The sequence below is a fragment of the Melopsittacus undulatus genome, chromosome 4 (genome assembly GCF_012275295.1).
Source record: "Melopsittacus undulatus isolate bMelUnd1 chromosome 4, bMelUnd1.mat.Z, whole genome shotgun sequence".
Taxonomy (NCBI): Eukaryota; Metazoa; Chordata; class Aves; order Psittaciformes; family Psittaculidae; genus Melopsittacus; species Melopsittacus undulatus.
The window spans coordinates 85,529,362-85,590,309 of record NC_047530.1 but is presented as its reverse complement, the minus strand read 5'-3'; the positions used below and the strand labels follow the sequence as shown (position 1 = coordinate 85,590,309).

The 60,948-nt window shown below is 40.1% G+C and overlaps 1 protein-coding gene across 2 annotated transcripts; it reads left to right on the top strand.

Moving 5' to 3' along the window:
* The first annotated feature begins 6,339 nt into the window (after positions 1 to 6,339).
* Positions 6,340 to 58,566, top strand: RALB (RAS like proto-oncogene B). Of its 2 annotated transcripts, none has more exons than XM_031053202.2 (5): positions 6,340 to 6,450; positions 48,552 to 48,708; positions 51,781 to 51,989; positions 54,438 to 54,615; positions 56,677 to 58,566. In XM_031053202.2, exons 2-5 carry the CDS (start codon positions 48,595 to 48,597, stop codon positions 56,794 to 56,796), a joined length of 621 nt encoding a protein of 206 aa, XP_030909062.1. In that variant the 5' UTR covers positions 6,340 to 6,450; positions 48,552 to 48,594; the 3' UTR covers positions 56,797 to 58,566. The 2 variants fall into 2 exon arrangements, with proteins under 2 accessions (XP_030909062.1, XP_005153869.1); XM_005153812.3 differs by lacking the exon at positions 6,340 to 6,450 and adding an exon at positions 28,100 to 28,250.
* Positions 58,567 to 60,948: the final 2,382 nt, after the last annotated feature.

The following is a 60,948-nucleotide window of genomic DNA, read 5'->3' as shown; positions in this document are numbered from 1 at the left end:
TATGTGATACAGTTTGCAGGTTTTAAACTCCTGAAATTTTAAGTGCACTAACAGACACAAAGTTATGTTCTTGGGGTCCTATATATCTCCAGATTTGTTTCAACAGTAGCTCATTTCATAGAATCAAGGAATAGTTAGGGTTGGAAAGGACCTTAAGATCACCTGGTTCTAACCCCCTTGCCATGGGCAGGGACACCTCACACTAAACTATTTCAGAAAGAAGTTGCAATGAAGAGAGTCTCTAAAGGATTTTTCTATTTGGATCTCTTGTGAAGGCTATGTTTAGGATGTGAACACAGATGTACCAAAATCCCATTTCTGACAACATTCAAACTACATTTACCACTATTAGTGAAAAAACAACTGAATTTGGTTCAGCTGGCAAATAATCAAGTCTCTTTATTTCAGACACTTTTGGGAAAGAATGGCAAAACAAGGTACACCTGACTGTGTGAAGTACCCTGATGCAAGCATGGCCAACTACCAGAATGAAATGAAAACAAAACAAAACCCACCAAACAGCTTTTTGGTAAGTATTTATTAATGAGAAGGACATGACTTCTTTAATCTTTACTTACCTTTGCCACTGCAAAGTTCTGGTTACCATATTACCACTTTACTGATTAATAGGGCAGTACAAAATGAATCTAAAGTTACACGAGCTTCAGACTGAATAATTTCCCTCAGGAAAAGATCTAGGAAAAATCAGCAGTCCTGTAGTGACCCAAGATCAGGTGAAAAGAGTATGTGTTGCTCTTTTGGGAGAGTGGAGACTTAGCATCTGACATCCTTCAAGTGTAAGGTCTGCTACAAAGCTGGAAATCAGCCTGGCACTCCTCTGCTTTTACTTCTGTTGATGTTGGAGTGCCAACAGCAAAAAGCTATGACTACTCAACTCAGGCTTCCACTCTTGCTGCCCTAGTGCTTTGCTGCCGGCCTTATGCAGGGATGGGTATACATTTACTAACTAGTACAGGCAGACACAAATTTCCATTGACTAATCTTCCTCTGGCAAGGTGATTCATCATACAGAAAAGGTTGTTTCTGCTTGTTCTCTGTTCAGATTATAACCCAGTCGGAGCCCAAAAAAAAGCCAGGCCAGTAGCTTCAACATGTATGACCATCTCTGTTCTCCCATAGTAACAGAGGGAAACTTGGAGAGATGTCTTCAAGCTTTCTGCAGGGAAAGATCTACATTAGAAATTACTTTGAAAGAAGCTGGCAAGGATCCTGGTAAGAACTTAGCCTTTTCTGTCCCTGTTTCTCCATCTGTCAAAACAAGGCATAATCCTTCACTGCTTCACAACGGTATTGTGAGGACTCATCAGTTAACATGTTTACATCACTAAATGTGATCCCCCATTATAAATCACCTAGGTTTTCATTCTTAGGAACACAAACTCACCTCACACTTATTAAAGATTTTTTCTCTTTTCACACATACATACTCCTCTGCTTTCTGCTACTGCAAAAAGCAGTTGCTGCTGGTATTGCTCTTGGACACCTGAGAGCAGTTTTAACAGTCACACTGAATATTCCTGAGCAGTTAAATAATTAGCAAAGGAAAAGAATTCTTCAGTTTCTATTTTTCCTTCTTATTATTCCTGGCAAAATCTGGGAGCAGATTCTCCTGGAAGGCATGCTAGGGCACATGAAAAACAACAAGGTGCTTGGTGACAGCCAACATGGCTTCACTAAGGGGAAATCCTGCCTGACCAATTTGGTGGCCTTTTATGAGGGGGCTATGGAAATGATGGACAGGGGCAGAGCAGTTGATGTCATCTACCTGGACTTGTGCAAAGCGTTCGACACTGTCCCACACAACATCCTTGTCTCTAAATTGGAGAGACATCAGTTTGATAGGTGGACCACTCAGTGGATAAAGAACTGGATGGATAGCCACACGCAAAGAGTTGTGGTCAAATAGCTCAATGTCCAGCTGGAAACCAGTAACGGGTGGTGTCCCTCAGGGATCGGTGTTGGGACCGGTCTTGTTCAACATCTTTGTCGGTGACATGGACAATGGAATTGAGTGTGCCCTCAGCAAGTTTGCCAATGACACCAAGCTGTGTGGTTCAGTTGATACGCTGGAGGGAAGGAATGCCATCCAGAGGGACCTTGACACACTTGTGAGGTGGGCTGATGCCAACCTCATGAAGATTAACCATGACAAGAGCAAGGTCCTGCACCTGGGTCGGAGCAATCCCAGGCACAGCTACAGGTTGGGCAAAAAGGAAATTCATGGTAGTCCTGCGGAGAAGGACTTGGGGGTGTTAGTCAATGAGAAAATGAACATGAGCCAGCAGTGTGCGCTTTCAGCCCAGAAAGCCAACCGTATCCTGGGCTGCATCAAAAGAAGTGTGACCAGCAGGTCAAAGGAGTTGATCCTGCCCCTCTACTCTGCTCTTATGACATCTCACTTGGAGCATTGTGTGCAGTTCTGGTGTCCTCAACATAAAAAGGACATGGAAGTGTTGGAACAAGTCCAGAGGAGGCCACGAGGATGATCAGGGGACTGGAGCACCTCCCATATGAAGACAGTCTGAGAAAGTTGGGGCTGTTCAGCCTGGAGAAGAGAAGGCTGCATGGAGACCTCATAGCAGCCTTCCAGTATCTGAAGGAGGCCTACAGGGTTGCTGGGGAGGGACTCTTCATGAGGGACTGTAGTGATAGGACAAGGAGTGATGGGTTCAAACTCAAACAGGGGAAGTTCAAGTTGGAGATAAGGCAGAAATTCTTTACTGTTAGGGTGGTGAGGTACTGGAATGGGTTGCTCAGGGAGGTTGTGAATGCTCCATCCCTGGCAGTGTTCAAGACCAGGTTGGATGAAGCCTTGGGTGATATGGTTTAGTGTGAGGTGTCCCTGCCCATGGCAGGGGGGTTGGAACTGGATGATCTTAAGGTCCTTTCCAACCCTAACTATTCTATGATTCTATGACTAGTGTTGGAAAAGTATTTGTACCTCATAGTGCTCACCACTAAAATTTCCCATCACTGCTCTGACTCCTTGGTGTTGTCATATATAATAATCTTTGCATATTATTTATAAAGCATCTTTTAGTCCAGAGATCTCTGAGAGAATTTATTGTAATCAAGACTGGAATTATTTATAAACAAACTCCAGTATAAATATCATGTGTTGTCTATGTATGCTGCAGGACTTGTACGTCTTTGTACAAAAAAGCAACTTTCTCTGGAACAGAACAGTAGCAGACAAAAATATCTGAATTGTCTTAAACGTGAAGTGTATTACCCAACTGAAATTGCACAGAGAACCTAAGAAAACATAACTATCTGCAAGGTCCTGTAATCAATTTCATGCCAAAACCAACAAGATACTTTTAGCTGTGGCAACACTATTGAAGATTTATTTAGAGATGTAAGAGGTACCCAGATCTGGAGGTGGTGACCATTTTAGTTATGGTCCTGCTGCCTTCTCATTATCCAAGTTATCCTCCTACACACAACCTTGCCTGACCTGTGAAAGAGTAATTTCTTTTTTTCCTTCCCTCCTATGATCCCTTTTATTGCTGTTCATCACTGTCTCTCCTACAGTCTTCTCAATATTGTAATTTCCTCCCACCTTTCCCAAGCTCAAAACTATTTCCCTATCCAGGTTTACTACCAGATGCTGTAGGTTAAGATGGGGAAATATCCCAGCCTTATACTTGCAGAGAGGAACAGGAGTTACACTTCATATGAACTTCACAGTGAGGGTGGTCAAACGCTTAAACATGATGCCCAGTGATATTGGAATATCAACTCTTGGAGATATTCACACACGGACCAGGCAAGGCACCAAGCACCTGACCTAACTTTGAAGATAAACCTATTTTGAGAGGGTAAAAAAATGAGATGATCTCCACTGATTCCTTCTAATCAAAAGTATTTAATGATTCCATAATTCTAACTAAATGTTGAAGGAAAATTGAAAAACAACACAAGAATGTAAGAAAAAGGTGTTCTTCTGGCAAGAAGAAAAAGGAATACAACAAAACAGACCAGAGCTGTGCAAAATTGGTTGCTTTTCATCTTGCACTGAAGAAATTCAATGTGAAGTTAGATGGATGTTAAAATTAGTAAAGAACCAAGAAAAGAATCAGTACCAACATACGTGTGGTTAGTCTAGGCTTGCTTCATGTGCCTGGACCCAAGGCCTGCTTAGTAATGAGTGTTGTCTTCATAATATCCTCAGTTAGAATATTCCAAGATACCATCTGGTTTATTTCCTGCAGATTCAGATTAGCAGCATGATGCAGGCAGTACTCTACCTCCTCAGAGCTTGGGCTGGGCAATGACTCAGGTGCTGCAACCAGAAGTGTGCTGTAGAGTAACCTTCTTGGGGGAGTGGAGTAGGAACAGACCAGAGGTACCTCTGCTCCCTTCATAGCAAGCAGCAGGTCCAGCTCCCTCATCCTCTGAACATTTAAGAGTATGTGGTACATGCAATGTACAAATCAAACCCAGATCTGTGACAAGTCTATGCTGTTATAGGAAATCTTCTCACATCCAGGTGATTACCTGTATAGGTTTTATAGTGCTACTAAAAGTCAAGGCAAAAGCAGACAAACAGAAGCGTAAATGTAAACTCTATCCCAGTTTTTGAGGACTTCCTGAATTCTACAAAAGTTAATGTATTAGTGATCTTACTTCATATTCCTGAACCTCACAAACAGTTTGTGTTTACCCAATTTGAGATGTCACTACTCTTTACTACACAGAGCAACTAAAGATCCTTGTTCAGAAGTACAAATAATTAAAAAATCTCTAGAATCTTTATGAAGAAAATGGTGTTCCAGTTTATTTTACTGCTACTGCTGTTTTATTTGAGAGACACATCACCGCTGGGTAAACAAGCATTGATAATACCAGCATCTGTTTCATAAATATTATATTATACAGTATTGTTCTTCCACTATCCTCTTAAATAGAATAAGTTCCTGAAATTGAAAGTCCAGTAACAAAGGGCACAAACAGAATAAGAAATCTGGCAGCAAAGTATTTATTTTTAAACAATAGAATTGCAAGAGCAACACCCTGTTGTACAGCTCAGTAGAAGGGTACTGACAAACACTGAAACGTAAAATGCCCCATCAATCACTACTACACTGCTTTAATATGATGATCTCAAGCCATTAAACCAAAAGCTAATACAGAAAATTGGAAATTAAAGTAAACTTATACATGGGTGGCCTTAATGCTGAATCTGGGATAAATGACATGAAAATGCACAGGAAATTTTTAACACACAAAAGAAATCTCAAGGACAAGCACAATGGCTGCCATAACAGAGAATTTAGCAATTCTGAACACAACGTAAAAGTGTTGTATGCTTGAAGGCTGTGCTAAATTTTTCTCTGAGAGTGTTTTATGGGATTATAACAGAAATAAAAATATCCTGGACAACTTGAAAGAAAAATGAGTGACTTATTAGACTGATTAATAAAGCTGGAGAGAACAGACAAGCTTCCAGGCACGCAGATACTTCTTTGGATCTGAAATAGAAAAATCAAACTTCAAAGCTAAACCAGCTTAGGAACAATTGTGCTGCGTTAGGGCATCTGCTTTGCTTCAAAAGTTTATTAATTTATTTTTTAAAGGCTGTAAATGATTACCTGGGAAATAAATTTATAATAATATAGCCCTGTAAATGAATTATTTTTTTTAAAGCATGCTTGCAATTAGAAAGGGATCTAGGGAGTAGAACTTACCCCAGCGAATCTGCACAAAATCACATTAACTTTCCATGAGATTTACAATTCTACTGGCTTACATAGCCTTAGAAAACATTAATTGGGTTCCTAACTCACTTAGATGCTTTAGAAGATCTTACTTTTCCTGAAAAAGGCAATAAACAAGTCAGGATACTGCCAACGGGTGGATACACATGGATCCTTGTTGCTTACACAAACTCAACTATGGCTGCAGAGCCAGCTATCCTGGGGACTGGTGTATTTGCCTGAACAGACCTGGTAACAAGCCCAAAGCTTAAGATTTGGCATAAGCACAGAAAACAGACAAAGCCAGACAACACTAAGCAATACTATGAGGTAGCTTGGTTGTAACACATCTCTTAGGCTAGTCCTAGTAACGATTTAAATATTGTTTTCTAAGCATGTCATTTGCATTTATTGAAACTTTCACTGGAGATTGTAGGGAGGTGAAGCAGAAAAGTAGTTTTCTTTTATTGGCCATTCAGGAATTTTAAAGCTGTTACTTTTTTCAATCATCTACAACAGTTTCCTCAGTTTTAGAATGAGTGCATGATATCATATCCTGAGCCCTTCCCTTTTGCAGCTTTCTGAGGCACTAGGAGGAGTCCAGCTACAGTCATTGTGTGAATTAGTCTGTAATACTGTAGTGGAGTTACTTCTGCCATCATCCTCCTGCCTGCCTTATTCATTCGCCTTCAGAAACTGCTGCTCTAGAACGAACGATCCTTTAACCACAGTGAGTATCAGCTAAGAAAGCAAACTCTCTGACTTGTAAAGCTGAATCAGAGAAAGATCATATTATTTCTATGTATTTACTTGTTTGTGCAGTTAGGAACAGAAATACAAGTGAAAGGAGAACTCGCTGTCATTATCCATCACTAAAGTGAGAAGAGAAAGATTCCTGGCCCAGCTGGTGTGAGAAAAGGGATAGCAGCAGCATTGGAAGCTTTCGGGGTGCAGAGACTGGATTAAAGATGTGGGCTAGGTGTAGGAAAGGGTCAAGGTATGTGTACTGTGGGAGGCAACATACCATTTTGCTGTGGACAGACAGGAAAAAACAGCTGCTAAAATATACACAAGAGGTTGTGCATGAGCACACGGCATTGTATTAGTGCTGGATGAGAAGCACCTCTTGTTTATTTTTAATCTTGCTTGACAATGTATGCAGTAGCACTTGCTAGTAATAAGCAAAATAAAAGGAGAATAAAAGAACTGGTTTTCTGCACTGATCTCCACTCATCCCTGAAGCATACAGGCCAAGTAAACATTAACAGTGAGTCATTGATTCTTTTTAGAATAACTATATAATCGGTGGAGTTGTTTTGCTTACTTCTGCTCTTCTCCATCTTGGTCTTTAGCTCTGAAATGCAGAGCTAAAGGCTCTGCTGTTCTTGAAGGAGGGTCTAAGGTTTTGTCTAGATATCCCTTCAATGCTAATTTAGTAGAAACTTGTTAACTATATCAGTAATACATTTAGAGTTATATTATGATTTAACTCTGTTTTGAAGGGAACCAGCAGAAAGCAGTAGTGATATTTTTGTGAATATTTCAGATAACGATAACTGGCTTCAGAAATGTGCAAATAAATTGTGTCCTTTCCCCAGCCTGTCTTTGGTAAGGCCAGAAGCTGTACAGGAAACACATAACCTTTGAATATGTCATTGATCACCCTAATTTACCTGTTTTGTCTTTGCTCGCTGTGGTTTTGATTGGTTTATTCACAGGGCCCCACCACAATGTTAGTAAAAATTATTGCTTCTTGTTATCTACTAAACTGCGTTATGAGGTGAAAACTCCTCTTCAGTTAAAAGCTGTTGATGTTAATTTTATGACAAAACAAGCCTGCAATTTTCTACAACGTTGTTATGGTAAAAGTAGAAGGATGATAAAGACATGCTTGTGTGCATCTTGGTGTAGCCTCTGTAGCATTGAGACTGCTGTACTAGGAGCCACCTACTGCAGGGTTCTGCGTCCCAGAGTAGCCTGTACTAGCTGCTTCTGACACAGTTGCAAGTATCAGGTGCCCAGTGGGCTTCACAGGCAATTACGTTTTAAGTGCCTGTCAGCTGTTAGCTGACTTGGACTGTGCAACTTGAGGGGTTTCTAACTCTTTCATTTCACAGAATATCACAGTGGATGTTCACATTTCTGTATCAGTGTTTGTTTCTTGAATTCAAGCAGATCTTTGTTCCAATGCTGTCATGTGGTAATGAGTTTGGTAAAAATTGTGGATTTTAAAGAAACTTTATTGTTTCCTTTCTCCAGATTTAAATATGCTGCTTTTCACTTCCATTAGATGCAAATTTACTTATGCATCATAGGAGAGAAAAGCTCGCCTTAGTCTTTTAATTGCTCTTCTGAAGAATGACAATGTATTTTTATTCTTAGTTATAGTTTGGTCTGTCTAGGTTGTGGCTATGCATTATTTCAATTTATAGGCTCGTTTCAAGGGCTTCAGCCACAGTTTTAGAATCATAGGATAGTTTGGGTTGGAATGGACATTTAAAGACCATCTAGTTCAACCCCCTTGCAATGTGCAGGGACATCTTCAACTAGATCAGGTTGTTCAAAGCCCCATCAAACCTGACCTTGAGTGTTGCCAGGGATGGCTCATCTACCACTGCTCTGGGCAGCCTGTTCCAGTGTTTCACCACCCTTGTAAAAAATGTCTTCCATACATCTAGTCTGAATCTCCTCTTTTCCAGTTTAAAGCCATTTAAAGCCTTTTGTCTTATTGCAACAGGCCCTGCTAAAAAGTTTGTCTCCATCTTTCTTATAAGCCTCCTTTAGGTACTGGAAGCTGCTCTAAGATGTCCCTGGAGCCTTCGCCAGGCTGAATAACCCCAACTCTCTTAAGCCTGTTCACAGGAAAGGCGTTCCAGTCCTTTGATCATTTTTGTGGTCTTCCTCTAGACCTGTTAAACCAGGTCTATGTCTTTGCTGTGCTGAAGGCTCCAGAGCTGGGTGCAGTACTGCAGGTAGGGTCCCACAAGAGCACAGAGGGAGAATCACCTCCCTTGACCTGCTGGTTACACTCCTTTTGATGCAGCCTAGGATATGGTTGCCTTTCTGGGCTGCAAGCACACACTGAGAGGTCATGTCCAGCTTTTCATACACCAGTACCCCCAAGTCCAGCTCCTGATCCTGTCCTTACACAGGTGGACAGTATGCCTATACTCTTCCTAGGATACCTGCCTGTGCATTTTCTTCTTGGCTTTTAATTTGACTCATCCATGCTGGTCTCTTGCCTTCTTTTCCTAGCTTCTTACACCTGGGGATTGAGAGCTCTTGTGCTCTATAGAAAGCACCCTTAAAGATCTGCCAGCTCTGTTCTGCTCCCTTGCCTCTGAAGGCTAACTTCTTAAAACACTTTCCTAAAATTTGGAGTCCTGACTTCACTCTTTACCTGACCTAAATCCCTCAAGACTGTGAACTCCACTAGTGCACGATCACTGCAGCCCAGGCTGCCTCCAATCTTGACATCACCAATTAGCTCACTTGCATTGGAGACCAACAGGTCCTGTAATTAATCATTTTGTTGTCATGCTTAAAAAATTCAAAGATGAAAGAGATGTGAGTTTCCTTTATAGAAACCACCCAACTCTGCTCTTGTATCCTGTTCATATAAGTGTTTAACAATGAATTTTCTACCACCTTACATCCATGAAATGTTAGGTGTGCAGCAAATGCTTAATTAATTAATGTCACAAAGAACTTGTGAGGTAGGTTCCCTCATTTTACAGGTGAGACAGAGAGTGAGACAGTTAAGTTACTTGATTAATATCACACAGTGAGTCAGTGCTAACGCTGAAAATAGGTTATGTCTTCTGCTTCATTGCCCTGTATTTTAATCATGAAACCAGAGTCAATGTTAAAGTTAAATTAACTCCTTAAATGATTAAAATAATTGTTCTCAATTTCATGTTGGAGTATTGCTTTAATCACCTAAGCAGCTGAAATACTTGCAAAAGTTTTCCCTGCTTAGGAATTTTGAGTATTGTTCAGATGTTGCTTCAGATATCAGCTCTTCAGATATAACCTTAATATGTTTTGTTTACAGTAATCCTTAACTTCAAAATTACACTCAAACAGATCTCCACAAAAAAATAAGGAACACACACTTAAAACTCAGGACAATCTCTTTGCTGTCATTGTAGTAATGCTCTTTTTCATACTCTCAACAGCTGTTCTACTTAATAATACCCATAGCTTTAATTAATGGAGCATAGTAAAGTTATTGCCTCACAGAAAACGAAAGATAGACTGATGGTTATGCTGTCATGACTAAATGAAAATGTAGCCTGAAGCACAGAACAGCAATTGTGTCTTAAGAAATATCTACTTAGAAGTGCAGTTCTGAACTATGCTGTGTCATCTCTGAATAAACTGGTACATAAAGACGTGTGATCCTTGAAAACATGTTTAAATGGATTGTGTTGTATTCAGGTTAATGTTATGCTCCAGCAGCTTTTCCTGAGTATAATCCACATATTTATGTTGATAGGATATACATAAATTTTTACAGTATTCACTCTCTTACCTGTTAAATGGCATTCTTCAGCATAGGAAAGAATAAATGGCCTATAAAATATGTATGCAGGCATAAGACTGAAGGAGGCTCAGCAGAGGGAATGAAGAAATAATATTGCCCTGTTAAACCTGGATATAGACACAGCTGTCTATTGCACAGCCTTATACAGCGCTTTGCATCATGTAGTATTTTTGATGTGTGTGAGACAAGTAGCACAAGGCTGTGGTCAGCTCCAAGATTTTTGTAAAGACTTTTGCCATGTTTAATGAATAGGGAATTTCTGTGCAAACACCTTCCCAATTTAATTGCAACTTAACAATTAAATACCTTAAAAATTCCACTGCTTTCAGTTTCTTTTGTAGACGAAGGTGTTTTTCCCACAGAGTTCAGAAAATGGCCTGATGTCAAGTGATGAGCAGTTTGCAAGATAGCACTGTGTCTGTGCCCATCTATCAGGGCTAGAGATACTGCCTTTGAAAGGGGTTTTTAAAAACCAGGCAGAAATTGTCCAGAGCAAAGTGGACAAAGAAGACACTTCTGTGACTTTCTTAGACTTTGAAATGAAGCCCAAGAAAGCAATGCAAATAAGAGAAAATATTTCTGTGGCTCTTCACTCATGTCTCTTTCTAGCCATAGTTTGTATTATTAATCCATCAAATGTAACTGTAATAATGTTTGAGAGACTGAAAATTTTAATCAAACATTAACTATGATTGCTGAAAAACAGGATTTGATACTAGAATGTACCCAGGTGCCAAATATTCCAGATTGGGAATAGAAATAAGATGCTGTGGTCTGTGTGTCTAATCAAAACTAACCAAAAGAACAGAAATTAAATACGTGCCCATACAGTTCATAGGCAGAGAATCTTTTTCAGCAACAATTCAGCTAATAGGTATGAAGAATGAGTCATCTTGAGAAAATCAGAAATTGTTTATGGATAATATAAATGAGAATGGAGAAGGTATAACACAGTATTGAATCTGAGAAGCGCTCTGACATAATATGGACCTTGAATTTTGGACATAGAGTTATACTTTTTTCATCTATTACTTGAAAGGATAGAAAACAAGTCAGCCTTTTTGATTAAGTAGACATCATGCTATTTTACATAATTACTTTCTTTAAGATCCTACTTCCAGTGAAAACCTCAATGTGTCCTGGCTACCTTAGTAATCACATTACTAATCACTGCTATTGCAGCTTTGCTCTCCTGCTTCAGCACAGAAAGAAATCATTTTAGGAATGGCAGTTCTTCAAGCAGTGGGGATTATAGGCATGGTAACAGCACATGTTTGTGAAAGGTATATGCTGTCTGCCTTCATTCCCCATATGACAGTGAGAGAGAAACTGAGGTATAGCCACAGTGCTAGTGTTAATATAATGTGAAGAATTAATATAGTGAATATATTATTATGTAGATTTGTTTCACAGAAATAAGAAATAATTTGTGGTAATGTGGTGCTTATACATTAGAGCCAGGAAATGAAATGGAAAAGAAAATGAAAAGAAATGCATAACGAGGGAGTTGGCCAGTTTAGTTCCATTGTGCAAGCACAGTGAAAGGTACAAAGCTAACGAATGCCACAAGTAACAGAAAAATCCAGTATCAGTTACTCTAAATTGTATCAATTATAAAAGGTGGAGTTAGCAATGCAAACAAGGTACATTTTTTCCAGCATTCCTTATTATGTGTTAATCTGTAAAGAACCAAGAATCTTGGATCGTGCAACTTGCAAAATACCACTAGAATGTTTCTTGCTCGAACTAGGTACAGAAAGGCAAGTACAAGCTGAAACTGTAAATATGGGAAGGCCTTCTCTGTTCAATAAAACAAGCAGTTTCTGATGAAATTAGTTTTGCTTGAGGACTAATTTGTGGTTCCAAGTGTCTTTCTGTGCTGACAGCTGAAGAAGGTAGCTCTGGGCCAGATTGTAATGTTCGCTCCTTGCTCTAATGGGCGGATGTATTTAATTAACCTTTGTTTCTGCAGAAGCAGACATGCTGGCAAGCTGTAGGAATGTTAAAGGAGGGAAATCTAAACAGCAGTGAACCTAGGCACGTTCTATATATCTAGTACTAGGTAAAGAATGTTAATGTAGGCAAATACTGTTTCCTAGGAGATAGGTTTGTATAAGTAAATTCTGTAAAAGAAATTTAACACACTTTCCCCTGGAGAACTCTCCTCCATTAATTTCACAAGACCCAGCCGTGGTCCCATGCCCTTGGGACTCTTGTCTCTCCTGTTTGGTTAAAGACTGGGCAGAGTTCTTCAACTGGGGGTCATAAAAGCATGTATTCAAGGTGGAAACATTCTGCTTAGTACCTCTTGAATAGAGTTAGATCTAACAGACTTGTTGCCTGTTCCATGTCCAGCAGTGACTTCTCAAGATACCATAGCTTGGACAAACCCTTCCCAGAGCTTCCTGTAAAACACAGATCTTAAGGTTTATAATTAATTCTTCAGAATATGGCAAGTCTAATGTAAAGCAGATATCCTTTGCATAAAGTTGCACTGTTTTTTACTTGAAAAACTAGAGCATTGTAGATTACAATTCATATAAACGGAGCAAACTCCCTGACCACAATGTCCCTTGGCCCTAATCTTTTAGTAAAAAATCACCAACTTTGCATGAGTGTTTTTAAAGCATGCGAATTAAAGCTTATCTTCTCATCCGAACTTCATCAGTTCTGCTGCCACAATAGCATCATTGTTTCCTATCTCCTCCTGTTAGTAAGCAGCACCCTCTATTCTTCTCACTTCCTTTCTGCCCAAACCTTTCCATCTGAGAGACTTCTTAAAGCTTTGCTCTGTCGAAGCTTTAAGTTGAAAGTTTAAGTTAAGTTAAAACTTCTTAAAGTTTTGCTACTACTGTGCTCTAAATGCCAACCTCCTTCAGTCCTGGTTGTCTCAGTCTTAGTCAGCCAAGACCCTGTTTTTACTCAAAACGCACCTTTTAAACTTGAGTGATGAACATTCCTTCTACTCTTGTAGTTTTATAAAGAAGGTTTATTCCCAAACTGACAGAAACATTTAGGTTACAGCATTTTTCTCACTAAAAATACACTGTAGCAACAATCAATCACGATCATAAACAGTACTTTTCCCACCTCAGCACTGTGATGCAGAACTTTTCCCTTCATAATACTGTGAAATCATTTCCACATTGCTACAGTATGTAGGAACTGGGGTTAAGGCTGCAGTTAAATTACTAAATACATAATCCTCTGCTTTGTCCACTGGGTTTCTGTTTCAGAATGGAGAGATATGGCAACAAAAGAGATAGCCAAGGGAAAATAAAACTGGCTACAGTTGTCAGGATTATGAGTTCAGTATAATACTTCAGCTTGTTCATACTGGTCTCTGTTTTTTTTCTAGTAACAGCTGAAGACTACAAAAGCCACAAGCTTTTGGTTTTTAGGTGATGACAATTTCCTTTATAATGTTGCCCAGTGCCTGAGATTATAGCAATAGGATTGGGTAGGCCTGCTATGAGCAGAGAGTGCCCTATTGTAAAGAGAAGGTTTGCACAAAGACTGAGAATAGAGTAAGAGGTTTTGTATCCATATATAGATGGTGATTTCCAAAAGCTCTTAGCATTGGCCAAACCCACAGCACAATCAGTGGATGTAATCAGGCTGACACAGATTACTTTTGAAAATTCTTCACCAGCATGGTTCAACATGCAGCCCACTGACTGGCCTGATCAGGTCTGCAGAACCTTCAGTCTGGCCTGAACCACCTTTTCTATGGAAATTCCAAGGAGCAAGCTGCTGCATAATCTCAAACAGAAGGAAACGAGGGAGGATGATTCTTGCCCATGCTCCTGAGAGGTGCACAAGAACAGCACCTGACACAGATAAATTGTTTTGCTTCTGTCTAAATGAGTTTGTAAGTACTTGGACATGTGAAAGAAAGCGCTCCCACACAGCCTGCTGCTGCCTTATCTCCTTGTTGAGCAGGTAAGACCAGCAGCACTCCTACACAACTGCCACTCTCCTTTGCTGCTTGTTGGGGATGAGGGAGGGGGATAGGATATGGGATACACAGGAGCGAGCAAGGGACAGTAGTGTTCCCCTGCATCCTATTGCTACATGCAGCCTCCCCCTCAAGCCTGCTTCACTGTTTGAGAATGAAAGTGTGAATGGTAGGAGGTATGAAATCACAGTGCTGAACTGCTATTGATTGTCATCTCAATGGCCTGTTCTTAACCTGGGATCTGACTCATGCTGCCTCTGAGGCTTCACTATCCTATTAATACACTTCATGTTGCTGTAGGTATCACTCAGTGATGAGTCACAATACATTTCTTTGTACTCTTTGCATTGTATTTGTGTCTTTCTTTGGCCATCTGCATGTGATGCATGACTCAATTTCTCTGTACAACTGTAGGAATTATGAATTTCTTGTAAATATGGAAATAATTTCAGTAAGTGTGAATTCTGTATATGTGAACAAAGATACAAGATCTATGGGTTAATCTTGCAAGCTTTTTATTCAAGTGAATACTTTCAGCAGGTTTTGGGTCCTATCTTCCTTCAGTACAGTAATCATACTGCTGATGGGGACTGAAAAGAAGTTGCTGTCCTGGTAGCTGGCAGCAAAACTCATTTGCTAGTGGGAAAAAGCACCATTCTGAGCTAATACAAAGATTAAAAACCAATGGAAAGAATTACAGTATCAGCTTAATTTTAACACAATCTAAGTACGAATTATCAAAACTGATAGCTCTCACTTAAATACAAGTTGAAACAATTTCTGTATCTTCAGGGAAGTCTCAGCTGAAACTTCTGCTTGAGGAAAAGTGCTACTGGATGTGTCCATGGCTTGGTTTCAGCACATGCAGCCAGTTACAGTACAGGGGAAAGCTACATTAACTTTCAGTCAAGCTAAAGGGGTATGTCTCCTGATTTTGATAGATGGCAATTAATTACATCTTTCCTCTTTGGAAGAAGTATACATTTCTTTCTTTTGTTAGCATGTCTGATAACAGCAGGGGATTTTTCTGAGGGTAGTCTTGGAACAAAACAGCAGCTCCAGGCACTCTGGAAGAAGCCAAATACAAGGGAAGGGTGGAGTTAAGTTGCTATTTGATAATAGGAATAATCTACAAGAAAGTTCCCTTATCTCTCTCCAGTGCTTGTTTTTCAAAAAAGTAATTGTGATGAAAAGGCAGGAGCTATTCTTCTCTGCTGTAAATTCTTTTCTGATAAGTCTTTTGGAGGAAATCACAATGTTATCTGCGTGCAAATCCTCCCTAAAATGCGTTTCTTCTGAGTGTTTCTATGCTAATCCACTAGGCGTTGCTATTTACATCTTTACAAGAAACTGAGTACTTAACCTGGACTGATTGTAGATTAAGAATTACTAAATGCATGCATGTCCCATAGGAAGGCATAGTCCATGGGAAGAATCTATTGCCTCCTGGCAGTAGTTCTTTGTATTATGTTTTTATTTCTTACTGTTGATTGTAATTCTTACAGGAAGGGATGTTTGTCTTAATGCACCTTTAAGGCATCATACATGTCTGTAACTTTATGCAAATTGGTGAAGATTAAGAAGGAAACAAGGGGTAATTTTACAATACAAATTAACTTTGCCTTGAATAGCAGTCAAATTCTACTCTGTGATCCCAACGTAAATCCAGATTTGGTGCTGAAGTCACTGGAATGGAATATGGTCATGGCTCTCGATACAAAGAAGACTGAAGGTGAAAGGAGGCCAGTAATGCTGTAACTAATAGATTCATTCCCATTATCTTATAGTATGCAAACATTAAATATCCCCAGTCTTGTCCCCAGGACATGCTGACTATATGCTGCCTCATGCTATAGGCAGCTACTAGAACTCTGAAATGTAGATCTATTTAACATTGTGTAAAGCAGTGGTTGCCAAACCAGGCACTACACTACTGAGGTCACTGTAGTTTCAAATAAGATCAAAAGCTACTGGAAATCCAATATGATCATGTATCTATGCTAGGATTTGGGGTTGTGTTAAATTCTTGCTCTACAACAGCAATTTTTTGCTGTGAAATATTTGGGGAACTTCTGTGTTTTGCTCTGTGAAAAACTGGGTGGAGACACTATTTCCTCCGAGTCATCAGTGGAAAACGTCCATTGTTACAAGGGTGAAACATGGGAACATGACAGCTAGAATTGAAAAAAACCCGCTACAACTGTGAACAGCATTGGTACAGCATATTTTCAACCCAAAGGTCTCAACACAATTGCTTTCCAAAATTGTAATTAATCTGTATGTCCAAAATACTATGTTGCTTTAATAATTATCACAACAGTTAATTATAGATTAGTCCTTCACAACCAAAATACACTCACTGCTGTGTAAAACATTGCAATTCCTTATACATGATATACAACAGAGAAGAAAGAAACAAGATTATTACATCCATCAGAAATTGCTGTACCCCAATTTTTTTTAGCAGTGTGTGCACATCTGTACTGGCATCTGTCAAGGAAGCCCTGCCAGTAAAGGAAGGGAATGTTGTAGAGGTAGCAAGCTGGGAGCCGGGAAGGAAGGCACTACTTCCTGATACTCATTAGCAAGCTCAGAGGAAGGACAGCATCCTGCCTAGTCATGCTAAATCAGCTAGAGTCCCTTATTAACACAGCAAATCCCTTACCCATCATTATTTAAGCAGAAGGATATTCAGATTTGGACAGGAAAGAGATGCCATGCTTTAATACATGGTTGTTCAAAGTACTCATTAAACTTCACTGTCTTATACTGTGACTTCCTAATTTGCTCAAGGGAGCCATAAAATTAAGAACCTGAGGACTTGCCTGCCTTTGTTTTGTCACCCTTTATTCAACAACACTTACTCCGTTTTCACCTTTTTATGTGCTGTGCCTCTATTTAAAACATTTATACCATTAAAATCCTCAGCTGAGAACTTTCATCCTTTAGTGGCACAACTACTGCATACCATTTGTGAATTTGTGAATTTCTAACATTAAGTGTGACTAAATAGCGGAGTTTGAAAAACTGTGGTCTGTCTTTACACATAGAACTGCCATATCCCCTAAGCCAAGGCCATTTGACGCTGACTTGGAAAGGGACATGAGGATTCAATCTCTTGTGTCCTACTAGTGCTTCTCTTATTGTCTAGAAGTTGCCAGTTCCACAGGCAGTTTTTGTAATATTCATATTTTTAAGAACTAACTACTGTTAACCACATAGTTCATTTTTTAACTGTTTACGAGTGGATTTGGTTGTCTTACAGCATTTAGACAAATTGGCACAAATGGCAGCTTAAATGACAGATTTAAATCTGTCATCCTCATGGGGCAACTCCACATACAAGTTATCACCAGCAAAATTCAACTGCAAGAAACCTTGTGAAACCTTTGTTAAATAGTGTAAATAGAAATAGGTATATGCTCAAATTAATGTAAGTCATACAGACCAGAATGTATTAAAAAACCCAAACAACAAACCAACAAAAACCTTAGAAAGGAAAAACAAAGAAGAAAGCTGACGTTAAGCTGAATTTTCAGGCTACATTTCATTACTATCACTGTTACCATTTATCGAAGACTTTCAAGCCAGTTCTGATACTTCCCTTGGTATTTATAACTCTGATTGTTACATTCTTAACTGTCTTCTTAACTGTCATGTTCTTAGCTAACCTTTCCCTCTTAAAATTTCTTAGTCCACATTATTTGAGTAAAGCAGACTATTTCCTGTCCTTGGGAGGATGAATCTATACTGTGTATTAGGAGCCTGTGTCAGCACTAACAGGATGCAAAAGAGAAAAACATGCATTTTATTAACAGGAACAAGAATAAGAGTGGCGAACTTTTGGCAGAATTAGAATGAAATGTTTGTACGTGGAACAGAATAAGAACTGGAACTAAAACATTTTTCATAGAACTAAAATAAGGCTTCCAGCAAAGTAGCTTGGTAGATTTGGAAATCATAGGAGCTTGAAAGAAAATGCTTTAGCTGTTTATCTGGAGCTGTGTCTCTGGCATGCTGAAAAAGGTTTTTTTCATTTGGGTGTACAAATGAGTTACATCCTGGAGCAATAAACTATTGACACTCTACTGACTAACAAATAGTCAAAAATCTGGAATCTAACAAAAAAAGGAGATAGATTAATACTGGTTAATAAGAATAAAAAAAATACTCAAATTCTCATGCTGGAACATAGAGCATGCTTCTCACAGACTGAAATACAAATAGGAAGTAGCTCTGTAGTGTGAATTTAAAATAAGACCAGGAGTCTTATGTGGTGCCATCTCATGCATCATAGCTCTGTCTGCTGGTCAGCACTTCCTAAACTGGACTAGCATGTTTCCATACGGCTTCCAGCAGCAGCTCAAGAGTCTCCCCACAATCCAAACCTGTGACAGGGCAAGCCTAGTTTGAAATTTGCTAGATGAAGTAGGAATGTGTGTCAAAAGAAAGCTGTTATTCATTGTATTGGCCAGCTTTACAGGCTGGTCTTCTTGTTAATTATGGCTTTCTGTGGAATAAAGTCTTTACCTGGGGTAGGCAATCATGGTCCTCAGTAGCTGGCCAGAAAAGTATAAAAAGCTTTATTTCTTCCATAGCCAAAAAGAATATATATTTAGCTTGAAGGATACGGAAACCTTCTCTTTTGAAAAATAAATTACACAGCCTTTTTCATTTCTGATTTGTGACCTTGAGATCTGTAAGATTATGCAGTATCCTCCTTTCTGGCAGCTGCAAATTTATTACAACTAATGTGTTAAGGGGAGCAGCCCTTTTATTAGAAGCCTTTACAAGGGAGGAGATGAAAGTTGCTAGTGAAATGGATGCTGTGGGTATAGCAACCAAGGACAAAGCATGGCAATCACACCTACTTGTTTTTACACTTGTGGCTTTTGGGAACTGACAGGAAAGATTACTTTTGATTTATACCTATTTAGAAGAAGCAAGACCTGATAATTATTAGGTAGTTCACCTGTGTCCTGCAACAGCTGTGCCAAAAGCCAACAGTTGAACTACAAGACAGAGAAAGGTCTAAGCTGCCACTTCTAAATGCAGCCTGAATCATGGCAGAGAGTTGCAGCACTACTCTGTCTGTAGAGTACAAATTTCCTCAAATTTCAGGGCTCATCTTTAATAATTGGCTAGAAATGAGCTCATCTTTACAATTCCTTTTAGAATTCCTCGCCCAGAGAAAGCTGTGGTTCTTATAAAAAGTTTCAGTACACTAAGACAGATAGCTTTTCTGTCATTAAGGTTCTATGTATGTTCATTAAGGTTTTGTTTCTTGGTTCTTGCCACGCAAGCAATGTAATTAGAAAGCAGAAGCAGGTGAAGACTGCAACTCTTTCTGCCATGATTCAGACTGTATTTAAAAATGGCAGCTTAGACCTCTCTCTGTTAATAGCATACAACAGAGTAAGAAAATACGAACCAGCTAAGTAGAAAACAACCTGTTTTACCATCTTTTCCTGAATTGAAAATTTCCCAAATTATCCCCAGAAAACCCTTGGAGAAAAGCCACAAGGAAACTGTTACTCAGCTTTTGATGCTGAGAAGTCAAAAGAGTCCAGCTGATCCAACAAAGGATTCTTTACATGCCAATTGAAAGAGAGATTCAGCAGGTGGTCACATTCCTTAGGCTCTGTGGAAAGAAACTGAAAAGGAAGAACTACATCAGGCTGAATCTAGCATGGACGTGACATGACTACTGCATTTTGCATTTGATATAATGGATATCTTCAGCCACAACAGCCAAATCCATAGCATTTTTGCTTTCCAAAGAGCACGATGGACTGCCCTTTCTTGGAAGGAAGTGGCAGCTGCCACAAGACTGTAATAATATCTCAGGCTTGCTCCATGTAAAGATATTTTCTAAATTTAGGAGGAAATAACTTGGTGGCTTAAAACATTTCTCAAGAAAAGATAAACATTTTGCTTCCTCCATTTACTTCTTGCCCATTTCCAGCTATTTACCTGCCTCTTAGCTGTCCTGAGTGTCTTGCATCCTAAATTAATTTTAACTGTTAAATGGAACTGCTAAGAACACAAACATTTCCATCCACCATCACCCACCTTTGCAAAGGGACTGGGCAGACTTCAGGGAAAGTAACATTTTAAGTTATTACAGTAAGATTCAGTAACACTCCCAGATGCCTTCTCTGAATGGAATCTATGCAAGCCAACAACTTCGGTGGGAAGCTGACAGGAAATTACTTAGGAAGAGGGTATCTTGTAAGTCCTGCCCTTCTCCATAAATTAAAAGAGGAAAGGAAAGAGAGAGTAGCAGTCTTTTATTTCAAACCACAGGAAGAAGATTCTTGCTTTTTATTCAAGATCTTAGGGGATACAGCATTTCTCTCACATGTAGTAAACCAGACATCAGCTTCCTTCTTTTCTTAGGTGATTGGAGCCCATATCTAGTAGGGAAATTCCAAAACAGCAAGCCAAAGACTATCTTATACTAGGCAGGGGGTGTATTTAATGCCTGTTGAAGGATGGCATTCTATTCTCTAAACCAGAGCCAGTAGAAGAGTGAGCTATATTACGTAACAGTTGCAGCACACACTGAACAGTCCCTGATCTCATAAAGATATCACAAAGCAGCCCACTGCTTTCCAGCAAGCAATTTATTTTAGGCTGCAAATACCACATGAATTTAGAATTTCAGTTATTTATTTTGAGGAGATTAGTCTAGGTAGAAGGGTGCATGGATTTGCTTGTGAGTATATAATGCAGTTCTCTTGCACTGTAAATCAGTGTAACTCAAATGAAATTTGGGAAAAATCAGCATTTCACCTTTAAAGATGATTTTAGTTGTGCCTAATCACAGTGGCTTCAACTTTTAAATTAAAAATATGTAGGTATACATATATATGCATATATCTTTCTATTCAAATGTTCTTTTCACCTTATATTGCACTTTTGCTTGCTCACATCCACATTGCCAAAGTCTCAATTCAAAACTTCCTGGTTCTTGGCAATGTTGTGGTTTAAACTCAGTTAGGCACCGCAGTCTCTCACTCCCCACCCCTTCCTTCCTCCCCCCCCCCCCCCCCCCCGCTCTCAGACAGATGGGGAGAAGAAGACAACAAATGTAACTCCCATGGGTTGAGATAAGAACAGTTCAGTAACTAAGGTATAACATAAACCACTACTGCTGCCACCAATAATAATAATGATAAGGGAAATAACGAGGGAAGAGAATACAACTGCTCACCACTTGCCAACCGATACCCAGCCTGATCTGACCAGTGATCTAGCCCTTCTGGGTAACTGCCCCCGGTTTATATACTGGGCATGATGTGCTGTGGTGTGGAATACCCCTTTGGCTTTGAGTCAGGTGTCCTGTCTCTGCTTCCTCCTGGCTTCTCCTCCTCCCTGGCAGAGCATGAGACTCAGAAAGTCCTTGCTCAGACTAAACATGACTTAGCAACAACTAAAAAATCAGTGTTATCAGCACTCTTCTCAGGCTGAGAGTCAAAAACACAGCACTGCACCAGCTACTAAAAAGGAGAAAAATGACTGCTACTGCTGAACCCAGGACAGGCAATTATTTCAGGTTTTATTTTAATGCAGTGCTTTTTTTTATTAATACAAAAAAATAACAAAACTTGGGAATTGAAGAGGTGCTTGAGCCATAGGCTTGAAGGTTCTGATGGAGTCTCATAATTTGCCAAGATTGAGGACCCCACAATCCAGTGCAGCTCCTCCCCAGCTTTATAAAAAAGAATAGATTTAATATAAATTGCATCAGAAGATAAAAGATATTTTTTAATTTACAGTTTATTTATTAATGAGTTATGGTTGAATATTAATTAACCTATTAATTTGTTGATTAGCAAATTGTTACTACTGACATAATAACTTCTGTCAAATAGTCTTTTATAAAAAGTTAATCTCTGACTATTTTGATAGATCCTAAGTATACGTTGCTGTTCACTGAAAAGATAAAATACAATATAGTTACCAGAATGTTACGGGATACAAAGTATGCTTATTTTGAAATTAACTTTCTTAATCCTCTAATGTGAAACATATCATACTCTTATAAATTCAACATAAAAAAAAGAGAGGCTATTTGTAGACCATATTAGGTTATCAACGACAAGTAATGTCTTTTCTAAAGAAGAATGCTGTGTAAAGTAACATAAAAACATTCAGCTCAATAGTGAAAATTTTCTCAAACGCAACAGTATTATCAGATGACTGTCTTATGTCCTTAACAGGCTCTATAATTGACAATAATGTTATAACAATACGATACTTACATTTGGGATATTCAGAGACACACAAACTTTCCAGTTAAATAAAATTCACTCATGGAACAGGTTACTGCAGGTTTCCAGCAATAGCCACTTCATCCACTTTTTTGACACTTTCAGCTCTGGGCTGAAATACAGCAACTTATAAACAATGAAATGTTATAATGTATACTTTTAGGGAGTAAAGAATCTTTAGCAAATTGCAGCTGAAGAGGAATTTTGGCAGATAAAATTTGTAGCGCTTTGTTTCACCATCCAAACCACTTCATACAGAACTTGGATTTCCACAAGAGATTTTTCCATTTAAGTTCACATTCAGGCTTTCTTTAATTTAACATTGCCAGCATGATAGTGCAAAGTTACTTTGTACATGTAAGAAAAGTCTGATTTTTTAGCTACTGAGACATACCAGAGTTTAATCTAGAAGTTATGCCATTGATGAATATGTAAAATACAATAACTACAGCAAAATTCAGCTCCCAATTAATAAGAGCCTTCTTAAATTGTGAGGTGCTTGAGGAAAAAAAATAAAAATCTATTGACACTTAAATGCAAAAGGTGCGTCAAAGCTCCCAACTGTTTGTGATTAATGTTGCAATTAAACATGGGAAAGAGAAAACTGCAACTGCATTGACAATAAGGACAGCAGACTAAATATGCAGGGGTTTTATGGTGTAAGAATATGTTTGCATAAAAAATGCACTTGTTTAATTTACAAAAGCACATTTAAACCTCATTCTAAGTTACATTAACTTAATTAGATATTGTAGACAGAAGTAGGCACTTAAAAATGACACAATTTTAATTGACAAATCTTCTTTCTGAAGTGTTGCTCCCACCCTGCTGAAATGCTGGTTGCTATCAAAGCCAATAATTTTCATTACTAGTTTAATACATTTGTCAATAATTCCATTTGGAAAATTTGATTAAAAAATAAGTGACACAAGATCTGTTATCATCAATGCTTTTCAGGCATGCTCAAATCACTCTTTAACTGCAGTTACTCCATAAGGTAGCACCGTGCAATTTAGTGAGCTAAGTTCTCAATAATGTTAGCTTGTTGTTCTGGAAAAAATCCCCTGCCTTTCTATTTCCAGAATAATTCCAGGTTTTATACAACCAGCTTTTGTGTGATAATGATAATCACATTCAACTTTATTTGTAAGACACTGAAGTATGCTTGCTAGCATACATACAAGTGGTAAAGCTTTAGTTAATATATCTGTTTCAGCAGTGCACTTCAGGAAAAGTGGGCAAGCTGGAGTGGGTCCAAAGGAGAGAGAATGACTGGCAATTAGGAAACATGACCTATAAAAACAACTGAAAAAACGGATGTTATTTGAAGGAAGAAAAGAATTCTGAGGAGGTTTTTGTTTTTGTTTTTTGTTTTTTTTTTTTTTTTTAATATTTAGCAGATTGGTGCAAAAAGGAAAAAATAATACGATTGCTATGTCCAGTATGCAACTAATTAATATGCTTAAACTGCAGTAAGTGTTATTTAAGATAAATGTTGTGGATATTTTTCTTATGATAGAGCAATCTAACCCCCCCCCCGTTTTATGTTAGCATTCATTTTGATTGAAAAAATGGTTTAAAAATTAGGATTAAAAAATACAGTGGCTTTGCATTGAATAGATTAATAAAAATTTAGGGGTCTGGCTACGTTCACTGAACCATTGCTGTGTCCTGCACAGGTGCTACAAGGGACTGGTCATGTGTGTAACTACGAATTCCTTCAGAGAGACAAAACCTCCTTGCTGCTTTAACCTGTTCTCATGTTCTTGGCTCAGCCTCAGAGCTGGAGATGTGACAGGACCACTTTCTTCTCCACTCACCCCGGATTTCTTTGTGGTTATTACTGGCAACAGTTCCTGTCTCAGCCTTCCGTAAATTTGAGTTGTGAATCAGGTACCTATCCTTCAGCTGTCCCGTGTCTACATTCAGATGTCAGTAAAGATGATAATTTGGCTCTTATTTCCATTATTGTGAGATTGCAAATGACATCACTAAATCTGCAAAGACTGACTTCCCACTGATTACCTTGCAATTCAAGACCCTCCCTTGAAGTTTATCTACCTTTCTTTTTACCCCTGAGACTACTATTACATGCTCCCTGCTGGGACAGAGAGGCGGATTCCTTCTATCCCTCATTTGCAGCCTCCTAGGCATTATAGTTCTTCAAACTGGCTTCTTACTTTGTTCCTCCCATAGTCACTTGTGTAAAAAAAAAATAGACCAGAGATGTTATAAAGCACCGTCAAAGAAAACTGGGTATGCAGATGGTGGTTTTATGCAAACACTGTGCAGGTTTAAATGACAAATGTGGAGGTCAGTCACATCTAGCTTGAATTTATCAGAAAGAAGAGGGAGATAAAAATGTTAGCCTCCCTCCCCCTCAGCAGTGGGGAATATGGTAATCCAAGGGATTGGATCACTAGATTCCATTAAGTTCACATAGCTGCCCCCTTCCCTGCAGCACTCAGGCTAGGTTTGGTGCTCTGTTATCCATCTTACTAGGAATGGGTCTATTACTGTCTTTTCCATTTAATTCCTTATATACATTCCCTTGATTTTCTTTGTTAATTACTTCCAAATAAAAAAAGAAAATAGAGCTATATATATGGGTTTTACTCTTTCCCATCACTAGTTTCTAGAACTAATTTCAGCTAATTCTTGTTTCAGCTAACCATCTTTCTAGAATACATTTCTATGTACAGAATAGAACTGCTCAGAAGGGAAGTATGAGTCCTTATCTTGCAAAGAAAATATATTTGCTGTTCGGCAAGCCCACACTTACTGTTGTTCATGACTCTGGCAGTGACACATAATGCTGTTACATTCTTCGTGAGCTAGTAACTAAATACATTCATCAAAAATACTGTCACTATCGCTAAGAATCTGCAATTTAAAACTTATGGAATGATAAAGCAACAGCTGGAGATAAATTTTTCTATTTCTACTGAAATCTTATTTTTTTTAGAAAGTGAATGTTTATTGTCTGCAAAGCACCTGGAATAAAATAAATGCAATATAAATAACAATTAAAAGGGATTTTCTCCCCTAAATTGTTCTATAGATTTTTTTTTTCCCCTAAAGTACTGAAGCAAAAATATATCTGTAACCATGGAGATTATACCAGGCAACATGCATAATAATTCAAAATGTGGCAGCAAACAAATGTTCTTTGTCATGACTGGATTACTACAAAGAAGTAGGTTTCCCCTAAACAATTTGCAGAAGCAGAATAGATGTGGTTAATTTCTCAACCCACTTTTTTGGCTGGGGACGAAGGGGAAGTCTCAGCACTATGGTATGGGCAGCAGGCTAGGATTGTGTTTGCTTTGAAAACACACAGCTTTCCAGGTTGTAGATACTTTCAACTCATAGATATGATGGTTTAGATAGACTCATAGATATGGTTTAGTGGGAGGTGTCCCTGCCCATGGCAGGGAGGTTGGAAATAGATGATCTTAAGGTCCTTTCCAACCCTAACTATTCTATGATTCTATGATTTGCTGAAAAGATATTTATCTTCAATGAATAGTCACATCAGAGCAAGTAGCCCGACCACGCTGCCCGCACAACATTAAAGATGGCTGTGGAGACATATAGTTACAGAATAAGGAGGATACAGTTGCAATTATTATTTTTTTATTATTATTATGTACAAGTGCACAAAATCTATTTTAAAAAAACAATGCTGGCATAATCAGAAATACCAAGATTTGGGTAATTTAAGTGTTAGCTATAATTCAACATTCTTTCACATTTGGCAATGTTTCTTTCTCTGCTTATTCTTTCTCTGCATGGATGGCATCAAATAGTAAATAGCTCTCAGTTTGCTAGCTTCTAATGCAGGATGAATATTGATGTGGTACTTAATCTGATACAATCTGTAACACAAAGAATGACTGCAATCAGGACATCTCCTTATAAATAAACTCGAAAAGAGAAAGTCACTTTTCTGCTTAATGGGTTAACTAAAATCTGGTGTTTTGCAGTTGTTTGAGTTAGGAGGAGAAACTGATGATGATGCAAAGATCATGTAAATCCTGTTTACTTGCAAACAATGTAAAAAAACTTGGTTTCCTTCAAGACAGGAAAAATCAGGAGATATTTCCTTTTTATGCAGTCCTGAAGTACTCAGATGTTTCTCAGAGCCACACACGCCCACTTGTTTTCTGCCATTGCAATTTCTTGTTTCCAATTCCTGGCATTTTTGCCAACCCTGAAATTACAGATTATAGTAAATCTCTTTTCAGTTCCTCCTCCTCCATTTTATTTTGTTTTGGCAAGAGGCCATTGTTTCACCTATCACTTATATATAAAGCTGGGTTACCTCCTTTTTTTTTTTCATTTTCATTTAAGTGACAGGCCTTTTTTATGCTCTCCAAATTCAAAATACAATTTCACTCAGCCTTCAGTGGATAGAGGTAGAAGGTAATTAATCATTTCCCTTTCTCTTCTATAAGAGGCTACAAAGAGGCCCAGTGTGCAAGAGTTAACACAACTACTTAAACTATTACTTCTGTTCCAGAGGATCTGAACTCCCCAGAGATCAATGGTAATAATGACTTCCATTGTTTCCCAGAGTGGGTGTTATCATGCAAGTGCTGTTTTTCTAGACAGATTTTACCCAATATATTAAATCTAACTTAAGTGTGTGGGATTTAAATAGGTCAACACAGAAACCTAGAAAAAAATTACCAAATTAAAGCAGCAAGAGAAGGTATGTTTTCCTTTGTAAGTGACACAACAGCTGTTTCTGTGACTAGTAACATTTCAATTGGCCAGAGAGAATTCGGATTTGCAGACCGATTGAAGAAAGATGTGAAGTAAATATAGCAATAGCCATTACTTTTTTTTCCTGAGCAGTTGGAACTGGTCCCTACACAATATTGCAGCACAATAATAAACACTCAGAATCCATTAGAAGCAGGGACATTTCCATTTCAAAGAATCACAGAATGGTATGGGTTGGAAAGGACCTTAAGATTATGCAGTTCCAACCCCCTGCCATGGGCAGAGACACCTCACACTAAACCATGTCACCCAAGGCTCTGTCCAACCTGGCCTTGAACACTGCCAGGGATAGAGCATTCACAACCTCCTTGGGCAACCCATTCGAGTGCCTCACCACCCTAACAGTAAAGAATTTCTTCCTTGTGTCTGAACTAAACTTCCCCCGTTTATTTCTTTGATTTCCAATCTCATGATTACTAATTTATGCATCCATCAGTAGAATTCGCACTAAAACATGTAATGTATTGAAGATGGGCCGTTCCTAACTTCTGGATCAAAACAGAGCCTGGAGGGTTTAGGGGCCCAGCCTGCTAGCGGGGCTCTCTGGAGGACCCGCTGCTACAGCAGCTCCCCACAGGCTCCTTTCCCCTCACAAACGGACGCAGAAGCAGTGACACCGGGGTGCACAGCTCACTCCCGCTGCTCCTTCCGGCTGCCTTCGCAGTGCTGGACGCCACTCGAACACCGCACCCACCGACCAGCACCCACCCCCCGCCTCAGTACCAACCCCCGCCCCCTCGCCCCGCCTCCCAAGCCGATTGGCCCGAGAGAGCCACGTGACCGCCGTGCGGGCCCGCGCGCAGGGAGCCGAGCCCTGCGGGAGCGGCGCCGACGAGGGCGGAAGTGCGCGGCGGGAGCGCGCGGGCGGTGCACCCCAATGAGAGCGTGGGGGGCGGCGGCGGTTAAAGCGGAGCCGGGTGGCAGGCTGGAGCCACAGCGCGGAGCCGGGTCTTAGTCCCCAGGTGAGAGGGTGAGGGCTGTGTGAGCGTGCGCGCTTTCGAGCGACCCTGCCAGACCTCACCCTTCTCCGGGATGTGGGAAGCTTGGGTGTCCTGGCCTTGCTGTCTCGCTGAGGGGCGGTGAGAGCCGCTGGGTCCTGGCGGCGGCCTTGAGCGGGCCTGGGCCCGCCGGCCGGGGAATGCGGTCGAATTGTTCCCATTCCCTCCACTCTGTGGGGAGGGAGGTATCCCCTGGGTGTGTGGGGCAGCCCCCTTTCTGCTGGGTGTGTGAGGCGAGGAGAGCCTGACGGCTTCCCCTACCTCGGGACGCAGTTCCTTGGCCGTCGGAACGCGCTGGGGCTGTGGGTGAGGAGGGAGGCCGGTAAGCAGCGCCTAAGGTGTAGCTGGTGTCCCTAGGGCTTGCGTGGGAGCCGGGGTGGGGTGAGGCTGCAGCCCCTCTCCTGAGTTTGGCCGCTTCTCTGCGTCCCGGTGGGGCTGAGGTGGAGTCAGCGAAGCTGGGTGGCTGCTGTGACTTGTGCCTACAAGTGGAGCTCTGGGGATGTGGGCAGGGAGAAGCTGGCCTTGAGTGTTGGTTTCTCTGGCCGATTTCTTCTGTGCAGCCTTCTCTGCCTTCCCCTGGCTGCCCTGGAATAAATGATAATGTTTCATCTCTGCAGGATAAGCAGAGGGTTTAAGGTGCTGCTGATCCCGGCTGAAGCTGAGGGATCTTGTTTTATCTGGCCAGGTTCTCTCTCTGTTGCTGTTTATTCTCCCTGCAGCCTTACCGGTGTAGATCTTGTAGGAGGAGAAGGGTAATGCCTTAGTGTGACCTTACCTGGAGAAGTGCAGGAGAGAGGTGGTGAGGTGAAGCATCGCTGACAGTGTTTCCTGAACAGCTGGTGGAGGTCTAACTCAGTGTTTCTACTGGAGTCCTGTTGAATCAATTCTGAGCATAAAAGAGGAGGCTTAGTCTTGAAAGCTCCTAGGTATTTTCATGCGAGAAATGGAGCAGAGTCTGCATCTGCACCAGGACCAGCCGTGCCTTTTTCAAAGATTAAGTCTGCAGCCTGCAGTAGCTTGTTGTTTGTTGAACAGTCCAAATGTTACTTCTGTAGTTCTGAGATTCTTGCTTCTCTCGTGAAGTGCAGGGAAATGCCTGCTTGTTCAAAAAAGCATCCTCAGAACAGTGATTTTCAGGAAAAATTGTCTTTTTTTTTCTTTTCTGGTGCCTTACATGCACCTTCTCTCTTCTTCCTTCTCTTCCCCCCCCCACCCCCAACTGAAGCTATCAAAGCTGAGAGAAGGAACCAACATAACTGGGAACCAGACTTGTGGTTCTTGCAAGTGATTTGCTTGCTGAAAATAACTTCATTGCAGAGAATTTAATAGCAACAGCTCAATCTTACTTGGCAATAGCATCTTTACACTTATTCACTTGTAGCAGACTTGTTAAATAGTTTTATCTGCTGCTTTAATCATTTATGACCCTGTACACTGAATGTAGATTTTTTGCTTATGTTCAGATGATACCAACTTACCATGGTAAGAGTTTTTGCATTTACTTCCTGTATTAAATATTTTAAGGAATAGAAAAGCTTTCAGACTACTATTGTAAATAAGTTTGTTATATTAGATTTTTAGTAGTAAATTGTTTGTTTGAGCACCTCTTTTGGAGTAGGCTAACTTGATTGTTTTGCATGCCTGGAGAAAACTGAAGCTGTCTTGTTTTCACTGATGTTATATATAGGCTGTGGAGGAATGTCTAGTTTAAAGATTTAGTTGAAATGCTTTACAGAAACTCTGAACTGAAAACTTACTTTGGCCAGACAATGCTCTTTCTTGGTCACCCTTTAAAACTCTAAAACTTGTCTCTAATTGTCAGTGCAGTGGTACTGGATATCTGGGTAGAAGAGCAGTTGACTTGTTTTGATCAAATCAAAGTGGTAATGATGGGACAGTGTGTATATGTACATTGAAATCCTGGATGATACACAGATTATGTGATCTGATGCCCCTTTCAGGCTTAAAGCTTTTTCAGCTGCAGCTTAAGTGATTGAGCACTAACTGTTATTTGACTAAATGCTGAATAAAATGGCTTGCTTCTCTGGGAAGTGTTGGAGTCCAGGCTCCACAAGCAACAGAACTGTCCTATTAGTAGAGCAGAAGTGGACAAGTGATGCAGAAGAGCAAGCCCTGATGTCATGATCATGGAATCTGGTTTGTAGTTTGTTCTTGTCCTGTTCTTGTAAACTCTGTTCACTTTCCGTGCAGTGGATACTTGTATTTTAAGTTGATAATTTCATATTAACTGAATTCAAACTCCGTGTGAATAAGTGAATTGCTTTCTGTTACACAATGAATTAATCTGAATTAATGGCCTCTTTTAGTAGAGGTACTGAAGGGGCCTGTTTCTCCTGACAGCTGTGCAGGCAGTAAGCACTCATAGTAATACAAGTGCATCATGGTATAAGACAAACAGTGCCTAAAGGTCAGTAGGTTTCTTGTGCCTGGACAAACAACTCAGTGTGGGACTAATGGTCTGTGGGGGGTTGAGTGAAAGGCAGTGGTTGGGAAGGCTGCAGAAGTAGATGAACATGGATTGGATGCTTGCTGCTTATTATACCCTGTGTGCCTGAGTTCCTGTAACTTCTGCGTGATTGACTTATGAAAGATGCTGATCCTGATTATCAGCCAGGTTAGCAGCTATGTTCTCAAACTCTGTCTTGACTTGGGAGTACTATCCTGTTGATAAAAGCCTTCAGTTATTTAGATTTCCACTCTTTGCTTTCCATCCCCATGTCTCTGGTAACTATTCTGCACTACCATCAAGCAGTGTTTGATAAGGTTCCATTGCTTGTTACCTGCTATTGCATGGCGCAGCAAGGTTCGCAAACAGGCATGACCACTTCATTTTCCTAGTGGCAATAATAAATTTTGTGGCTTTTGTTCTATGATGCAATTGATACCTGCCTCCTGATAAGAGATTATAGAGCAGGTATTTTTGAAGTGTTTGCTAATAGTTGTCAAAGAGCAATTATTTTGCCCATAGCTCATTTTAGCCCATTAAACAGGACTAAGTAATTGTCATCCATGCCTGCTATGGAAATATCAGGTTGTCCTGTCATTTAAGCAAGATAAGTCTATATAACCTGTGCTTTGTCTCTTCGTGTTCTTCCAGATACTGCTTTTATAGAAATATTAGAGGATCTGTTTTGTCTCTTGTGCTTGAGATGTGTAAATATGTTTTTCAAGACCTGTCAAAATGAGAGTCATGATGTCATGTAATGTGAGAATGTTATTTAGGCTGCTAAGTATCTACTTGAATCGTTATGGTTACAGAGTGCTTGCCTGGAACAGTCACTTTCAACTGTTTTAAAAGGAGCCCTGTGCCCCTGGTTGTATTAATGCTTGCTGAAGCAATTGAGAAAAGAACAAATAATGGTTAATCACAAGAGTGAGGCTTAGTGGAAATGCAGTCCTGACTGGAAATCTTTGCAGAATCACAAGTCAAAGACCAAAAACCTGTTCTGGGATTATAAGTATTTGTTAAAGCTTTAATCCTGTCAAGTGTTACTTTGAGTTAGTGTTGCTGTCAGTTGATGTGATTAATATGAAATATTTCAGGTCACACAATGAAACTAAAATTTTGACTATGCCCTTCTGAAATTTGGAATGTGGCAGAACTAGTCTGAAGCTGAAGTGTAGAACTGGAGAGCTGAGAATGTCCCAAGTCATTCAGGTGCTGTGGTTTCTCTGGTTTCTAGCTCTCTCTGTATGTATCTTTACCTGTAATGAAAAGATCACTCTTCAGAATACCAGAGACCTGAACTTAGCCCCACCTTTGGAAGTGGCTTTGTCTATGTACATGGACATGTTAAAGAATATTTCTGATTTATATTTAATATTGATGGCAGGTTGTTTGCAAGCCAGTAGTTTAAATTATAGACTGGGGGGGGGGGGGGGGGGGAGGAAGCCCACCTTATAGATAAGACTGGAATAGAGTACTGCATTACAGGATTATACTCAAAACATGACACAGTGCTTTAACAGTTTAAGTGTAAGGAGTTACCAGAATTTTGGACTCCATGTTGTAGAACACTAAAGTGGTTGTTTTTGAAAGGAGTTTGTTTGTAATATTGGTGCTACTCTGCTCAGCAGGGCACTGCCTTGGGCACTACTCTAAAGCGGACATTTAACAAGTGAAGTGTATTTAGATCAAGCTGCATGCCAGTTGCCTCAGTTTCCCAGAAAAGAGGTGGTTTTGCGAATGGGGGAAGCTGCTCCCTGGTTAGAATGAGCTAATTCTAAAGTATATAGTGATCTCTGGTACAGCCTTTCCACTAACTGCTGCTGCAATAAAACTCCTCCCCATGATGATACTCTTCAGCTATTTAGTGTTCTTGACTTACTGTGAGATCCCATTTTTGGTAGGTAAGGAATTCTCATTAGTGTAGTAACCAAGAAGTCTTACTATCTGACTTAGAATAGTTAGGGTTGGAAAGGACCTTAAGATTATCAAGTTCCAACCCCCCTGCCATGGGCAGGGACCCCTCACACTAAACCATAACACCCAAGGCTTCATCCAACCTGGCCTTGAACACTGCCAGGGATGGAGCATTCACAACCTCCCTGAGCAACCCATTCCAGTACCTCACCACCCTAACAGCAAAGAATTTCTTCCTTTTATCCAATCTAAACAGTGCAAGGTTTAAGTTTTAACCCATTACCCCTTGTCCTGTCACTATGGTTCCTAATGAGTAGTCCCTCCTCAGCATCCCTGTAGGCCCCCTTCAGATACTGGAAGGCTGCTATGAGGTCTCCATGCAGCCTTCTCTTCTCCAGGCTGAACAGCCCCAACTTTCTCAGCCTGTCTTCACATGGGAGGCGCTCCAGTCCCCTGATCATCCTCGTGGCCCTCCTCCGGACTTGTTCCAACAGTTCCATATTCTTTTTATGTTGAGGACACCAGAACTGCACACAGTATTCCAGGTGAGGTCTCACAAGAGCAGAGTAGAGGGGCAAGATCATCTCCTTTGACGGGCTGGTCATGCTTCTTCTGATGCAGCCCAAGTCTTCTGCTTTTATCTATCATATCATATAATAGCCTAGCTAAGTCATTTGAGGAAATGGTTTTTCATAATACAGAAATGTGTGCTTGAAACCAATGCTGTTTGTCATTGTACTTTATTACTTTCCAAACACGTTTTAGGAAATAATTTTTAAATAATTCTGCAAGCTCTTTGAGAATTTACTTTTCAGTTTCTCTTATAAGGGAAAGTAAAATCAAAATGGACTTTGTGTTGAAACTATTCTGAAGCTATAATGGAAGGAAACCAGTTAAAATTATTAGCCATTAGTCTCATGATACTGTACATCTCTATCTTCATTTAGTTTGTGAAGCAGGGATCAAGCAGTGATCTTGTCCAACTCCTTTCCTTAAGTATTCACAACTGTTGTCTATTAGTAGCTTTCATCTGATGAGTGTGCCTCTTATTATACTCTTGTAAATGTAAGTTGAGGTTTCTAATGAAGTAATTAAAACTTTCTGTAAATTTTCCATCTCTACAGTACTACTTGTCCAAGTTATCAAATAGGCCTTCTACTTCCAAAGATTCCCCATACATAAGATTCGTCGCAACCATGTTGCTGGGGGACGTACTTGATTTGCGAAGTTGCTGAGGCTGGAAGACGCTTCTGGGACTGTCTAGTTGAGCCCTCCTGATCAATGTGCTAATCCTGACGCATAAACTGGCTCTCCACCCATCCCTAGGTAGAGCTTTGTAAGTTCCTGCCCTTCTCATGGCAAGGGCAACTCTCCTGCCTTGCCTTTCTGGCCTGTCTAATTGAGTACTACAGTAGATGGCTACAGGCTTTTAGGACAATGAGAGCTATCACACTGAGGTGATGAACTTTGTGGCTACACACAGACTCCAGCATCTCCCATTTGTTTCCTGTGCTGCGTGCATTAGTCTGCAGAAGCACCCTGTTGTGATTATATCTCAAGAAAGGCAGAAGAGCTGAGATGAGCTGGCTGTGTATCAGAATTGTGTTTTATTATGGTAATAAGCTCTGTGGGGAAAGGAAATGTCTTAGAGCACACAAGGATGAGTGTTTAGTTTATATTCTGCATTAGCTCTGTATTTTCATGTAACTTGCTACCCTTTAGGTCATAAAGGGAAGTGTCCTGTGTTAGTTGTGCCCTATTTTCTTTGTGTTGAAGTCTAGTGAATCTGAGTTAAGTCTGCCACCCAAACCCAGAGTTAACAAACATGATGTCCTATTCTTCGCTGTGCAGCACTTTGAAGGCTCTGTTGTTGGAGAGCACATTCTTTGTTGTGAATGCTTTTATAGTGGTAGGCAGAGAATTCTTCATGGGGGTGACCAAGGATAACACTTCTCCAAAAAGGAAACTCTCCACAGCTTTTTAGTTTTACTAACTTTACACTTAGAGTAGGGATACTGAAATTGCATGTGACCCCTGTACTGGTGTAGTAATGCAGTTTCCATTTAAAGATTGAAATACTGCTTTTGGCTTTGCTCTAAAGTATATAAATACAGTAGATTGGAAAATTATGTGCCTTTCTGTTACTGAAAACATACTTTCTTAGTCCAGTAGAAAGGTAGCTGCTTGTATGTGTGGAATACCTTGTTATAGTATTCACCCTTCCTGACTGGGAAACTGAAGAGATCTGTTTAAAGGCAACTTAAGGGAGCAGCTGAATTATAGATAATTAGTAATTGTTGTTGCTTTGTGTGATGCAAATGGATTGATCAAAAGATGGGGAAAAGATTCAGTACGTGGTGCTTGTTTGGTGTGACTGATTGAGGGAGCTTAGTGACTCGTGGTATACATCTGTGAACCCTTCAGTCAAGAGCCTGAAATAGCAGAAGTACTTTGAGGGGCTGCAAGAAGACGGCTCCCCAGTGTTCCCGGGGAGGTGGGACTCCATGGTTATGAATAAATTTGGAGTAGTGGCTTATTACTTGCTTCCTTTATCAAATGTGAGCACAACAGTGGCTTACACTTCCCCAAATTGAGATGTAAACATAAGGCACTAACTTCAGTTTAGAAGCAAAGAATGTAATTGTATGGGCAGAGACAGTTGCTTCTGCTGGTTCTACCTAAGCCAAACTAAATAGTGTTTGGAATTCTGATTTACCCAAGGCATCCAGCTCACTGGAGAAACTAAAGATGGCATGATCTAGTGATATCTGTCTTCTGGGGGTAGTGGCAGCAGCTTATGGCCTGTCTGTCTGCAGTGCCTTGTGCCATATTTGCAAGACTGATGGGCTAGCTCTGACAGCTCAAGGACTGAGGGAATGGAGGGAACTTGGCTGGGTAGCATTTCATGAGAGCCAAAGAGTTAAATAGTTAAACCCTGCAACTCTGTAACATGCTTATGGCTGAATTAGTGTTTGCTCGAATTTGCTAGATCAGTGTTAGAAGTAACTTCTTTGTGGATTCTACACCTGCAGGTTATCTGCTGACAGTGTTGTAACCTTGCACTGATGTGGGTTTGGAATCTTAAGTTATTTTGAACTTAATGTGCCATTTAGGACATTGCATAAGCTGAGATTTGGCTTGTCTGTTGTGTTTTATACTCCCAAAGATCTGATTAAAAACTGTTATTAGATTACTCATCTGAAGCATGTCACTGTCTCTTAGCAGTGGTTTGATTGACTTGGTGTATACTGCATCAAAGATGATCGTGGTTCTGTGTGGATGAGCTTTCAAAAGAAATGTAGTTTGAAATCTGCTTTGTAAGTCAATGGGAGTGAGACTGTAGTAAAACTGTTGCCTGAATGTTATTTTTCTTGTATGAGCCTAATACTAGTGTGAGAAATGGTGTCATAATATACCTGAACTAGTTAAGCAACTAGGCAGTTACCACCACAGTGACAAACTCTTAACATAGTAATACTAATTATTACTATTAACAGAGTCTTTGTGCTTGTAGAAGATTTGTTAGGTTTCCTAGAAAGCTAGGATAAGAGCAATACAGTGATCCTTCTCTTCTATAGTGTCTGTGATGTGTCTTTAGGCATTCAAACTAGAACTAGAGGCTTTCTAAAAGTACTTTGAGAGGTCTGGATAGGTATCTCCCTACAGAAATGGTTTTAGTTGCAGTAGTACTAGAATCTTATGAATTCCACTTCAGGTAACACTGTCTAGTTGGAATAAAGAGCATATATTCTGTTTGATGCTGTATACAATCTGCTAGTTGATCTGCATTGCATTGAGTAATATGGAAAATAGGATGGTGGATTTTTATTTTCTTCCCATAAAAGTCTATATAAAACTGATGCTTGTTTGCTATCTGTGAAACAGTGAGGCAATTCTAATAACTATATTGCATTCACCTGTAACTGCCTTTATTTAAATACAAATCCTTTTGTGCTAGAGTTTAGGGGGACTGTGGTGGACTGTGACTTACTCAGAGGTACCTCAGTTCTCAGGAGAAACTTCACTTGAGGGTGGTGCTTTATGTTCCTATTGCAGGCAGAGAATGGAATGCTTGTGAGCCTGATGCATCTGCTGTCACTTCTGGTGAAGTGATGGTACTAGTTAAGAAAGGGAAGTAGCATATTTTGTGCTTATCTAGGTCACTGTTGACATGGGACAGATACCTGTGTGACAGGGTTTTACAGTAAAGTGGCAGAGCTAGTGAGTTTCTCCCAGTGAAGCAAGCAGAATGATACATTAGAACAGCAGTTCCACCGTGCTGTTCAAGTTGCACACCATCTGTAGAAAACAATTTCAAAAGCCTTTAATGCTTAGAACAGGTAAGAAAACTAGATGTGGTCCCACTGGCTGCACAGCTTCTCTGGACTCAAAAGGATGCTTTGATTAATTCAGTCCAGAAGTGAAGTAACCCAGCTCTAAAAGGCAGTGTTCTATAAACAATGCTTTAAGTTGTTTATAGGGGTTCTCAAATGTGGTAGCCTCTTAATCCTCAAAGCTGCTGTTATGCAAGTTCCTTCCTGTCTAAAAGGATGTCTGTTCTCATTGGTGATGTTGTGGGGACCAGACTGTTGGAGTACTTACCACAAGGGGTAATTCTGGATCTCTCTGCCTTGTTGCTGTTGTCTCTTGCTCATGTGTTTGTCAGTGTCATTGGAGCAGATGCTACTTCCAGGACGGAAATTCAAGCTTCCAAATGGTGATGATCTCCAGAAGGCACAGAGGCGCAGTGTCATGTTAGGTCTCTGTACAGTGGTAAAGAGTTGTTTTCTGTCATTGTAGTAGCATGAATACAAACTAAGTAATGGAACAGTTGACTTGTAAATAGATTTTTATGTTACTTTCCATTGACAGTTGATGCATGCTGTAGTACTGGCAGTCTTTCCACCATTACATTGTCTCTGGGGTTTTTTTTTATGATCCCCATTAGGATCTATAAGGAATCCTGTTGGAAAAACTGCCAGTTTACATCCTTTCTCTATGAGGAAGTTTGGGTAGAGATGACTCACCTGATGAATGTAGGGGTGCAGAACTCTGTATTCTATCTTCATGCATAATTTAGAGATGACCTCATGAATTTTATGGTTCAGTAGATAAAGTGGAACAGCAGTGGGGACAACTGCTAGTTGCTGTTCTTGCAGGTATTTCCAATGTCTTGTATGCATTCAGTATACAGTAATTTACCGCAGATGTACATGGATTATTGTTGTCTGTCCACTTAGAACCACTTACGTGAGTGACTAACAGATTCCAGTTGTGTCAATGTATTACTGCACAGCCAGGTAACTGCATTTCTTCTTACTGAGTTCAATTTTGAGATGAGCTGTGTGGTTTCTTTAAGCAGGAATCATCTTGGTGTCTTAGCTTGGTAGTAAATTGGGAAGGCTTTTGTGTAACTCTGTCCTCTTATAGAATCATAGAATAGTTAGGATTGGAAAGGACCTCAAGATCATCTAGGTCCAACCCCCCTGCCATGGTCAGGGACACCTCACTAAACCATAACACCCAAGGCTTCATCCAACCTGGCCTTGAACACTGCCAGGGGTGGAGCATTCGCAACCTCCCTGGGCAACCCATTCCAGTACCTCGCCACCCTAGCAGCAAAGAATTTCTTCCTTATATCCAACCTAAACAGCAGAGGTTTAAGTTTTAACCCATTACCCCTTGTCCTGTCACTATCGTCTTTAATGAATAGTCCTTCCCCAGCATCCCTGTAGGCCCCCTTCAGATACTGGAAGGCTGCTATGAGGTCTCCACACAGCCTTCTCTTCTCCAGGCTGAACAGCCCCAACTTTCTCAGCTTGTCTTCATATGGGAGGTGCTCCAGTCCCCTGATCATCCTCATGGCCCTTCTCTGGACTTGTTCCAACAGTTCCATGTCCTTTTTATGTCGAGGGGCACCAGAACTGCACACAATACTCCAAGTGAGGTCTCACGAGAGCAGAGGGGCAGGATCACCTCCTTTGACCTGCTGGTCATACTTCTTTTGATGCAGCCCAGAATACAGTTGGCTTTCTGGGCTGCAAATGCACACTGCCTGCTCCTGGTTCATGAGGAAATGAACATAACCCCCCCAAGTCCTTCTCCACAGGGCTGCTCTGAATTTCCTTTTTGCCCAACCTGTAACTGTGCCTGGGATTGCTCAGACCCAGGTGTAGGACCTTGCACTTGTCATGGTTAAACTTCATGAGGTTGGCATCAGCCCACCTCATGAGCGTGTCAAGGTCCCTCTGGATGGCATTCCTTCCCTCTAGCCTATCAACCGAACCACACAGCTTGGTGTCATTGGGAAACTTGCTATGGGTGCACTCAATCCCACTGTCCATGTCACCAACAAAGATGTTAAACAAGACTGGCCGCACCACCGATCCCTGAGGGACACCACTTGTTGCTGGTTTCCAGCTGGACATTGAGCCATTGACCACAACTTTTTGCATGTGGCCATCCAGCCTGTTCTTTATCCACCAAGTGGTCCACCTATCAGATAAACTGATGTCTCTCCAATTTAGAGACGAGGATGTCACATGGGACAGTATCGAACACTTTGCACAAGTCCCGGTAGATGACATCAACAGCTCTACCCTTGTCCATATTTTCCGTAGCCCTGTTATAGAAGGCCACCAAATTGGTCAGGCAGGATTTCCCCTTAGTGAAGCCATGCTAGCAGTCTCCAAGCACCTTGTTTTTCATGTGCCCTAGCATGCTTTCCAGGAGAATCTGCTCCCAGATTTTGCAAGGGACAGAGGTGAAACTGACTGGTCTGTAATTCCCCGGGTCATCCATTTTCCCCTTTTTGAAAATGGGGGTTATATTTCCCTTTTTCCAGTCATCAGGACCTTCACCTGACTGCCATGATTTTTCAAATATAATGCCTGCTGTCTTCCATAATTCTTCCCTTTGTTGGTTGAATGGTCTTTATATTTCTAAAGACTAAGGGGAAAAACGGGCACTGCTTTATTGGGCTGGGAAATGGTGAAGCCTGTGACAAAAGCCGAATAATTGCAATGAAATACATGTTTTACACGTATCTGTGTGAAGATGCCCTAAGACCAAAATGAAGCTGTAGAAATAAGGCTTGCAATCTAGTGTCTGTATTCGGGCTCCAGTTAAGATGACTTGCAAGGCTGCATGGATTGCATGTGACTGTAGTATTACAAAACAGCACTGTGTTGGGATGCCTACATGCAGTGATAAATCTCTTGATACGGTTCTTACCTGTTTGTTAAGAATATCAACTTTGTATCATGACCTTTTCAACCTTTAGTCAAACATAGATATAAGTGACTTTCTTTTTAGGTGCTAAGGTGCTTCAAAGTACTATTTAAGGGCAGATCTTTCTCTTTACTCAGTTACTGATAAACAATTCCTTAGATATTTTTCTTCCATTCTAAGGGATTTCTCAAAACCCCTAGCTCTTTATGTCCCTTAGGAACAGTGATATGTATGTATTTAACTATTTCAGTTCAATATAAGATCTGACTTTAGTTTAAAGGGTTGCTTTAAACTGCTACTCTTCTGGTGCTCAGATTGACCCAACTGAGTTCTTCCTGTCACTAAACCTTTGGTTGCATTAGAATATGGAACCTTGCAGCAGACTTTAGGGTTTAGCTCCAATTTTCCTTGGACATCAAGATTATTTGAAGCAAGGTTATTACCTTGAAATTACTGCTGACATGTAAGATAGTCTGTCTATTTGTCTACATTTTAGACTATTAATGAATAGTCTAAAATAGGCCCCTACTAAATGATGCAAGAGTGCATATATTTGAGAATTTTATCTAGTAAGCAGATACCTACTGCTCTTAGATTCAGTTTCTAAGCTATGATGATGCATCTCTCTGAAAACTCATAAGTTGGGCTGTGCTTGGCAAGGATATGCTGAGTACATACAAGTATTTTGTGGTTAAAATAGATCACTAGTCTGGTGATCCAGATCGGAAGATAGCCTTGTAAGGTGGGATTGTCGAAGTCTGTCTATAATCTGTTGTGAAGAACAGCATTCTGGACTCTGTAGGTTGCTAGGGTAATGTTTGCTTAAAGTAGCAATACCTCTGGGAGTCTCCCATTGTTCATCTTACTCTACATAACTGCATGTGCCAGAAAAATACTGGAAGTCTGGTATGGCAAGTCCATTCTTCTGAGGATCACTTGATCTTATTAAACCATTCTTAAGTGGAGAGCTGAAGATGACTTTGCATGTAAATATGTGGAGTACCGAAGAGTCAGATATGGTGTGAAGGCTTAGGATAACTAGTAGACATTCTTGACTGGCTGGCATCCAGTGATGAGATGTCCAATGCCATTGACAGTGTAAAATATTTACTGTGATCTCTGTGTCCCAGTATAGAAAGCATGCAGGGAGGATTCCTGATCACAAGTAAATTAAAAATACTGCTTTTATACTGCATATGGTATGCCCCAGATAAGCAAATCTGAAGGACTCTCTTGCAGTTCAGGTTCATCATACAAGCTCTCTTCTGGAAGCTAACACTAATTGGATTTAATGAAGTACAATTCCTGAATTAAAACTGTTCTTCAAGCTGTGCAGATCCTTTCTCCAGCCTTGTGGGACATGGGGAACAGTCGTGGTCTAGCTTTAGGTTCTGGTTTAACCTTAAACCACTGCAATGTCTTGAATTTGTCTTGGGCTTGCTTCTTGCATCCGTTAACTAGCAGTGTATGTATAGCTGCTGCTAGAGAGTAGCTGTGACAGCTGATGTGTTTAAATGTGTGTACAATTCTGTTTTTTTGGGTGGGATTAGTACCTAATTCTAATTAATTGAACCTAGTGTAATGTGAACTTGTAACCATCAGTCTATCAAGTAAATAATGTATTAAATCTGCAGTTTTTCCTGTAACATTTAGGGGTATGGGTGTTACCACTTCTTCCAGCAAGGATCTAGTCTATAAAGAGTATACCCTTCATGTGTACAGAGTAAAGTAGTTACTTTAACATCATGAGAAAAAGTAAGTTTAGGTAAAAAAATGTAAGTTTTCCAAATCCATTTCTAGTTTTCTGTCTGGTGCCCTTATCTTTGCCAGCTGTAAGTCTGCAGTAGATATTTTGTGGAGAGAGAAAATGCTGGATTACCAAAAGCAAATCTCAGGCTTGGGTTTCATTCTGGTGCTCAGCCTGGATGCTGCAGCAGGGTGTCAGCTGCACCAGAACACTTGTCTAAGGAGTATAGTATGAACAGGATAAGTGAACTTACCCATTTCTATAGTAATATACGTACCTTTTGGCTGCTGTAGTTCTATCTTCTTTGGCCTCAGTTGTACAAACTTTCCTTCCTTACCTTGACACTGGCACTGAAGCATGTGGCCTTGCTGATAGGAATGGCAGACCCAGTCACTCACACCGAGTGGCTCTCTTGTGGGAGGACATGGGATTGAACAGCAGGGGCAAGACAAAGGGAGCTGAGGGAGAGAGGATGGTGATAGTATGTAGATATATTTAGAAATATTTTAGAAATATTTATATTTGGTAATATAAATGGGGCTGTGAAATTGCTGTTCCAACTTGCTCTGCAAGACATCTTGAGCTGAATAAATTCCTTGATCTAATTAACCATGGCCCAGAAAAATCTATTACCACAACTGGGAAGGTAGAAACACCCAGCAGCACATAAGGAGGGATACAGGGATATCCCAGGCACGAATTTCTGCCAAACACATAATCTCTTTTTAGCTTGAAAACAAAAATCAGGAGAAGTGCCAAGAGGTAAGATATTAGCACAGCAAAAGAAGATAAAGTAGCATTTTTATTTTTACCCTGCATATCCTAAAATTTTTAGTAGCATTAAATATGCTACTTAATCTCAAATGAACTTTTAAAGTAGCTGAATTACCAGTTGGAGCATTTACAGTCCATTGAAAGCTAATGGAATTTCAGTACTTAAATATTTTCTGGATAACCTCAGAACAACTGAGGAGCTCTTACAGTTCATAGCTTGGTGAGATTGTTAATTATATTTGTGATCCAGGGAATTTCTGTGACAGCATTCTTGTGAGCATATCACAACCAAACACCTCAAAGCCTCTAATTCATGTTCTGATAAATGAGGGTCACAAAAATACTGTTGCAAAACCTTGTCCTTTCTGTGCTTGCTTTTGATTACATCATTTAAGTCTTTAATTGGTTGAATACCCAGATTTTACCTTAAAAGTAGGTATCTGAAGGGTTTAACAAAGCTCCTCTGTCAAGCTATTGGGCTAAGGGTTTTTAGAATCCTGTTTAAAAATCCGAAGAATGGCTACTTTCAGTGGCAGGATAGCAATGAAAATAAATGCCCAAAGATATCAGCTGCACAGCAAGAGAACAAGGGCTGATCTTGGCAATTTTGAGCTTAGAGCTTTATTTCAGTTTTAAATCTCCAACTAAATTGGAAGAACTAGAAGCAATTTCAATTAAAGCTCCAATTAGAGTACTTTTTTATTATAGTAGAAGAATATTTACCAGAAAACACACTTGGTGAAGTCTAATGTTTGGTGATTTTTTTTTTTTTTTCTTCAATGTGTTTGCATGGTCTGTAGCAAAATGGGTTCCTTTCTTGTGAAGTGACAAGTACTTTTTCCTTAAAGTGGCTGTACAACTGTGGAGTCTTAATGCAGGTAAAGTAAAAAAGGATATAAAAGTGCAGTCTGGTTTGAAATACATGAGTTATTCAGTAATGGGCTCTGAATCTTGGCATTAGGTAAACCAATCCTCTTTGTTAACTATTCTGAACAGTTTAACTGTTTAGGCTGAGGAGTGGGTGGGAAAATAGCAAACTGATGCTTAAGTTTGGTGTTTATGAAGCTATTTGTAAACTACCTTGAAGTGTGCAGTTTTGGGGGACCAGTCAAGAATGACACAACACTGCAGGTTTTACTACAGCAGGAGGCCTTAGTTAACCTGAAGAAGTTGTTATCTAAACAGGTAGGGCAAGGGAAGGCTGAAATAGTTGGTAAGCATAGGGTTGGATTTCTTATACTAAGGGTGGCATGGTTTGATTAGTCCTCTGGCCATGTACAGATCTTCAGAAGTCTAAATCAAAACAGTTTTTTAGTACCTACTGTGGTTTGATTTGTAAATCTTGCTGTGCTTCATGTGGCCAGCCTGTGTGCTGGTGTAACTTTTATCTCTTGGTCTGAGGAGCATCTTTCACTAGCACCACAAAGCTTCCATTATGCATATGGCTTTGTTTAACCTATTCTAAAACAAATGTAGAATTAAGTCAATGGCTTTACCTTTTAAAGCAGATGAAGCAGGTAATTGCTTCTACCTTCTTAAAGATGAAAGACTGCCTGAATAAGTTTATGCTCTGAGCTGGAGGATGTTGAAAGCACTTGAGGGCTTTTTAGGTTTTGGTTGTGTGGGTTTTTTATTGTTTTGGTTTGGTTTTTGTTTGGTTTTTTGTTTTTGGTTTTTTTTTGTTGTTGTTGTTTTTTGTTGTGTTGTTGTTTTTGTTTTGTTTTTTTTTTTTTTAATTTAGGATGATCTGTAACCAGAAGAAATCCCTGAAAAAAAATCTTTCAGAAGGGTTTTGGTTTTTTTTGTTTGCTTCTTTTTTTGTGTTTCTTCTGGTTTTGTTTTTGGGTTTTTTTGTGTTTTTTTTATTTTCCTTCCAGTTTGACACTTGCCACATAAAGTTCAATATGGTGTCATTCAATCTGAGGGTAAAATGACACATTAAAATTACACAGACTGACTGGATTGCTTCTTATCCTGTTGGAGGAGGGTAAATCATATTGTTTGGGTACAGTTTATTTTCCAGCTTGTAAAGAGGAATATGGAAGAGGAGGGAATACATACCACAGAATTAGGTGACTTTTCTGGATGCTTATTGAGGGTTGGCTCTTCAGCAGGTGTATTAAGACTCTTGGCCTTAAATTTACACAGTAAAACTGAAGGAAATTGAATAATGTTTTAAAAGCAACTGGAGTCACCACAGATTCTTCTAGACACTGCTGCTTTTCTGAAAGGTGGTTGGATTTCCCAAGACTTCATTTTCTTTAAGGAACAGATGAGTTGATGTCTGTCTTGACTGCCTCAAGGCTGCTTAATCTACAAAATGGGATGAAATTCATCCTTGCCTACCTAGAAATGACTGAGCAGAGAGTTTATGTTAATTTTTTTTTCCTCAGGGAACTTCTAGATGTGAGCTTTGAACCATGGTGTGTAAATTGTTTCTTGAGCTGCAGAAGTGGGAATACAAGTAAACAGAGTTGGCTCCAATAACTCCTTGTTGGTTTTATTAGAGCATTCCTATTAAAATCTCACCATGCCCCTTTGAACCAGTGGTTAGCCTGTTTTATAAACACTGGTACTTCTGCACTGATACTACCTGTGCCACACTACTTCAGCCTTGTCTTGTTCTCTACCGCCTGGGTATTCTGGGGCTGGAGGCTTCCATACTCCTGTTTCCGCTGAAGAAGAGATACTGTGTGTGAGGCTTCTAGGATTTTAATAAAGGCATTCTAGCTAAGGGCTGTATTATAAGCAGGTTCCTGCATTCAGAGGGTTCATGTAGCATTGATACTCCAGAAGATTTAAGTGGCATTTGTAGCAGCTCTGCAGTGAGGGTCTTGGCCATTAAGAGCTAAGCTAGCTTTAGATGAAATCAAACTGTAAATCTTTATGGTATTGGGTGGGGTTTGCTTAATAGTATGCTTTGTTACAAGTCAGGTAATACTGTAAGGTGGACCTTGTAGTTTGTACTGGTCAGTGCTGAGGTGGGATAGAGAAGGAAGTATTTAGGTATTCTTTCCACACACCTCTATGATGAGCTTTTTTGAGTCACATTGGTCAGTATTTTACCTAAGAGGCAGCTATTCCTTTAATATGATGAAGAAAAAATGTGTTACATTTATTGATAAGAGGAACAAAGTTGCTGTCTTCTCTCTTGGTTGTTAGTAAACAATCTTATTACATGCAGTTGCATGGCACAGTGTACTTAGGGCAACTTAATAGGCAGAAGCACTAAGCTTGTGTTGCCTGAAATATGTTTAACTTGAAAACTTTGTCTTAGGTAACACAGCAGTTCCACCAACCTTAGGATGCTCTTTAAAGGAATACTCAAAAGGTTAAAGCCAGTCATGATTACACTGAAGAGTTTCTAAGAGTCATTTGGCCTCTCCAGAAAGCATCCTATCTACTACTGTCAAAGCCAGACTACTCTTAAACTAAGACAAAATAAAATTACCTAAAAGTCATTAAGAACAAGCAGTGCTATTACTGGAACGCTTGAAGTCCCAAACTTAAAAAAATCTCATTTGTTCAATTAGTCTGTGGACATGTACATCTGCAAAGAAAGCCTTCAGCAACAACTGGAGTTCAGGTGCTACCTATTGTGTTTTCTCCCAGTTGTTCCATACTCCCCTGGTGGGGAGCTCTGTCGTCCTCTTTTGCCCTCTGCCTCTCTGGTGACTAATATCTAAAAATCAAGCTTGCAGTCCTCTTCTGGTTAGGAATCCCTTGGGTAATAGCAGAGTTCACTGTCCCTGGTACAAACGTGTTTATGCTATACAGGGAGTATCTTTGTGAAGCAGGAGTTGTCATATCCAATTTTTGCACAAAGAAGTGTCCTGGATGAGGGAGCTGATGTATAGCATGATATGGAAGATTACCAGAGGAAAATATCTCTCTTTACTTACCAGTGCTTATCCCAGAATGAACACTTAAAGATGATTAATTTGCATTGCTGTACTAAATGTGTGTAGCAAACGTGTGAGTAAAAAGAACTCTGCATGGAAAAATACTACTGGTTAGATGTTTGAAAATGCTGTCCTGAGGGCACTTTTTGATTGTTGATGTGTTAACTACTATGTACAAGAACAAAAAAAGAACTTGGGCTTTGATTTGTTGCTTTTGAGAGTATCAAGTCATGACATGGGGAAAGGATCTTAACCATCAGTGTACCCCAGGGCAGGTTGCCTAGGCTGGCCATGGAATTGTCAACCTCAAAACACAAGGCACACAAACTGGACTGCTTGGAGAAAACTGCTTTAAGGGAGAAGTTTGGACTAGACAGCATCCAGAGATCCCTTCCAGGCTAAGTATGGTGTTTGTAGGTTGTGAATTCTTTAGTCTCTAGTTAATTTTATTTAGGGTAGACAGTTATCCTGAAGTTTTTTTCCAGTATACTACTCTAGCTTCTACTGTAGGTCTTGTATTTCTATCTGGTAGAAAATGGTGATGTGGTGCTGTCATTCTGAAGTAATCATGTCCTGGAAAACTTGAGGCTCCTTGTGGGCCTCTTACTTCTGTACTTCAGGAATCATGAGTGCTGCTGTAAATCGAGACTGGTACAGCTGCTTCTGATAGTATTCTGATAGTGGTGTTTCCTGAATGGTCTGCTGTTCTTCTTACAGTGCTCTGCCAAGATAGAAATAGCTGGGGCCCTTGGTTGTCCTGCTGTGAAAATGAAAGTGTTGCTATCCTAGCATCCCCCTTAAAGCCATCATATCTCTGGAATACCCATCTAGGGGGTTTTTGTGTGTGGGAATTCTGACAAGTGATAAAAGCTTCCTGTATTGGTCACTTCTTCTGGTTTTGTCCCCAGTGTATTATTTTTAAGATATATCTTCAGCACTTAATTACTGTTTCCATAACACACAAAGGCTTGTTAGCTAGTACTTGTTTATTGAAGCTTACTCTTTCATGGCTTTGTAACATCAGGAGACTAGGGATTAAGAATTTCTTCAGTAAAGCAGGATTCCCACCCCCCAAAGCAAATTAGATTTGCAACAACAAAAGGCAGAAAGAGTATAAAATAAGTGCTAGTGCCATGTCATAAGACTTTCTTCTGGAAGCTTTTGCAACTTGTCCCTACCAGAATTTACTGTCTTTGCTTTTTTCTTAGCCCGTGTAGAAAAGATATCAAAAGTAACCTTTCTGCCTATAAGCAGACCTAAGGTATAGCTCTGCTTCCAGGTTGAAACTAAGCTGCACCAACATTAAAGAAATATTTTAAAGATGTGTAAACCCTTATAACAAGAACAATAAGAACCACTAAATTTTGTGTTTGAGAGTGTGTTGTTTGTTGTTTTTCTTTTTTTTCCCCCTTTGTAAACTGCCCTAGATAGCAGTCCTGTAGCATGGATTTACAAATAAGAATACCTTGCTCAGCTAGTAGCTGCTTTGAGAAACTTTTGACACTTCTATTAATGGTATTGTTGTCATAAATAGAATCTATTTGTTCTAATGCTTTGTCCCACTGATACTTGAGACATCAGTGACATGGTTTAGAATCATAGAACAGTGAGGGTTGGAAAGGACTTTAAGATCATCTAGTTCCAACCCCCCTGCCATGGGCAGGGACACCTCACACTAAACCATGCCACCCAATGCTCTGTCCAGCCTGCCCTTGAACACTGCCAGGGATGGAGCATTCACAACTTCCCTGGGCAACCCATTCCAGTGCCTCACAACCCTAACAGTAAAGAACTTCTTCCTTATAGCCAATCTAAACTTTCTCTGTTTAAGCTTCAACCCATTACCCTTGTCCTGCCACTGCAGTCCCTAGTGAAGAGTCCCTCTCCAGCATCTTTGTAGGCCCCCTTCAGATACTGGAAGGCTGCTATGAGGTGGCATGGTTTAGTGTGAAGTGTCCCTGCCCATGGCAGGGGGGTTGAAACTGGATGATCTTAAGGTCCTTTCCAACTCTGACTATTCTAGGATTCTGTGATTCTATGATTCTAGGTCTCCACAGAGCCTTCTCTTCTCTAGGGTGAAATGGTTGCCAGTGCATCAGAATAACCCATTCTTCAGACTTACTGGGCAGGGTTTTAACCTGATCTTTCAGCACTAGTAAGATGCTTTACCTTCATGCTGCCATGATGTCACTGGTGTCATGAATGGTGACTGTTTCTTCTGTTTGCAGGTTTAATTTGTTGCCTGGCACTTCATCTGTGGCAAGCAGGACAATGGCTGCCAGCAAGAGCAAGAACCAGAGTTCCTTGGCCCTCCATAAAGTAATTATGGTTGGCAGTGGAGGCGTGGGCAAATCTGCGCTCACTCTTCAATTTATGTACGATGAGGTAAGTAACTTTGAGTTCAGCTACTCTAAACTACCAGTAGGTACTACTTCATAAACTTTTTAGTGAGACAGGGAAGCTAAATGTAAATAGCAAAAGTCCTGATGACCTGCCTGGCAGGAGAGGGATGTAGGAATCTGGGAAGGGTGTCTTCTGGGAACCTCTTTGACTAAGGGTGGCAAAATTGATTCTTATTAGTGAAAGAACAGTCTTCTAAACACATGCATAATGTGCATGTATCTTGTTTGAGTCTATGGAGGCTGTTAGCAGTTGGCATTGAACTCTACTTTAGTTGCAGTTTCTTTTAGGCCAGCTAAGGATGAAGTCAGAAGTAAGCATTCTAGCTCATTCAGAGTCAGATGATGTAGGCATATTCATAGCCTGAATGCTTTCCTGCTGTTACAAAGGAAGGTAAATCAGACAATCCAGACTAGTATTGTCTGGATCTTGTAATTCAGAAGTTAGTATTTATCTATAAGCTGTCCACACATGCTGTAGTAATGTATCTGAACAGGTGACATAGTCATTAGTGAAGGCCAGCTTAATTGGGCTCATGCCACAGCCTTTTGTTGTACTTCAAGGCTGAGAGAAAGGAGTTAGGGAAGGAGCCTATGTTAGACATCTGCTGTCAGATCAGAAGTGAAAGTGAAACTGGCAGTGGCTTTGTGGGTCTGATCAATACTAAACAGAATTAAGTACATGCCTGTCTAATTATGGAGCAGACTTTCATGTTCAGCAGCTGGATGCTGTCATCTAGATCTGTTGAAGCTTCAGATCATAGAATCACAGAATGGTTTGGGTTGGAAAGGACCTTCAGATCATCCAGTTCCAACCCCCCTGCCATGGGCAGGGACACCTCACACTAGACCATGTCAACCAAGGCTCTATCCAACCTGGCTTTTAACACTTCCAGGGGTGGAGCATTCACAACTTCCCTGGGCAACCTGTTCTGATGCCTCACCACCCTCACAGTAAGGAACTTCTTCCTTATATCTAACCTGAACTCCCTCTATTTGTTTAAACCCACCACCACAGTCCCTAGTGAAGAGTCCCTCACCAGCATCCTTGTAGATCCCCTTCAGATACTGGAAGGCTGCTATGAGGTCTCCATGCAGCCTTCTCTTCTCCAGGCTGAACAGCCCCAACTTTCTCAGACTGTCTTCATATGGGAGGTGCTCCAGTCCCCTGATCATCCTCGTGGCCCTCCTCTGGACTTGTTCCAACAGTTCCATGTCCTTTTTATGTCGAGGGCACCAGAACTGCACACAATACTCCAAGTGAGGTCTCACAAGAGCAGAGTAGAGGGGCAGGATCACCTCCTTTGACCTGCTGGTCACGCTTCTTTTCATGCAGCCCTGGATACAGCTGGCTTTCTGGGCTGCGAGTGCAAAGTGAAGCTGGCTCATGTTCAGTTTCTCATCAACCAACACCCCCAAGTCTTTCTTTGCAGGGCTGCTCTGAATCTCTTCTCTGCCCAACCTGTAGCTGTGCCTGGGATTGCTCTGATCCAGGTGCAGGACTTTGCACTTGGCTTGGTTGAGCTTCATGAGGTTGGCATCAGCTGACTTCTCAAGCATGTCAAGGTCCCTCTGGATGGCATTCCTTCCCTCCAGCATATCAACTGAACCACACAGCTTGGTGTCATTGGCAGACTTGCTGAGGGTGCCCTCAATCCCACTGTCCATTTTGCCAGTGAAGATTTGAACAGGATGGGTCCCAGCACTGACCCCTGAGGGACACCACTCATTACCTGTCTCCAGCTGGACACTGAGCTGTTGACTGCAACACTCGGCATGTGACTATCCAGCCAATTCTTTATCCACTGAGTAGTTCATCCATGAAATTTGTAGTTCTCCAGTTTGGAGACAAAGATGTCATGTGGATCGTGTTGAATGCCTTGAACAAGTCCAGGTAGATAACATCAGCTGCTTTGCCCCTATCTATCAGTTCTGTAGCCCCATCATAGAAGGCCACCAAACTCATCAGACATGATTTGCTGTTAGTGAAGCCATGCTGGCAGTCACCAAGCACCTTGTTGTTTTTCATGTGCCCTAGCATGCTTTCCAGGAGAATCTGCTCCAAGATTTTGCCAGGCACAGAGGTGAGACTGGCTGGTCTGTAATTCCCTGGGTCATTCATTTTCCCCTTCTTGAAAATAGGGGTTATATTTCCCTTTTTCCAGTTGTCAGGAACTTCACCTGTCTGCCATGATTTTTCAAATGTGATGGACAGTGACTTATCAACTTCATTTGCCAGGTCCTGTGAGACCCACGGGTGGATTTCATCAGGTCCTATGGACTTGTGTACATTCAGGTTCTTAACATGATCTCAAGCCTGATCCTCTCCTACAGTGGGACTAAAGTCTTTGTTCTCACAGTCCCTGCATCTGCCTTCCAAGGCTTGAGTGGTGTGGTAAGAGCATTTGTCAGTGAAGACTGAGGCAAAGTCATTGAGAACCTCAGCCTCCTCCAAATCCAGGGTAGCCAGGTCTCATGTTTCCTTCCAAAGAGTGCCCACATTACCGCTAGTCTGCCTTTTAGTGACATACATAGAAGCCCTTTCTGTGATTCTTGATGTCAGACCTCACTGCTGGTGAGTGTGAGGTCAAGCATGGCACCTCTCCTTGTTGGCTCTTCTCTTACTTGCAGGAGGAAGTTGCATTCTACACAATCAAAGAACCTCCTGGATTGCTTGTGCTATGCTGGATATGGTATAGATACCTGTACTTCAAGAAAAGACATTTGAGTGTACTTCAAGTGGGAGATCTAGATAATGCCACCAGATTGCTGGTAGCTTATACTGTGTCTTTGGCTCTTACATTGAGCTGAAATTGCTAACCATTGTTTCATGTAGCAAGACAGTTTCTTTTGACTAGGCAGACTAGCTCTTTGATGTACTAAGTCCTTAAATAATTTGTTTTTTACACTAAAACTTAAAGTGGTGGAACTTAGTAGCTGGCTGAATTATGAGAAGGTTTTGGGGAATTTAAATGGTGCTCCAGTGAAAGAGAGTAGATATTAACAAATACTGAAATCATTTGACAGTAATTTTAAGCACTAATCACTTATCATTCAGTTTGTAGAAGACTATGAACCTACCAAGGCTGACAGCTACAGAAAGAAAGTAGTTCTCGACGGTGAGGAAGTTCAGATAGACATTCTGGATACAGCAGGACAGGAGGATTATGCTGCTATCAGAGACAACTATTTCCGCAGTGGGGAAGGGTTTCTTCTAGTCTTCTCAATAACAGAGCATGAATCTTTCACAGCAACAGCAGAGTTTCGGTAAGTAGTTTCTATCCCATGCAGTGAGGATTATCTGGTTCCTATATTGCTTGGGCAACTCTTTTTAGAAGCTACAACTCTTCATCCTTTTGTCTGCTACCATTTCGCTAATAAAAGTGGCAACCCAACCATTTGCTCTCAATAACTGGTAATGTAAATCCTGGTATCCAGCTGCCGGCTTTAGTTGTCTTCATGCCTGCAACTTAGGAGTGCATTACACCAGCAGCAACTTCAGGCAAGTAATAGATTCTTGGACTCCTAAAATGTGCGTTCAAGCCAATTTTCAGTCTTCATGGATGTGAAATTTAATTCTATTAGAGCAGTGCTTCTAGAATTAAGCTTGCCTTTTGGCCAGGTTTCAGATACTGTATTGCTTACTGCTAGAAGCAGGTGCTCTAAGGAAAGGAAGGATTAGCCTGTGCTCTCAGGTATGGATTGGTGCCAAGCAAGGATTGGCAGCCAAGTGGTACTATTGTAGGCAGATGCATTCCTAGAAAGACACACACTAGTAATAAACACTTCCATTTTTGTTATTGGGATTAGCAAGTCTAATGTGAAAATCACCAGATTGAGCACAGAAACTGTGTAGCATAAAAGAAAAACTAGGTGATCCCATTATTCTGGTCATGGAATTCATGTAGCCAGGTTCTTCAGGGCAAGTGTTCAAACTCTTATTTGATAATAGTTGTTGCCTCAGTGTAGAAGGTAATCCACAGATTCCCTAGGACAGCTGTAAACTTGATGTAAAACTTGCCAAAAAAATAGGAAAGTGTTAGGAGTTCCCTGTGTTTGCTAGAAAAAAGCTCTCTATCAGTTTGTCTTACGTTGCAGAGCTGTTCTGCTCAGTTTGCTCTTACTGGAGTACTGAAAGGAGTTAAGCAGTTGAACCGTTGTGGGGCTGCAAAACTGAGTATTTGGACTGCTGCTACCATAAGATGGAGAAAAAAGTCAGATACAATTAGAAAAAAAAAACCAAAAACCAAACAACAAAACATAAAATACATTTGGAAGTAGCCAGCCTTGGTTTTAGCTTTTTGTGCTTAAGCAAAATAGAAGGTTAAACCCAAGGCTTAAGGCTTTGGATGAAAAGGAGTAGGAGTGTTTATCTTGGCAGTTTGTGTTTTTTGTCAGACTTCTGTGACTAGGTTAACTGTGTGTTGGTTTAAGATTCCAGCACAACAAAACAGTGAAAAAGGCAATGCTAGCCCTGACGATGAGCAAAAAGGACCTGAAAGCTCTTCGGAAAACCCTTCCCCAGGAAGGTGGAAGGAATGGGTAGTATGAGTCACCAGCATCATGGGCCATTGGCATTATCGATTCTCTAACTTTTAGAATTCTTAAATTAGAAGAAGTTGAATACTGAATGAACTATGTGCTTGTCTTTAATCTGTAGCTCTCATGCTATGTGTGTGCTTTTGGTGCCTCTAATCTGAAAATGTGTGAAGGTACAGTTGAATGCAACAGCAGATTTTTTGCTTCAGTGTTAACACTATTTTAGATTCTCGTGTACTCTATATACATTCAGTTACTTTGTGGATGGAAAGTGCAGGCATTTGAAGTAGTGTGGTAACTCTGGGATGAGGGGGTGTAGCGCTATGGTCATGCCTAGTTTGGCTCTTGCTCATAACAAAATGAAGCAGTCTAAAAATAACTAGACTGGTACAGTTATTCCAGTATCCTAGATGAACAGCAACATGTGTCAGTCTAGTTTCAACCTGTTTCATTCCAGTAATAGCACAAATGTTGAGACTGACATGTCTCCTTTCCTGGATGCTGATAGGTCTTAGATGATATGATATTGATGATGTGGTAGATTGATGATATCATCATTATCATCATCAATATAATGTTGATGGTGATGATATGATAGAATGATAGAGGATAGGTAGGTTAGTGCTGATGGTTCAAATATTTTCTTGGAGTCTTTGAAGGAGGAAGGTTGCTAGCATTTTAGTCCAGCACTAGTTAGTAACTCCTTTTGTGTAAAGTTTAGGTAGCCGTTAAGAATTATCTCTGCTAGCTACTTATGCTGTTCTTAATCTACTGCCTTGGCAAATCCTTGATGTTGCCGATCTGTACTGAAGTGGGATATAGACTGGGATATTGAAGATGGTGACTGAATGCCAAGGTGAAACTGGGCAAATGTGGCACTTTTCTTCAGATGGGAGCTCCTGTTGTGAGTTGCTTTTCTGTCATGTTAATCTTATTAGAGATGAGTTAGTAACTAAATGATAAAACTGTTTTCCTGGAAGTGTGAGGCTTTTATTAGCATAATGTGTTAAACTTAGAATAATTTTAAAGTGTGTGTTCAGCTGTTGGTAAATACAGTGTTATGTACTGTTGTAAACACTAGTAATGTGCAGACCACTTTATCCATTCCTGATAACGGTGTGGTTTTGTTGCTACTACTGACACAGATATTGTTATTTTGAATACTTGATGCATTAGGGAACAGATCCTACGTGTGAAGGCTGAAGAGGATAAAATCCCTTTACTGGTAGTAGGAAACAAATCTGACTTGGAAGATCGCAGACAAGTGCCTGTAGAAGAGGCTAGAAGTAAGGCGGAAGAGTGGGGTGTGCAGTACGTAGAAACCTCTGCCAAAACTAGAGCGAATGTAGATAAGGTAAGACGTCTGCTCAGTTAGATTTTCTGTTGTTTAGTAGCTGAGTCACTAATTTTTGATAAAAGTGAATCCACAGTTGGGCTTCTGAAAGCCTAGATTGTAAAAAATGACTTACTGGAATGTGTACACTTAAGCAAATACCTAGCTTAGAGGAACTAGAGACATGTTGCAGGTTAATATTGTTGTCTTGTTTTAACTGCTTGTACCTGAACCAATAGCTTTCCATTTAGTTTAAGGATTCTCTGAAGTATGCTTTATTTATAGTCTGTGTCCAATTATTATAACAGCAATAAATGGCAAGCTGTAGATGCTTACAAATTGTTCCCTTTCCCTAAAAACTGTGTAGTATGGCTGTTAGATATTTCATTCTTGTTTCCTGCTAAGATTGTTTTGAATTGCAGGACAAACTCTTTGGTGTGCCCCTGGTATGTTTTGACTTGCACATGCTGGTCTTGGATAGTTATGTTTCTGCTGCTGGTTTCTTGTATAAACAGTTGTGGTGGGTTATTCTGAAAGAGATGAATTATGACTATGGAGTGTTTGCCCAGTAGTAAGGAAAAGAAACATTTTCAAGCCTTCCCTCCATTCTGTGTGTAGTAGAGATTTTTTTTTTTTTAAAGAGGGTGCCTTTTTTTAGTTCACCAATCCACTGAAGATCTGAAATTACTCCTGGGCCCCCTAAGGAGTCCAAAGGTGTGGCTTGGTAACCTGTGTTTGTTTAAAAGATTTAAAATTGAGCAGTTTTGTCTTTGATGAAGAACATACATATTTAGCTGTACTCAAGCTCTTCTAGACAGTTTCCTGTTCAAGTCTATATTGGTTTACTAATAGAAATGCTTTGTGCATGTTACTTATTTTTCTCATTTGTTAAACTGAGTATATGAAACTCCTGAGTTGAGTTCTTTTGCTTATAAGGGACATGGCATGATTTCAACTTGGTAAAGGAGCATTCTGATGTGTAAGTCACTGTCAGATGCGTAAACTGGGTGGTGTAGTAAAACATGAACACCTAGACTTGCTTTTGCTGGTGAGCTGTCTCATGAGTAGCAACTGCCTAGCCTGCTTTATACTTTGACTAGTTTTCTGATCAGTTGGGTTTAATAGCAATCTAGCTGTGTGTACAAAGTATACTACTGTGGTGCTCTAGGCTTGCTCAGGTTCTATCTAACTAGTTCATGTAACATACTGGTTATTCTCTAGATAAGCACTGTTTTGTGTGTGTTAAGACAAGTTATTGGCCATTGTGGTGATTGTACATTGACACTAACAAAATTCAAAAAACACTTAAGAGGGTTTTGAATGATCAGCTATTCTATTTCTGATTAGTAGCATGGTCTTCTGAGTATGCGACTTGTGTAGTTCCCCATTAAAAATAGAAAAGCATAACTCAATAGTTGACACTAATCTCTTGTTCAGTAATTCTAAAAATAATTTTTTCCAATACCTCTCTACAGTAAAAGAGCTGCTGCATCTGAGGTGGTATGTACCTAGACATCAGGTGCACAGGGGTGAAATCAGCTAAAACTTCAGGGTAAACACCACAGTAATGATGTTTGCTAGATCCTTCTTATAACAGCCTGAGGTTGTTTGGTTTTTTTTTTCTTTGTGCCTCACACTGTCATTTGAATGCTGCAGCTTTTCTGTTATAAACCAGGCAGAATACTGCTGAGAAGAATGTATTTGTAACTGTGTGAAAAGGACTGGACTCTGTATACTACTTTGCATAGTTTACAAGAATTATTTACCTGGAAGTGTTTGCTATACACAGATAAATATTCTTATGAACTTAGAATGCTACTTTTCTGCAAGATTGATAATCAATAAAAAGTGTTAAAACAGGGCTGTTGAATGACTTGATAGCCAGGTAAGATTGTGCTTCTTGCCACTATTTGACATGCTGCATAATTCTGATGTTGAGTTTGTCACTGGGATCTATGTCTAGACTCACTTCTGCTGTATTAGGTGTAATGTGGTGCTCCATGTGTATTTGATGCTGAATACAGTGGGTTTCATCTGTTTTCTGGTGACAGATCTTGTTTTAATTTTATTTTTCCCTCCTAGGTATTCTTTGATTTAATGAGAGAAATCAGAGCAAAGAAAATGTCAGAAAACAAAGACAAGAATGGCAAGAAAAGTGGCAAGAACAAGAAAAGCTTTAAAGAAAGATGTTGCTTACTGTGATGCTTGGGAACTGTCAATGTCTATCTGCAGGTGTCATGGATAAGATACCACTAAGGATATAGGGCTGGATTCATGAAAGGAAGTCTGTATTGACTCCCTTATCTTTTGCTTTGCATATCACACCTTAAAAATGTGAAAAAAAGAACTTTGAAACTATTTCTGGTATCCAACAAAACCTATGCCTACTGAAACTGAACAGGCTTTGTCTTCCCAGTGTCTTTCAAAACTAGACACAGTTTCAGACCTACAGTCCTTCTGCTTGGTTATACAAAGTACTTTTATATTTCTTCCTAGTTTATATTAATGTTTCTCTGAATATGTTTATCTTGAACCTCTACTAGCCTTAACAAGCACAGGTATTCAGGTTCAAACACTTTTTTCTCCCCCTGTTGCTGCCCTCCTTGATGTTGCAAACTGCAGAAAAGCTAGATTGACATCCGATAAAGGGTTTGAGTCTCCATCTTCTGTTAGTTATTACTTATATTTCTTACACTGAAATCTGCTGGCTTCTTCCCGACACTCCATGTAAGAAACAGCAACTGACAGTTGAGAGTCAACTCAAAACAAAGTTTATTCTGTGTTCTGTTTAGTCAATACAGCATTCATGAATCAAGCCTATGAACTCAATTCAGACTTATTTAGGCAATGCAAAAAAAAATTATTTAAATACTAGCTAGATGCATTCCCTTTTGGTCTGTCTTCTTATCCTTAAACTAATGGTATGGGGTGAGAAAATTACCATAAGCCTTTCTACAAAAGGAATAATATTGTTACTGTCTCCTTCAAACGCTGTCCTGGATTTCTCCCATATATTGTGGCTAAACTCAGTTACACTCATGCTTACATCTATCATCCTACCCTCCCCAGTACTGGAATAGTGGAAATCTAAGTGTAGATTTCATTGGTTTTGTTTATAATGGAGTACTTGTAGTAATGTTGAAAAATGGGAATACCTGCATCTGTCTCCTGTCTTGCTGAAGACAAAAACATTGAATAAGAATGGGTCACATCACACAATCATGTCTTGGAATAAGTGAGGCATACATGCTACCTCTCAATGATTAGCTGGCTAGTAAGTTATGGTGTCGAAAAGCAAATGAAGTTAAGCAGTTGCCACATTTGTTATCACTGTTAGTTTTATATGTACTGTTTCTGATTGCACAGCAACCTAGCACATGGGGATGCATGTTGAGTTTTGCTGGTCATCACATTGATCAGTAAAACCCAGCCTAGAAATGGAAAAGTCAGTACTTAGGTGTTCCTGTCAGCTGACTAAACTGAGCTTTCTGATCCAGCTTAAGTACAGTTGCCAAAAAACCCACTTCTGTCACTGTGGAAAGTAACTGTCTCTTGTGGAGTCTATCAATGAATTATGGTTATCTTCTGTTTTGAAGGAGTAGAGTGAATTTTGCTTAACTGGGTGCTTGGAACACAGTTACTTGATGAAAGAGGTATGCTGTGTGATTGTTCAGTAAAGTACACTGCAGTGCTAAATTAACAAATAGTTTTTTCTTGAGGTGAATGAGTAGTGAATACTGTTCAGTACTTAGTATTGCAATTTGAGTTTGAAAAACTTTTTTTGACATGTATTAGATTGCTCTTGTGCATTCCACCTCTGAACTTTGAAAGAAGAGATGTGTTAAATACCTCTTTTGGCTTGAGGTTTCACCGGGACTTACTGCAAACTCATTGTCTTCCATAACTAGTTCAACTTGTCAGGCAACACATTGGATTGAGGAAACTACTAAATAAAAGGTGCTGTAATCTTCATTCTTGTCAAGTTAAATTCCTTCTTTGTTAGTGTTATCTTGTATGGGCAGAAAGAATGGTAACCAATTCTGGAAGTACTTCTCTTTGAACACTGTAATTTATTGGTATTACAAAGCCAACTTGACAATACAGTTTTGAAGTAGAGGCTGGGAGCCTGCTGGTAGAACTTGTCACTTGAGCTTTATCACCTATGTCTAAAGCCTAAGCACCTAATGGGGCACTTGAAGCTGTAACACCTCTAACAAAGTGTTACAGTGTAACAGAGTGTTTTGTCTTGAGCTTCCATGTCTAAAGAAAACTGAGTGTATATTGTGCATGCAGCAAATCCATGTCTTCTAGAGGAAGACAACTCACCTAGGTTTGGTTTTAGTTGAGACCTAAAGGTTAAGTCCTTAATTAACCTAAAGGATAAACAACAGTTGAATTCACATGACAAACGTATCTAGGTCAAGCCCCTTTGAGGCTGATTGTAAAATGTGCAGAATAGAACTAAACTTTCCTTGCTGTATGAATAATGAACTCAGCAAATGAGCAGCACAGCTGTATTGGCTCAAGAAACTTGCATGCCTTGATGATTGATCTCTTTAGTGTTAAGGAACCTGACAGTATTTGATGGGGCAGATTTAATTTCTACTTGGAGGATAGTCTCCAATTGGTCTCTTATAGTCCATGTGCTGTTCTCACTTAGGTTATTATTTTTTTTTTCCAACTGATAAAACTCCACCACTGAGGTGGATTTACTTGGAAAAGGTGCTTGCTGCTTTATGGGTTGATATTACATCTCTTCAGTGTTCTGCACCTGTTACCTTTTCCAGAAAGACTGAGCCTAGAGACTAAATACAGTAACTCTTCAGTATTCCTCTTCTGTACTTGTGATCTACTTCAGTTTAACTTTCCAGTTACAGCTGAAAACATGATAAACAAGGCAGCTACGTTGGCTACTTCGTAACAGTGGGCAACAAGCGTTCTGACTTGTACCAGGAAGACAATAAAACTGCTCCACTGGACTGGAACCCTGTTGCTTCCACCTCATGTCATGGAAGTGCCTAAGTATAACCTTCTAAGTAGGGGCAGTATGATTGGAGGACCCTTGAATGTCTTCCAGGTCTGCTTCAGTGAACATCAGTGGACATCAACATCAGGTGGGTTGACTAGAGTGAGTAAAAGATGGCACAAAGAAATGCTTTCTTTAGACTTGAGGGCTTCCTGTGAGCAGAGTAAATGGAGCTTTGGCTTCTAGTCTAAATGAGTACTTGCACATCAGGTACATCAAACACAGAGGACTTTGGTAATGAGGGCATTTGTGGCTGCGTGCTAGCTGTGCAGTGTAGCTGAGATAACTGAAGGCTGCATTGAAACTAATATATTCCAGCAGCCTTTGCATGTTAGGTAATTAAAGACCAAGACTTCTTTTATTCAATTTTATATGCTTTTAAATCTTTCTGAAGCACGGCTGTAGGGAAGTAACTGGATATTTGAAGCTGGAGGTCATGTAAGACTTGACTATGCACTTGCACTTAAGCATTCAAAAATTATTGTTGTGTAATGGTTTGACAATGGCAGGGAGCTGTTTACTGCTACATGCAGTCTACCATATGCAGCTTAGGTGTTAATGTTCAAGTGCCTCAGTATTCTGGTTTGAACAAACATTTGTGAGAAAAGCACCCATTATAATGGGGGTAAGTATATGAAAAAAGCAGGTTAATGACTAGAGGTGCAGAGGCAGACTTGACTTCCTCCTCTTTTTGGAGGAGCATCTCTCCAGATCTGAGTACAGATGCAGGATGAACACATCTTCAGTTACGTGTGCTGTGTGTGGTCTTTACAGACTTAATACGTTTTTACTGCAATTACTAGGCAAACATTTGGCTTGATAAAGAGAGGAGTGCGTATGTTTGTGGGGCATTAATTTTCAGTAAAATATTAGTAACCATGTGAAGTTCCAGTTGAATCCTATTTGGCTAATGCTTAAGATTACTTTAGGTCTAAGGCACAAAGCTGTAATCTGAAATGCAGGAAGAAGTGCATCTAACCAAATACCAAGATGCTTTGGAAAGCTTCAGAAAAAAGTATTAACTCAGTACTTAGGGCTGACAGGCTTATCAATGTTTTCTCAAAAAGGATACTGTTATCAATTTGACTCAGGAGTTCGTGTAGACAGAAGCTTTCTTTAATTGCTATAAGCATATGTTGCAGTGTTCACCTCCTGTTGACTTTATAATTGGGAGAAGGAGGGAAGAGGAACAAAAAAGCCTCTGATTTTTCACTGTAGTTTCCACACTTCATGGGAATGGCAGGTGTTTCTCTTAGGAGGGGAAGGTGTTAAGAGATAACACCAAGAAACAGGTTTAGTGTAAACGATTGTGATTGCAAGATCTAATA

Bases quoted from the DNA above. Each gene is read 5' to 3' on its own strand.
- RALB (XM_031053202.2), top strand. From the start codon at position 48,595: ATGGCTGCCAGCAAGAGCAAGAACCAGAGTTCCTTGGCCCTCCATAAA. The intron at 48,709-51,780 runs GTAAGTAACTTT...CTTATCATTCAG, and splicing joins TTCAATTTATGTACGATGAG to TTTGTAGAAGACTATGAACC. The intron at 54,616-56,676 runs GTAAGACGTCTG...TTTCCCTCCTAG, and splicing joins CTAGAGCGAATGTAGATAAG to GTATTCTTTGATTTAATGAG.